This window comes from Leiobunum rupestre, chromosome 4, assembly GCF_980474605.1.
Source record: "Leiobunum rupestre chromosome 4, qqLeiRupe1.1.hap1, whole genome shotgun sequence".
NCBI classification, from domain to species: domain Eukaryota; kingdom Metazoa; phylum Arthropoda; class Arachnida; order Opiliones; family Sclerosomatidae; genus Leiobunum; species Leiobunum rupestre.
The window spans coordinates 14,722,054-14,794,142 of NC_143387.1; the positions used below are offsets into that span (position 1 = coordinate 14,722,054).

At 38.6% G+C, this 72,089-nt stretch overlaps 3 protein-coding genes across 3 annotated transcripts; all 3 read left to right on the plus strand.

The window, feature by feature from the left end:
* Nucleotides 1-4,867: 4,867 nt before the first annotated feature.
* On the plus strand, nucleotides 4,868-5,788 carry LOC149946447 (uncharacterized). The gene has a single exon (XM_090170763.1). The coding sequence runs from the start codon at nucleotides 4,868-4,870 to the stop codon at nucleotides 5,786-5,788; it is 921 nt and encodes a 306-aa protein (XP_090026889.1).
* Nucleotides 5,789-34,186: 28,398 nt separating this feature from the next.
* On the plus strand, nucleotides 34,187-35,124 carry LOC149946448 (uncharacterized). The gene is made up of 2 exons (XM_090173299.1): nucleotides 34,187-34,237; nucleotides 34,300-35,124. Exons 1-2 carry the CDS (start codon nucleotides 34,193-34,195, stop codon nucleotides 35,056-35,058), a joined length of 804 nt encoding a protein of 267 aa, XP_090029425.1. The 5' UTR covers nucleotides 34,187-34,192; the 3' UTR covers nucleotides 35,059-35,124.
* Nucleotides 35,125-53,453: 18,329 nt separating this feature from the next.
* Nucleotides 53,454-54,819, plus strand: LOC149946449 (G2/mitotic-specific cyclin-B2-like). Its single transcript, XM_090172895.1, has 2 exons — nucleotides 53,454-53,998; nucleotides 54,056-54,819. The coding sequence occupies exons 1-2, from the start codon at nucleotides 53,519-53,521 to the stop codon at nucleotides 54,680-54,682; spliced, it is 1,107 nt and encodes a 368-aa protein (XP_090029021.1). The 5' UTR covers nucleotides 53,454-53,518; the 3' UTR covers nucleotides 54,683-54,819.
* The last annotated feature ends 17,270 nt before the right edge of the window (nucleotides 54,820-72,089 follow it).

Consider the following 72,089-nt stretch of genomic DNA (forward strand, 5'->3'; position numbering starts at 1 on the left):
ACGACATGAATATTTCAAGGAAAATTTCAATTATATTGAACCAGTACCTGTGTTTCTTGGTTTCCACAATCTAAAAAAACAATTTCTACATTACGTTCCGATTAAAGAATCTTTGAAAGCTTTACTTTCTAACGTTGATATTGCTAAGATCTTAACATTCCCCAAACCTTCGTTCATATTCGGAGAGGATCAAACTCTTTGTGACATTTCCGATGGAAAAATATTTTGCCAAAACTTTCTTACTAGTGAAAATAAATCTATACAACTATTAATTTTTCAAGACGCTTTCGAAATTGTTAATACTCTTGGATCTGCCAAATCCATACATAAAATATTAGGAATGTACTACACCCTTGTAAATATACCCCCTGAATATAGATCTACCATTAATCATATACAACTTATATCATTATGTAAAAATAAATACATTAAAAATCATGGACTTGCCAACTGCTTGAAAATGCTCGTTAATGAGCTGAAGCACCTTGAAAATAATGTAATATATTTAAATGATAGTACAAATTTGAAGGTACATTTAATAAGCCTTATTGGGGATAATCTTGGTCAACACGAAATTGGATATTTCCAGTGTAATTTCTCTAAAGGCTACATTTGTAGATTTTGTTTGGGAAGAGCGGAAGAACTTAATAACACAGATATTTTCGAACGTAGAACTATAGAAAACTACAATCAGGCAATTTCAAAACTAACAGACGAACCAAATTTGAAAACCTTTAACGGAGTGAAAGGCAATTCTCCTTTAAATGAGCTTGCATACTTTCATGTTAGCTCTCCGGCCCTAGCACCATATCTAGCTCATGATTTATTCGAGGGAGTTGTTGCATATGATATATTTCAATTTCTATCATATTTTATCGAAGAAAAAAATGGTTTTCTTGGGTAAACTACAACTGGCGTGTATCGGAGTTCCCATTCCAAGGCACTGATACTGGAAACAAGCCTTGCCCGATTAGTAAAAGTAATAATAAGGTAACAGGGGATGCGTCGCAAATCTGGTGTCTACTTCGGTTCTTTTCACTTATTGTTGTAGACAAAATCTAATATGTTTGCGATCCAGTGTGGGAAGCGTATTTATTGTTGAAATCTATAGTCGAAATAATTACGTCTCCAAAGATTTCCAAAAATGGAGTAGCTGCATTATTATTTATGCTACCTGACTATAAAAAGCGCCTTCTTAAAGCTTTTCCTGACTTCAAGCTTAAAGCGAAACATCATTATCTAATCAACCACTATCCAGAGTTAATTTTGCATTTTGGGCCTCTAATAAGATTATGGACTTTGCGTTTCGAAAGCAAACACACCGTTTACAAAAAAAATTCCAACAGTACAAAAAATTTCTTAAATATCACTAAGACACTATCAGAAAAACATCAATATAAACAAGCTTACTTTGGAGGGGGTCACTTTTTCCCCCCGCGAATACAATATACAAATTCAACGCAGTATCATTCGGAAAATTTTTCAGAAAATGTGATAATAGATGCTCGTGACCGTGATTTTAATTCGAACAACACATTATGTACTGCAAAGTTAAAATTCAAAGGCACAGCATATGAGAAAGGAAAATTTTTAGTGTGCGAGGTACACGACTTTGTAAGAAATCACAATGACGTGTGTCATTTGATGGCTATGTATAAAACTAAATATTTAGCTAATTTACATGCATATGAGCTTATAGAATTATATCAAACGAAATTAGTACCCAACACAGAACTAGCGGATTACTATCCACTGTCGAGTTATCATATTTTGGGGAAAAGTATAATCACTTTAAAACATGACGTTTACCACCGTTAGCTATTATATTTCATGTATAGAAAGTCTTTTCTAATACTGTGGGTATTTAAATATATTTATCTAATTGTCAAATTAAATTTAAATGATCTGGTTTTAATTTCAATTTGTCTCGAAATATTTATATGGTTTTTGGAATCTCAATAACTGTTTCAACTTTAAAAACTATTTTTGGTATATTCTTTTCATATTACAATTAAATTACGAATAAAATATTCCCTCATTCAAGTCTGTGCTTTCTTTAATATCAATATTTTCCATCATTAATCCGACTTTTATTATTTAGATAAATGAAAATCTTGCTTTTGCAAATTTGGTTACTACACACGTGTCTGTAAACGCCACAGATGATTTAAAAAAGTGTGTTTCTGGTCTTTGTACTTCCTTCTCTGTAGAAGAAATCTCGCAAATAGTGTCACAATTTAGAGATTTAGGTATAGACAACGTAAAGGATATGGAGTTTTTGACTGAAGATGATTTAAAGTCTATAACAAATTTAAGACCAATTCAAATTAGAAAAAATTTTCAATTCGGACATTCCCAAAAACACGGTAAGAAAAATAATCATTTTTAGTATAAAAAAAGGGACAAAATCCGACTTATTGAAAATTAATGGTAAATAGCTACAAGAGAAATTATGGATGACTAAAATAAACCTGGCAGTAGTAGCACCAAGACAAAAATCAAGCAATGGTTGCAGCGGTAATCTTATTAATAATGGATCATTTCAAAGAAGACTATAAAACAATATTTCCAGTTTTTGAGGTAATTTCCTAAATATAGTGTTTTTCAAAATTATATATCCGAGTTCTATATGGTTCCCTAAACTTATGAAAAGTTTTAATCATTTTATCAAATTAGTAATAACTTCAGACGGTTTTTTTTTCCATTAAATTTAGGCTAGAACGCATTTACGTGATATAGAAAAACGAATTCCTTCATATCCATGTCTAATTATTATAGGTATTAATAAAATATTTAAACCAATAGTATTTAAAAATTCCAAAAATTACATTTTATCCATGTACAGGTGAAACATTGGGCAAGGCTAGCCAATATCTTGTGTCAGTTGACCGAAAAATTGTTAATGATCACATTGATCCATCTAATTTGATCACTGGACTTTTCATGTTCTTTGCCCTGTATTACATTCTGAATATAGAATACCCAAAAAAAGCACTAATTACTATGGAGTTTATACAAAGGTATAAAATTTCATCAAAATTCATTGTTTCAAAGACATTCTGAAAATTGGAGCATATAAATATTTTGAAAACGTTATTTTACAGATGTATTGCAAAAATTTCTCCCGAAAATCCAAAAGAAGAAATTAACGTAAAAGTATTGTTTTTAACGAACAAAAATTTTCAGTTTGAATGGTTGTAATGGTTGTAATAAGAAAATAAACAAAACTTGAACATTTGATTTAATTTCCTATTTAAAATGTACGAAATACATAGAATTGCCATTATGTTTTGAAAAATGTATCGATATTTCTGTTAAAACTACAGACTATGAACACGGGGGAGAACAGTTAAATGTACCGATATTTCTGTTAAAACTACCGACTATGAACACGGGGGATAACAGTCAAATGTACCGATATTTCTGTTAAAACTACCGACTATGAACACGGGGGAGAACAGTCAAATGTACCGATATTTCTGTAAAAACTACCGACTATGTACACGGGGGAGAACAGTCAAATGTACCGATATTTCTGTTAAAACTACCGACTATGAACACGGGGGAGAACAGTCAAATGTACCGATATTTCTGTTAAAACTACCGACTATGAACACGGGGGAGAACAGTCAAATGTACCGATATTTTTGTTAAAACTACCGACTATGAACACGGGGGAGAACAGTCAAATCTATCGATATTTAAGTTAGATATACAGAACACAAACACAGTAACGAGCGGGAAAAATTACCGATTGTTCTGTAACATGTACTGATTTACAATACAGACGTACCCTGTGGATATTACATGAATATTTACTGTAATTTCGAAAAAGTGAATACCTGTTAAATTTGCAGAATGAAATTGATATAACCAGGTAGCAGACATAGCTGTAAAATTAACAGACTTTTTCTGGACCTTTGCGCTGCCAGAGGTTTTCTGTAACTTTTTAAGAATATTTTTCTCTCAGTGCATCCCCTATAACACCTCAAATTTATTGCACTGACTTCTGAAACACCCTGTATATAGGTATAGTCCTTAGGCTCCATGACTGGTACAATATACGATGCTTTGGCGCGCTTACTAAAGCATCTAGTATCTCTATGAACGTTCAACGACAGTATATAAAAATCACTTTTGTATTTAACAAAAGAAACATTACCTGAGAGTGCCATCGTTAGTTTTTGCTTGGGGCGATTCGCATGGTGGTTGTGATCGATGCACGCCAATTTTACGCGCATATCCAGGCTGTCGTAGCTAAATTAAACGCTTAATTCAATAACTGCAATGCTAAATGTAGGCGAAAAAATATCGATTATATCGTACCTGAAAGCATATCTTTTCAAAGCATGCATTAGGATTAAACTGTGGTAAGATTTAAGAAATCCTGTATGCCTAAAGTTAACGTGATATCCTAAATTGTTAACAATATATGGGCGTTTAACAAAATTAGTGAGCGCTTCCAGGACAGCTGAATTTGGTGCAAGCCATTCATGCTCATCTAATTGCTCGGGAGTGAGCTCTTCTTGGGCGTGTTGAGTATAGATATAAATTTGGGTCCCATTGTTTTTTAATCTACAATATGCGAACGCGCCTTTTTTATCGCGCCGAATATTTGTATAAATATAACGGACGAACGACATTAGTTTTCAGTCAACGTTGCGGCCTAGCCACGATGTACATATGCACTCAATAAATATCTCACTATTTTAACTCTACGTGCGGCAGTTATTTAGTCTTACTAACGACCTTAACAAATGGCGACGGGAAATAAGGATCGAATTCCACTGACGGGGTCCATCATCAACACCGTTTCATATTAGCTAACGGGTCTCGTCTACATTATCGCACTACGAGGAAATCACCGATGGCCACATCAAGCATCGGACAATTTCCGGCCTTCGACCCTAGCTCAACCCAATGGACGATATACTCCGAAATACTAGACCTGTTCTTCATAGCCCATGGAATAAAGGCAAGCATTGGAGCCGACGCCTCCGCCACTCAAACCGTCGCGGATCAGAAGCGCGCTATCCTAATCACGGTATTGGGCGAATCCACATATACTCTACTGCGAACACTCATCGCTCCAGCCAAGCCTATCGAGAAAACGTACGAGGAACTCAAGGATGTCCTGACGAAACACTTCGAGCCACTACCGAGCGAAATTGTGGAACGATGTAAATTCTACAAACGCGACCGGAAGCTGGGAGAATCCGTATCTTCATACGTAGCCGCCCTGCGCAAAAAGGCCGAGTTCTGCAACTTTGGCTCAATACTCGACATCATGCTACGTGACAGGATAGTATGCGGTATCAACAACGACCACGTACAGAAACAGCTACTCGCCGTGAAAGACATAGACCTCCAGAAAGCAATCAGTACGGCACAAGCACTCGAGACAGCAGAGCACGATTCCAAGGCAATAAAAGGGCACGATCAAGGGGAGGACTCCACCGTAAACAAAATATCACACCACACGTATCAAAGACCGAACAAAACCAGCCGTGGGGTTGCACAACAAAGACCAAACCACAACCACATGAAAGACACGGCGCAAAAGCAATGTATCCGGTGCAACAACACGGACCATCCAGAATGGGAATGCCCGTATACCACTTATAGCTGTCGTGGATGCGGAACCCAAGGTCATTTAGCAAGAGCTTGCCGGAAGAAGGGGAACCGCCAACGTCTAAATCAAGGCCGACAACCGCAGAGTAGGGAGGAGAGTAAATCCTACACCAATTGCATTTCTAACCAGGGCAGAGACATCGATGAACCAAATTAAGCGGACTTCAACACGGAAGCATATGCTTCACCCGTATCTTCAGAGTACGATATTTTTTATGTGGAAGAACGTAACGAATCCACAAACGGCGATAACTCCATCAATGACGTAGTATCACGCAAGATAGCCAATACCTCAACAGTACGACGTAGAAAACCTCCGCCAGCGATCAGAGTCACGTGCCATATCAATAAAGTACCGGTATCATTTCAAGTAGACACTGGATGGCTCAGGATACACCATAATCTCAGAATCACAGTTTTCGTCGCTACACCACACGGGACCCATGGGAACTGGTCCCGAACACCTAATGGCTTACACCGGACATCGTCTCGACATCAAATGCGAAACTGAGGTGACTGTCGACTACAAAGACAAGACATTGAAGTTACCCCTAGTGGTGGTTCGCGGAGAAGCAAAAAACATCATGGGACGTGATTGGATTTTTTCCGATTTTGAAGTAATCCCACCTATTAACGAGCACATCATGAACGTAGAGTCATCGAACGCCGTCCTAGCCACAGCAATGAAGAAATACGATTCCCTGTTCTCTCCGGGAATCGGTTGTCTGAAAAATGTCAAAGTAAAACTACACATACGCAAGGACGAGCCAACACCGCGATTCCACAAAGAAAGATCAGTCCCGTACCACCTAAAGAAAAAAATTGACGACGAGATTATCCGACTCGAAAATATGGGTATTATAAGTCCCATACCATACGCAGAATTTGCCACACCGGTAGTACCCATAATGAAGGACGACGGCACGATACGCCTGTGTGGGGATTTTAAAATTACGACGAATAAAATACTAGACCGGGAAATCTATCCATTACCCAAGGTTTACGACATTTTCGCTCAATTAGCCGGATGCAAGATCTTCGCTCGCATCAACATGAGGAGTGCGTACAACCAATTGGAGCTGGACGAAGAATCACGGAACTACGTCATCATAAGTACGACAAAAGGACTTTATCGCTACAACCGACTTCCTTTTGGAATTTCATCGGCATCGGCAATCTTTCAACGTCAAATGGAAATACTGCTGCATGGTCATCCATGCAGCGTGCCATTCCAAGACGATATCCTCATCGGAGGGACATCGCCCAAAGACCTATTATCTAAATTGGAAAAATTATTTACGACGTTCACCAAGGCAGGGCTGAAGCTTAATCAGACAAAGTGCCAGTTTCTTAAAACATCCGTAGACTTCCTTGGATATCACCTGGATTCCGACGGTCTGCATCCACAACAACACAAATTGATTGCCATCAAAGAAGCACCGGCCCCGCGGAACATAGAGGAGCTCAGGTCTTTTCTTGGGGTCATCAATTACTATTCCCGCTTCATTCCCAATTCATCGACCTTGCTATCTCCACTTTATGAGCTTTTAAACAAATCAACGTCGTGGACGTGGTCTAAAAAACAGCAAAATACGTTCGAGGTCGCCAAAGACGCCATACAATCGTCAGACCTTTTGGTCCTTTTCGATCCGGGAAAAGAAGTTTTTCTCGCCTGTGACGCATCACCCGTGGGCCTCGGAGCAGTCATATCCCATATCGTCGACGGCACAGAAAGACCAATCGCATTTGCGTAACGGACACTGACAGCTGCCGAGAAAAACTACGCCCAAATCGAGAGAGAGGCTTTATCGATAATTTTTGGCGTCACGCGTTTTCGTGACTATCTGCTGGGAAAACAATTCACGCTAATAACGGACCATAAGCCTCTGATCTCCATCTTCTCAGAAGACAAACCAATACCACCGACAGCCGCAGCGAGATTACAGCGGTGGGCATTGATGCTTTCAGCCTACGATTACAAAATAAAATACAAAAAGGGAGCACTCCATAGCAACGCTGATGCGCTCAGTCGGTTACCTCTAAAAACTTCAGAGACCGAACCACCAATACCCACCGAAATGGTATTACTCGTTCGCGGGGGAATCAACGGACCAGTCAACGCCAAAGAAATGTCACAAGCCACTGAAAATGACCAAGCGCATTGAAGACATACCACAGACGAGCCACGGAAATATCAATAGTAGACGACATATTATGCATCGGAAATAAAGTAATAGTACCTGAGTATCTCCGCCCAAAGATAATGAACGAGCTGCACAGCACGCATCAGGGTCTTCGACCCATGAAAGAACTGGCAAGAGCGAAAGTGTGGTGGCCCGGTATAGATAAATACTTGCAAACGCTATCCGAGTCATGCGAGACATGCAGAATACACGCACCAATGCCAGCGCAAATATTTTCACCATGGCCACAAGAAACAGCACCATGGCGGAGAGTACACATCGATTTCGCCGGACCCATAGAGAATCATTACTTGCTAATCACAGTGGATTCCTTTTCAAAGTGGTTAGAAATCGATATCACAAAATCAACCACGTCCGCAACTGTGATCCGATGCCTTCGCCAACATATGGCACGTTTCGGTTTAATTCCTAGGCTTGTATCCGACAACGCCACATGCTTTGTCAGCGAAGAGTTCCAAGCATTCACTACGGCAAATGGTATTGAACACTTGACGTCAGCACCATACCACCTGGCTTCAAACGGCCAAGCGAAACGATCAGTGAGAACGGTCAAAAACACCCTCAAGAAAATCACAGGTGGCTCAACTCCCGAACTTGACATAATCAACACCGGACTGGACACTTACGAGGGCTCCTTGGATATTCGGATAGCCAGAATCCTCATGAACTACAGAAGCACTCCAGTAAAAGACGGACTTTCACCAGCGGAAAGAATGCTCAACCGAACAATTCTCACTAAAATTGACTTGTGCAACCCGAAGCAGTTGTCGTCCGCACCAAAGGCGACTACCAACAGGCGGGAGTTTTCCGGGCGAACAGTGTTTGCCAGGAATTTTGGGAGAGGGGAAAGATGGATACCTGGACGAATTACGACAAGCATAGGGAACACGATGTATGAAATTAACACCGACTCGGGACTCGTGATACGACGTCAAAAGAAACACGCGAAGTCGACTCCCCTGCCGAGCCACGAATCCACAAACTGGCAACGGATCCTCATCACTCGCAATCACCGTCACCGCCATTGATATGGATGAATTTGCAGCATGTGATAGCGCCGTGCACAAGCAACGACGTCTCACGACCTACAACCAGCCAAGTGACCATAGCCAGACAGCGAGTTCCACATGCCCACACCCTAACAGGAGTCAAACAATAAGCGACGGAAATCAATCTCCTCACGACGCAAGTCAATCCCGGTCGGACAACTCAGCAACGCAAGTGAGGAGGGGTACTCCGAACGATCCTCAAACCAAACCTTGCATTGAGCCACGAAGATCAACACGCTCCAAGAAACCTACACAATTTTTCGGATTGTGAAATTCGCGCCAACCATTACCTTTCTTTATTGTATAATGGTTTCATTAAGAGTATAGATATAAATTTGGGTCCCATTGTTTTTTAATCTACAATATGCGAACGCGCCCTTTTTTATCGCGCCGAATATTTATATAAATATAACGGACGATCGACATTAGTTTTCAGTCGACGTTGCGGCCTAGCCACGATGTACATATGCACTCAATAAATATCTCACTATTTTAACTCTACCTGCGGCAGTTATTTACTAACGACCTTAACAGGGCGCAAGCTAGCAGCCGATTAAAATACATTGGGTTCATCCACTCGTGTCGGTTACCCAAGTGATTTAGTGTTGTATACCAAATTACCTGCATGCAAGGGAAAATTATTGAAAACGGAAAAATATGCGAAATTTCTTGTATCCTTTCTCTATGGCCTTCGCATTGCCTAGCAGCATACCGAAAATGGTTGCGAATAAAAGGTGCCTAGTGAGCCAATGCTTCGAAGCCCTTCTTTTTAGAAAGCTAAATAAAACATTGTAAGGTTGATCAAAGTTTTCAATAAAAGACAAAAACAAAAACAAAACTCCATCAATTTCTTCAAAATATTCTTTGAAGCGTGGCAGATGTCTCACGAATGTTTAACACCCACATAAATGCCTTGTTTTGAAATGACTATAATTCGTAACTAGTACTTAAATATGTGAGTAAGTTATTCTGTTGGATTTAAAATTATCTTACTCAGTAAGGCAGTGACCTGAACATGCGCAACGGTGATTTTACACCTGAATTGTTCCGAAAGTTTGTGCGCTTCGGCAAATGCTAGCTCAAAGGCTAGCACTTCCATATTTGTGCTCTTGCCTTTGGCATGCCTAACGTCTGTGGACCTCTTAGCCTCAATCATATTCGATTTCGTATCCACCAAAGTGTAATTACAATCCTTGGCAGAGTGTCCAGGTGAGTCATTTCTGGCATCATCAGTGACTGATAAACTCTGGCCTCTGAGTTCTTCAAAAGTTATTATTTGAGTTTTCTCCCAAAAATCCTTAACCGCCGGCGCAATGAAGTGGTATTGATAGCTTTAAAAAGTAAACAAATGTTATTGATAATCGACAAGGTGAACATATGACAGCACTGAACAGTGATGGCAATACTCAAATCGTCTAAGACAAGTAAGGGGCAACGTTAAAGAAACAAAGTATTGCGAAATTCACCGGAGGAGCGAGAACAATGTTCAGGAAGTTGCAAGTGTCAGACTAAAGACTGGTATGCAAGTCGGTCATAACGCACTAAGCATGTTACCAGAGCAGAGGAAAATCAAGTGCATGTGCATTGCATACTATTTTAAAATTAATAATATAAAACAAAAATAAAATATATCATAAGTAACGTAATAACAATAAGTATGACATTTACTATTCATCCAATGCAAATATTTTAATGATAGCCTGTTTCGCCAATGACAACGTCAATCGTTATGTAACAATGCCTTGGACTGACAATTATCCGCGAATCAGTCCTAGTTTTTGGACGATACTCGGGAAATTGTCCCCCGACAGTCTTTTCAACGACCAGCCAAGGCCTGATAAATATTGAAAAGCTTACAAAAGTGCAAATAATGCTTACTTAAGTTTCCGGAAATCTTTTGAAATTTGTTTTTTCTGTAAGGGTCTCGCGAAGTCTTAAGAATAACGACGAAGTAAAGTCACTTGAAATCCAAAATCTGGTGCCCAAAACGATCCTACGTGACTGGTAGCAAATAGCGATCGTAATATAGACTCTTAAGCCGGGATCTAGGTTTGCCAAATTCCAAGTGCGGATTATCGTACCGAGTTTCGATTTGGATCGTACTAGATTAAGAAGGATCGTACGGGCGAAAACAAGTCACTGGAAAAGATATATGAAGATTAAAAAAACAGTTTGTTAAACCTATTATTACGTATAATTCCCGCTCACTTTTATGTACGAAAAAACACGTTAGAAAATATTTTGTGAATATTTCCGATTCGTGGTCACAATTATCACGCCCCCAACAAACATCAAGAGCGTGTTTGGAATTTAGAATCTGGGAGATAACCTTTGCTAAAGATGCAATATTTAAAGATATATAAAGGTTTCCGCTCTAAAGAAAACAGTTTATTACACGGAACGTACTTCGGATCGTATTTTCTCGTAAGATTGTATTTTTGCGGTACGATCCAGCCTTCGGATCGTATATCGTAAAGCGGGTTCAATTATCGTACAAATACGATCCGGATCGTACATCTGGCAACTCAGCTGGGGCCACATTTACACCACGAAATCGCTTCAAAGCGCTTTGTTACTGGTTTTTAAAGCGTTCACACTTGCTAGAAATCGCTTAAAAGTGTTTCGAAGCGGTTTGGAAGTGTATTTGACCGAGACTTTATTCACGCTAATTCAATCGGCTATCAGAGCTGTTAGACGTATGGGGTAAGGGCTGGTGGCTGGTATCATGGTGAGATGCCCTTTTTAGGGGTGTTTTTTTGCGTTGAAATTTATTTTCCTTCCCCCCTCCCGCCAGTCGCTTTCTAGGGTCCATGCGTTTCTCTCCCTATGCTACACTAGATATATAATAGACAGTTTTAGCACCTAGACTATGTGTACAAGCGGGAATTTTGTTATGGGACACTTTGGGTTCATTTCAATAAAAGCTTCATTATCTGAAAATTATAATGCTCCCTATACGGATTAAACTCTACCTATTATATAGTATCAGACAAGAACGCGATGTAAGAGCAAAATAAGACACCCTTTATATAAAAGACAATCCAAAAATTGTAACCTTAGGGCAGCGGTTCCCAATTTTATTTTGCTATGGAACCCTAAATTATCCACCTAATTCTGGCGGAACCCCAACTAATTTTTTTTACTCATTTTAAACTCTTGACACAAACAAAGATGGCCGCGCTGCGAATTCTCGGAACCCCTGTGACCCTTTTACGGAACCCCAGGGTTCCGCGGAACACCTTTTGGGAACCGCTGCCTTTGGGGGTTCAAAGAGCGAGGAAGGCCGTAGTACCGAATTTCGAAAATAATTTATCTTTTTAGTCTAGTTCAAGTTTCGGACACGCTTTGTCAGTTTATTTTATATAGAGCTAGACTATGAAAAAAAATCGGTCACGCGTAAATTACAAAATGCAAGAATCCCTAACAAATCCATGGGAAGGGTCCTGCAATTGCAGACTCGGTTATAATAAAATTACAGGGAGAGATTCTGGCTTTTGCAAAAAAAAAAATGGGAAGCTATGCAGTGATAAATGCACGTGCTATGAAATTGGCACTAAGAAACTCCCATGCAAGAACGGCAAATAAATGAATTTTAACGGTTCAAAAGTTTATCAATAAACGTCAAACCAACGCCAACACATCAATACAACTATATCTAAGTCGATGAGAAAACCCGTAAATAAATTACAAAAAACTAACTAAGTGGACCAACCCCGGGTCTACCCTTTAACCATCTTATCTCTGCTAACTGCGCTAAAATAAGATTTGACCTTTAAATTTTCATACGTAAAACAATTTTGACTTTAAAAACTATTAATATAATCTTCCGCTTAAGCTTAGTTTATAATTTTCCATGAGCCGTTACATGTATCGGTGGTTCTATGGTAGAACGTCTGCCTGTTACGCAGGAGGACTCGGGTTCGAATCTCACTCGATGCAATCGCAATTTGATATTAATATGAATACCGTGAACAATTGGTGGAAACCCTGCCATTTGGATGTTGAGACGTTTACGTAACCCTCAGCACTCGGGCCGTCCCAAAAGTCATTATGAAGAATTGGAGAGAAAATATCCATCTATACAAAACGCGCACACAACAAACTCATCACCCACAACCGCCATAACACAAACTCAACATTTACATACATAAAAATTACAATAATAAAATTTCCAATAAAACTAGTTCCCCTCGGAGAGGTAAAAAGTTCTTTGGTCTTACGCGCTTAGCGGCGAAATATTCGCCGACCTCTAAACCCTAAGACAACCGATGTTTTCGAATGGCGGCGCGCTAATAAAGAACGTTTCCCAATTCTTGCCAGCCTTGCTAGAATAAATCTATCGGCACCTGCATATAGTGTTGATGGTGAAAGGCTGTTTGGTACAACCGGAAAGCTACTTACAAAATTAAGAAATAGACTGAAGCCAAGCCTCGTTGAAGAACTTCCTTTTTTAAAGGGAAATGTCAGGTTGTGGCCATATAATATTATCATAAGGTAGTTAATCGAGTATTTTATTATTTTTAAATGTTTATCCTACAAATGTTTTTCGAATACTTATATATCTGTGCATCCCTAGTTTTCCATCCCTATGCGAAGGCCCTCATTACATCATCCCCCCCCCCCAAAATGGAAAACCAGCGGAGGTAAAGAGGCATCCGGGACGTCCTCCAGCTGCATCTCAGAATCGTGGGACTCAGAAGAAAGATACAACAGAAGCTGGTTAATTTGCCAAGTCCCAGCCAGCTCCCCAGTAACCATATCCATCAACATGTATGAAACCGGAGTTAGGCGTTCTACGATAGGGAACGGACCCAGCCACCTAGGGAGAAACTTCTTGGTCAGGCGCTTGGCCGCCCTGGTAATGCGATGAATAACGCGTCATACCATCATACCCACTTCTAGGGTCCACTCCCAGTAATTCTCATCATAATACAACTTCTGGCAATCCAAGGACAGCTGAAGGTCCAGCAAAGGTCCCCGCTTGTATTCGACCACATCGGCTTCTAAAAAGGTAGAAACTGCAGGAGTACTACCACTATCCCAAGGAACTACGGGCTCATACATATGGTGGAGGTCAAACGGTGAAAACCAGGTGGACTGGTGAATTGCACTATTGATGGCTAATTGATTCAAAGGTAAATCCCCATCCCACGCTATATGACAATTCCCCAGATACATATTAATCATTTCCCTCAGGACCCTGTTACCCGCTCTGTGAAATAAGACTGAGTCGTAAACTTAGGCTGAATATGCAAAAGGCGACACACATTAACCTACAACCCAGAAATAAATTGCGGACAATTGTCGGATAATAGCGCCCGCATGATACCATGGCGCGAGACATATTGGACCAGGACCTTACGGACTGTGATAGACGTGATATTGCGGACAGGAAAAACCTCCACATATTTCATGAAGTAACCTCTAATTACCATCATGAAACAGTTTTGATTCTTCGTCCCCGTCATATCGATCCCCACCAGATTCCCAGGATACAGCTTAGTGAAAGACAGCATTAGGCCCGTCCTCTTGGTATTCAAAGGCTTATAGCGTTGTCAGACCCCACAGGCTTCTGATGTGATCTCGAACCACACTATAGAGCCGAGGATGATAAAAGCGAGCCGAAGCACGGGCGTATGTCGCCGTCTGACCCCTATGCCCAGACAAAGGATGATCGTGAAGAGCACGTAGAACCAGTCCATGTAAAGCCTTCTGGAGAACCACCTTGGCTGACTTGCCATCTATAGCCTTGCGGAACAGCCCCTCCAGACTAGTGCCTGGCTTCACGCGCTGCCTAACCGTCACCAATAAAGGATCCACCCCTTGAGCCTTCACTATTTTATGCAGAGAAACCACCTCCGCGGGAACCACTATTCCACCCCTTATACAGACCAAAGAATGCACCCCGCCCAGAATATTGTGAACAGGACCATCAGGCACCTCGGGAACGCCATGATCCACGATGTTAACGTCAGCACAGGAATCAACCGGACAGCGGGATAGGGCATCAGCAACCAGATTCTCCATCCCAGCCCAATGAAAGACTTCGAAGGGCAAAAACTTCTGCAACCGGAGCGCCCATCGCATCAGCCGACACTTCTTGCTTCGTAATTTAAGCAACCAGCACAGGCCTTGATGATCTCAAACAACCCCGAATTCCCAGAAACCGAGACCTGCCGCTAAGTATAACTATATTGATAAAATAACCATTATACACAATCATTTTTGTTCCTCGTATCACCGAAATGTAATTCGATGTATTTTGACGTATAATTTACCCCAGTGGTTGAAGAGTTCTGCCTCGTACAGCTTTGAGGGCTACGTGCCAGTTAATAATAATACACGCAAATCCTGCTAAATATCTGTTCTCCAAAGAAAAAATACATTGTTTTGAAATTTGAGGTGGTAATTGTTAGTAAAGTAATGTTTTTTCCGATCACCGTTTCACCCTTCGAAGAAATATGGACCTTTATAGGAGTATTAGTGCCAAGATTTTGGAGCTTTATTATTATTCTGGCTATTTTAATTCCTTTTTAATTCGTTTTTGATTTGAAGAAGAATTTCTCGAAGACCTATTGTTACAAGTAATTTGTAAAATTTTTAATTTATTTTAATTTGTTTAGGGTTTAGCTTTTTAGCACCCTTTTCACTGTGGATTTTTCTACCTTTTCGCGTGTTTAAGTCGGTTTTGCTTAACAGTCCAATGGTAGTTCTTATGAACATGAAATGTAGGGACCGTCTTGAACATCAAATTAGTCGAAACTATTTTAAAATAGCAATATTTTTCAATAAATGGAGATTTATTTAGAATCCACCAAATCCATAAAGCTTAGAAGCTTACATATAGACCATGATTGTGTAGCCTACGATAGTTGTAACAATAAAGGTTTATTTCTGACAAAGCACGCGGCCCTTTTTTCACGGAGGAGCCAACAGTGGCATCTAGTTCCTTCTTCAGCCCAGCGTTAGAAATGGACAGCAGTCAAATAGCAAAAGAGTCGTGTCCGGCAAATCCGATCGGCACAACTTGTTACATAAATATTCGGGACAATTTCTACGTGATCACTGGGAATGGACAGTACCGATTGACGTCCACGGACGATCCGAACGAAAGGGAATTAGGGATACGAAGTTGAAGCTCTTCCCAACTGCAAACGTAAGTGTTCATTTTCGTTAAACGTTTCACTTCTAATATGCGTTCTAGTGATAGTATGGCTAACGATCAACGCCTCCGCGAGTGGCCGAATCAGCGGCAACTGCGTCAACGCGTCAAACGACCATCATTGCTCCTCAATGTGCACCGGCAGCGTCGTCCCTTGTGTCATGACCACGAATTCAAACGTTGGACAATGGTTCACTAGTTTGGCCGTTTGTCAAAGTAAGTCATGGACCCGTCGTGTTAAAACAATCTTTACTCAAAAATCCAGACTAGTTCAAGTGTTCCCATTAATGCCTTTTGCTTGCGTTCTGCCCGAAAATAGATCAATATAAACAGTTTTATGGTTTCTGGTAATTTTGGTTAAGTTCAATATATATGCCAATAAAAGTAATAATCAGCTAGGATAATACCCAAGGCACCACCTTCGGCCCAAATCATCTAGAGACTTAGAATGCCTTAAACAGGTGGCCGGCTTACAATACGTAGGAGGGTGGTGGAATGCTCTTCATGCCACGCGAGCCAGCAGCTCCCTACACAAAATATTACCGTTAACCTCAACAAGTTTTTATGGAAAGAGGAAACCGAAGAATTCGTGGGAAAATCCCTTAAACCAGCGGGGAGTGAACTGGCCAGCTCCCAGTGCCACAAGCTGGAATCGAACCAGTCTCCTCTTTCTATTCAGAGTTGTAAAGAAAAAGAAACGTGTATCCAAAGAAATATCAATGATTCACATATAAAAATATAAAAAGTGTTAATTTGTGGCTTAGTTAGCGATGTCGTCACCACCGAGTTATTATTTCAATATATCACTTGGCAATTATACTAGTCGAGTATTTTGTGTATACATAGTTTGCATTCCTTCGGCATCAATAAAGCAGTTCCAAGTATAGATGTATGCACCAAGAATAAATATGTAATATTTGTAATTTGAGCAAGAATGAACTGTACAATAACGCCATTTTGCTGGTGTAGATTTCTTACTTATACGCGAGGGTTAACAGTTTCAATCGTTTGTTTGCGGATTTTAATTATTTGAAAATGATTAAGAATTTAGTTTCACGTTAAAAATGGTTACCTGCCTTGTTAAAAATGGTTCGATTAGTTCGATTAGAAAGAGAGACCGAATATTGTCATTTTATTCGATACCGAAGGTAATTGTGAAAGGGATCACCACAAAGCCCTAATTTCATTAACCTTTCCAACCTCTTTTCTTAGATATTCTTGTCGTCATTTCTTATTTATTTAAATAACCTGGGTTTAAAATCTTATCTGATTTTGCTTAAGGCCCATAAAGATATTATTTTCAAACCTTTTAAGCATATAAATCTAATTTTCGTCAGTTTTGTCGCTTGTATGAGATTGTAATGAACTCTCGTCTACGAATCGAGTATTACAATAAATTACTTAGATTTTTAATATAAGAGACGCCTGAGTTTATTTAAACAACATAAATTATATTTTATTAGGACTCACTAGTTCACTGAACGATCTTTTCTTACGCCTGTCTACCCCGCCGCTGGTCTCACACCTTCCCTTCTCTAGTCTCGTCTTCATCTCCCTTCTCTTTCTCCTTCACTGCTAGTTTTAACCACTAGGAGTGCTGGAGTTTACCCCCCCCCCCTTGGGGCGCCCTCTACGGCGGTCCTTACACATCCCCCCGCTTATTTAAGAAAGGATCTTACGTGATTCCAAAATTAGTGATTAGACATATAAACAATTTAGTACTTGAAATTATACAAAATAATGGAAAGTTCAATTAATTTGGCTTTGGTTTTCATTTTATCGTTGTAAATGTTTTATTTCTTGATACGGTCGTGGCATCTCCCTTTCAGTAAAGTATGGTAACTGGTGGCTGTGGCATTGTTGTTGTGATCTTGGTACTCGCCTCTCAGCTCGACAGTTCCTTACGAGATGGTTGTGACCACACCTATAGCATTGGACCACTGGGTGTCTTCTTCTGGTAGGTGGTCGGCTAGGTACTCTCAATGGGACTTCACGTCGTGGGGCTGGTCGGTTTACGTATTAGCGTTTCGACTGTTGATCAGCTTGCTTCTTTACGTGGCTGATATGACGGTTATAGCCCGCGGGCATAATGTCAAAATTTCCATTAAAACGTACCATTGGTTCGTTGGATACGGTACAAGCTGTTTTCAGATTTGTAGACTCGCTATTAGAGGAATATTCTGCTGGCTCCACCTGGTCAATTAAGATAACATTGTTCCTTAGGACCGTTGAAATTCCCATCTTCTTAAATAACTTATGTTCTTCATACCGGACCGCTGCTCTAGTGGTGGCGATTACTCCGGTTACCCCATATTGCTTTTGGAATCGTTCCTCATCTACTTCTTCTTCAACCCGAGGACTCCTTTTCATCAAATGGTAGGTTTCTTTTGAAATAATGGGAAACGGCAGATCTTTTCGGTATTCACCGACCACAGTACATTCCTCTTCTTCTATGAAGAAGGTAGGGGAGTCCATCTGAAATATTTTGACTATGAATAATTAGCGGGCACTTCTCAACCATTCCTGATCAGGTGTTGCTCCAGGAACTGGTTCGGGACTGAAATTGAACATCCATATTTTCAAACCTGGGATTGACCCTAAATCTACCAGGGGGTCCCACATTCTCTCCAATTCTTTGCTGGATCTTATTTGCTTTTTGAACGAGACAGGTGAATAGTAGTAAACGTCCCCTATTCGGCCTTTCTTACCGCCTTGTGGTTGCTTCTTCCGAATCACTATTTCTCTTATCCAGCCTTGGTTTAGAGGTTCTAAATATGGTGACAGTTGCTCGACCTCCTCTATCGATGGCTCGGTTTCTGTAGGTTTATCTATGATATTCGGTGATTCTTCCGAGTTGATCAACTCTGCGTTACATATGATTATGTTACTGGGACTAGTACTGTCTTCTCCGTCTGGCTCTGGGTCTATCAAGCTAGTCTCAGCCTCGGGTTCTTCTACCTGCTCACTACTAGTATTAGGTGTTGATATGACAGTCCCAGTGGGCGGAGCGTAGACTTCAGATACTTCATTGATATCAGCATTTTGAACTTCATCAAACTGACTTCCATCATCCTGTTCCATATAAAATTTTAATTGGTTAATATGCCATTTCCCAGCTAGTTTACCAGTATTGAGGTCCTTGAGCTCATAAGTTACGGGACTGATCTTTTGTACAACCTGCAACGGTCCTTCCCATTTTGGCATCAGTTTGGCCATAATACCCTTGGCTGCGTTGGACAACTTATGGTTCCTCTTCCATAGTAGCTGTCCCTCTTCTAACTCAGCTGCACTGTACCGTTGGTCGTAATAGTACTTCTGTTTTTCCTGTGCAATACGGGAGTACCCGTGCGCTTGTTCTAGGGCGTTCTGTAGCTCTGTGAGTGGTCGTTTCTCATAGTCTTGTAAGACAGAAAGGTCAACTTCGTCAGCTACTTCTCGGTTATCTTCTACGTCCCAAGGTAGACGTACTTCTCGACCATAAATGAGGAAAAACGGAGAATTATTAGTTGTTGCATGGTGGACTGAATTGATATCTAGCTGATGAAATTCTAAACCAAGGTCCCATTTATTGTTGGCGTTGCCAACATAAATACTTAATTGCTCTCCCAACACTCGGTTTACTCGTTCGCTGAGGTTGGTCTGTGGATGGTACGGAGTAGTAAAGGTGGGGTTGATTTTCATCATACGGCACATTTCTTTCCAAACTGCAGAGGTAAACTGCGTGACATTGTCTGAAATTACAATACTTGAAGTAGTCAACAATTACGACTATGTATCTGTTCTGGCGTTGAGTTGGTAGTAATGGTCCCATCATGTCTATTCAGACCAATTGACCAGGTCCATCTGTAGAGGTGTAAGTAATCATTTTACCGATAGCCTTAGTATTACTTGCCTTGTACTGATGACATATAATGCAATTCTTGAGGTGTTGATATATTACCTTCCGAAAACCAGGATAGACATATTTCTTAGTGATTTTTGAATCCGTAACCCTTCTTCCTCGATGTCCAGAGGTGGGATGACTATGGTACATATATATGAGACGTTGATGGACAGCTTTCGGTGCCAAAACTCGAGCGGGTCTGAAAGTAGTAGCCTTCCTGAAGATTATACCATTTCGCAACTCGTATAGATCATGCTCTGTGCCCTTCAACAGAAGGTCCAGAATTCCGGTCCACTCATTGTCAGCTTCTTGTGTCTGTTTGACATCTTGAAGTGTTACAGGATCAAGCATTTGACTTCCAGCAGCTAGATAAATTGTCATTAGACTTTTCAACGGAATGGCTTTGTCTACCCCTAGGTCTTCAACAGAGCGAGATAGCGCGTCCGCTACTCTGTTACTTTTACCCGGTTTGTAAATGACATTAAAGCTATATTCTTATAGTTGAATAGCCCATCGGACCAACTTACTTTTAGGCTTTTTCTGGTTAAACAGCCATGTTAAGGCTTGGTGGTTTGTGACCACAGTGAAATGTTGACCATGCAGATGATAGCGGAACATTTCTATGGCGTATACGATTGCTAGGCACTCTTTCTCTGGGATTGCGTTTGTTCCTCTCAGCTCCTCTAAAGGCTCGACTAGTATAGGCTAGTGGCACCTCGACCCCATCTTGAATCTGTGAGAGCATAGCGCCGATGGCGTGGTCGCTTGCATCTGTAGTGACGATGAACGGGTATTCTGGGTTAGGTATAGTTAAGATAACCACTTTTGCAATGAGCTCTTTGATCCTTTCGAATGCCGTATATTCTATCTCAGTCCACCTCCACTTTGCCCCTTTCTTCTTTAGTCGCTGCAGTGGTGCTACAACTTCTGCAAAATCTGGTATGAAACGTATATGGTAAGTTACCATACCCAGGAATGTAGCTAGTTCCACTTGAGTCTTAGGGATTTTGTACTCCCGAATGGCTTGAACTTTAGCGTGATCAATGCTGAGTCCTTCGGTGTTGACAACATGGCCCAAGACCTTGAATTCTGAGCAGGCAAAGGTGCACTTTGATATTTTCAAAGTTAAGCCGGCTTTCTGCAGCTGTGATAGTACGTATCAAAGAGCTTTTATGTGATCGGCCAAAGTGTGGTTGGCGATTATGATGTCATCTAAATACCAGGCCACCCCCAGATACTTGCCACCTTTAAGTACTCGGTCCATCAACCGTTGGAAGGTTGACGGGCTTGTTTTTAAACCAAATGGCATATACTTAAAATGATACTTGCCACTTTCTACTATAAATCCGTTATATTTTTCGCTGTCCGGGTCCATGGCGACCTCCCAGAATCCAGCTCTTAAGTCCAGCTTAGTGATGTATTTTGGCTGTTGGATAGAATCTAGTATATCATTAATTCGAGGATAGGGGTAAGGATCGTCTTCGATTTCATCGTTAAGTCGTCTATAATCAACAATAAACCTTCTTCCTCCATCCTTCTTCCCAATAACCCTAACGGAACAGGTATATGGAGTATCAGATGGTACTATGACTCCATCCCTTAACATAGACTGGACCTCCTCCTCTACAACAGCGTTTTCTTGTCGTGTAAAACGTCGTGGCTTACTCTGGACCACCTTGGCTACAGGTTTGAGTTTAATTTTATGGTACACCCAATCCGTTTGCCCAATACGGTCTGTTACCACTGTTGGAAATTCTTTGATTAAAATCAACCAATTCACCTTGTGGTTTTTTATTGGTGTTTTCTCCACTTATGGCTTTATCCACTTCGGCCATAACATGGTCTGGAATAACCTCCTCTTTAGCCTTTTGTTCACTGTCCGTGCGATGTAACTGTGTTGAACAATTGCCCCAAGTATGCTTGTACTGGTTGAAACTGATAACTACTCCTATACGAGTCAGATAGTCTGTTCCCAAGACTACGGGACAAGGCAACAACCATACAACATTAAAGTGTAAACAACCTGTAAAGTGACCATTAATAGCTGTCTGTAGTGGAACTGTTCCAAATATTAGTATAGTTTCGCCACTTGCTTGAAAATAGATCTGTTTAGATTTTTTTAATGATTTGATTAGTCCTAGAGATATTAAAAATGAATTAGTTAAAAAGCTTGCTTCGGCACCCGTATCCACACATGCCAGTTGGGTAGTGTTATTCATAGTAAAATAGATGCCGTAGGCTTGACGTAAATTAATATTTAAAACTGCAGGTTTAGTTACATTCAGACACTGAGTCCCTGCCTTGTTCAGTCTCGACTTTCGTTTTCCTTCTTTGGGGTAACTTCATGGGTAATATTGTCATAGCGAGGCTGGCCCCGACGATGTCCTCCTCGAAATCTTCCATAGTTCGAACTGGTTAGCTGCGCTGGACTATGACTTAATCGAGGTTGATTAAGTTGAATCACTGGGGTTTGGTTAGCTTTCGGTCCGAACATCTGTTCCATCTCTGTAACCTTCACTCGAATACTTTCAAGATCGTGGCAGTTATATCTACTTAAGTGTGGGGTGTAAATTGGCAGAACATTCTTAATCATATACTTCACCAGTTTTTCCTTCGTCAACGGCTGCAGCAATAACAGGTTCTGTCGTTGTATCCGAGTTATGTAAGCTCCCACAGACTCCTGGTCTCCTTGTTTAGACAACTCAATCTCAGCCTTGATCCGATGTTCTCGTTCTGCGGTCAGATAGTGTCGTTCAAACGCCTGCACGAAACCTGACCAGCTCCACCCCAGTGGTTCTGTCTCCGGTTCATAGCCTTCATACCAGACTCGGGCTTCACCTCTGAAAACACTACGGGATATAGCAGCAATGCCTTGCATATTTAGTTGGTTACCCTCAACATATAGTTTTAATTCTCGTAAGAAGCTACGCGGGTTTTCCTTACCACCAGAAAACATAGGAATGTTTAGTTTTACTTTACCCAAATTAGGAAAATGCACGCTGTTGTTATTACCCGGGTCAGGTCCCATACTCGACCCAAAGGATAAACGGTGCGGATCTTCAATACTACCCATATCCGGAAAATGTACTGTCCGTCGTGGCGTTGGAAGTTCAGTTGAGTGCAACCCATTAATTGATCTCGTCCCATTGTTAGGTGGGAGTTCAGCTCCAGAAGTAACATGGATAAGTAACTCTGCCATGCTTGTTTGTAATTCAACCATCTGTTGTCATAGCTGTGATAGTTCTGTGCTTTCCGGAGATCTATTTGCTTCGTCCACAGTAGTAGTTGTTGTCTCTGTAGAGCACTGGTCTTGTGTGCTAGCGGTCGGCGTTGGTGGTGGTGTTTGATCAGGCTCAGTATCGCCCCAATTTAGGAGATTTCGTCCCAACTTATATCCAAAGTCTTCCGCTTGTTGGCCATACTTTAGACCTTTTCTACTCAAATAAGTTCATATTCTCCATACTCCTATTAACACACAGGAGATAAAATTGGTATTAACATCCACAGAGGTTTTGCCCCTCTAATTATAAAAGAAATGGGCCACTTCCACAGCCATAAGAATGCGTCGATTAATCCCCAGCAGATCAAAAGGTAAAGGCCAAGGGCCAAATAAAGTCCCCATGCTACACTTCGGTACAGCCAGCAAATCAATAACCAGCTATCAGTAACATAGTCCTTTAGTTGAACAAACACGATGTATATAATATTATCTAACTGCTCAACAGATTCCATAACGTCCCAGATATATTTTTATATCAGAATTATTATTGATATAAACAATCGTTAAATTATTAAAAGTTATTAGGATTAATTTATTTAGTTCAAAATAAATGCAAAACGAGCTTACGATGTGGTTAACCGTTCTTCAAAAGGGAGGGAAAGTCGTAACGTGATAAACGGGACTGACTGCCTCGACAAAATGGCGACGCGGCTGTTGTTTTGTACCAAGGAGCTTCTTCCCCAACTGGATTGGCGCAGGAAAGTCACGTGCTCATATTTTGGCGTGAAACACGGCAGCGTAGAAACAATCGAAGGAATTCTGCAGACTTTCCTAGGAAAGTTGTGACACGCCTTCTTTCTTTCAACTTTCTTCTTCAGCCGGATTCTGCTGGTCCCCGGTTAACCACGGTTAAGCTTAACCGGCGGTTAAGAGTTCTCATAGGCTGAAGTGGCCGTGACGTATGCCTATTGTAATTGGCTCCAGAAAATGAAAGGGGGAAAGGTTTCCCCCGGGAATTTGGCGTTATCTCTGATGTAATTCCGGGGGAAAGAACTTTTAGTTTAGAGGCACCTTCTGTTTTTGAGCGCGAAAACCAACATCATGGAAATTCGAACGGAAGTGAGCTTGTCAAAAGGTAACGTCCAACCGGAGAAAGTTCTAAAGGTCACTTTAAATTTAAAAATGGCGTGTGAAGCTGTGGAAAAGGTCCCCCGAACGTGTGTGCTAGTGTCGTGTATAATTTGTAAAAATGTCGATAAAAATTATATGTAAACCGTAATTTACACGATCTGGACGTTGAAAAATTAGGTATGGAGTGCAAATTTTTACGAATAAGGTATATTTGAAGGTTTCAGGTTACTGTAAGTCGTGCATTGGTGTAGGCCTGTAACCCTTGCCTTATTTTAAACAAATTAAGATCCTTTTTTGCAAGCCGAAGAGGTTTCATCTGCAAAATTAAGAGAAGTACACTTGTTATAACGTTTATAACGATTTCAACCAATTTGGGTAAAAAAATTGTAATATTTCCGTAATTTTTGGTTTAAATATGCACGACAGACAAAAGTCACCCTAATTCTAGTTGAAAACCCCGGGCTTGAACTATAGACCGCAAACCTGGCGCCATCTATAGTTCAAGCCGGGTGTTCTATTCAAGGTCAGGAAAGACCACCTTTGTTTATCAACCGCTCCCCCCCCCCCCCCTTATTCTCTTTAAATTATATTTTTTAAGTCAACACGGGGGCAGTATATAAAGCCGTCCCGGTCATATTAAATTTAGAGAATCAAGTATTGGAGACGACTCGAGAGGCTGTCGGACTGCCCAGAGGGACCGCTGAAAAGAGAGCCCGAGGCCAAAGTTCAGTTGAGAGTCCATGTGTTTGTTCGATTCAAAGTGAATTATTAACGTTATTGTGTTTGAACCATATTGTGCTAAGTGTGTGGTCAAGACCGAAGGCAAAAGACCGGAAGAACAACGTAAGACTATTTTTTTCATTTAAATTGTGATACTTGAAAAGTGTGATACTGAAAAGTGTATGTTAATGGTTAAATAATTATTCAGTGGCTACAATAAGATAATTGTAGAAAAGTACTTAAACTGATACTAGGTTGGAATTGTAGTTAAGGTCTAAAGACAAGAATAAAATCAATATTTCATTGAACCTTGAACTGTATTGTTTTCACTCAACTCCTCAATTTATTAGCACGGTTATCCCGAATAATATAAATTTCAATGTAACGGCGGACGAGTGATTCTCGTTTAATTTATTTGCGCGGGAGTGGCGAATTTTAAAGAACTGTAGATCCCTCCTACTAAAATCGGCACCATTTCCTAAAATTTTCGCCCAAATCGAAAGCAGTCGTTATACGTTTAATTCTTAGACTAATTAAGTACTTTTAGATATCGTTCGTGACAAGATACTGCGATATGGATAAGAATGGAATTTACTCAATACACGAAGAGCTGGTACGAACATTTTCATGTTGAGAATAATTTTTATTTTAACTTTTGTAATAATGGTCCCAAAATTTAGAAGGTGGCTTGATGGTATGATGTCCATCTTTTTCGTAACTCTATGTGAAAAAGTAACCAATTTTCTTCTTACAGTCCCTGTTGGTCTCACCATTTTCAAAGAGTGACCACTTCTCATTCTCCTTTGAAGATGGACAACCTTGTTAAGAGCTGCTCTTCAAAAATAGTTTTTCTTTTTTACAGCAATAAAGCAAGTAAAGGTGCAAACTTGCCAGTTCAGAGCTCTAAAAGTATCTACGATTCGTTCAACTGTTGCAACCATGTCAAGGTTATTGGAATGGAATTCCTTGGGGCTACAATTGATATAAATGTTTCAATCTCCATTGACACTACAATTTAATTAACCGAAAGGCTCTTTACAGTAAGGAGTGTCAATAGCTCCCAGTCATATTTTATGGATGGTGAGGCTCAATTAACTGGAGATTCTTATGGCTTGTTCAATTGGTAAAATAGTATTAACTATTGTTTGAATTTTCGCAATTCGTCCAGAATGTGATTATAAAGCATTAAGATAAAAGAAATGACCAGCTGAACTCTGTTTATTTACATAATCATTATTTGGAATTATTTTTATTAGAATGTCCTTTAAAAATAATATATATTGCTATTAATCAACGAAAATCTAAAATGTCAATTAGTATTTTAAAAATATATGAAGTGTATTTTTTTACTCTTAACTGATAAGATTTTGCTTAGTTTTATTTTATTTTTTCAAATACGGGGTTTGTATGAACCAAGAGTTACGTTTTTTTCAAGCAATGTTCAGCTTCTAGTTTCTTAACGTTATTCATCGTAAAATATCAGTAAAAAACTGAAAAACTTTAATGCTACCGAAAGTATGACACTACCTATTCATATGCGAACGTTTTACAAGAGATACACTACACCGGGCTACGTTACCAAAATACATACTTATGCAATATTGTGAATTTTTTAAGCCTAATTGCCAAAACATTGGTTTTTGAAAAAATTTGCAGAATTAAGAATTTTCTACCAACAGAATCAAATGCAACCAACATTTATGAAAATTAGCATTATAACCAATATTTAAGTGATTTTTTCCGATATCAAGTTAAGTGGCGCCATCTGCCTTGTTTTTGGATAAAATAAGTTTAAAAATATCCGTATCGAAGACTTGAACCAATTCTCGACCAAAATCACGATATCAGTAGCTTATCAACTCCTAACATAAAAAATTGGTTATTTTCTAAAACACCAAAGAAAATGCTGAATAAGTCGCCTCTCTTATACATATTTGTTAATATTTACTGCGGAGGATTTGATATTGACACGCAAAAAGTCCATTTTTGTCTGGCAGTTTGTAGCCCAAACCTTCAAGCTACCTTCTACATTTTAGTACCATTATTACAAATGTTAAAATAAAAATACTTTTCAACATGAAAATGTTCATACATATTTTTGGAATCGAATCGCTGTACATTGTCACGAATTATATCTAAAAGTACTTAATTAGTCTAAGAATTATACGTTATAACAAGTTACTTACTTTTGCAGATGAAACCTCTTCGGCTTGCAAAAAAGGATCTTAATTTGTTTAAAAAAAGGCAAGGGTTACAGGCCTACACCAATGCACGACTTCCAGTAACCTGAAACCTTCAAATATACCTTCTTCGTAAAAATTTGCACTCCATACCTAATTTCTCAACGTCCAGATCGTGTAAATTACGGCTGACATATAATTTTTATCGACATTTTTACAAATTATACACGACACTAGCACACACGTTCGGGGGACCTTTTCCACAGCTTCACACGCCATTTTTAAATTTAAAGTGACCTTCAGCACTCTTTCCGGTTGACCGTGACCTTTTGATAAACTCACTTCCGTTCGAAATTTCATGATGTTAGTTTTCGCGCTTAAAGACAGAAGGCGCCTCCAAGCTAAAAGTTATTTTCCCCGGAATTGCGTCAGAGATAACGGCAAATTCCCGGGGAAATCTTTCACCCTTCAATTTTCTCTAGCCAATTACAATAGGCATACGTCCCGACCAGTTCAGCCTATGAGAACTCTTAACCACGGTCCCGCTGAATCTGGCTGCGGAACTGAACTAAACTTGGTCCTTGGGAGTCGAATAGATGGCGATTATTGCCTCACAATCACGTGGTGTCATTCTATGACGTAACGACAACCAATCGGAGCGAAGGGGTCGAATTTGTACGGTCCCTGGGGACGTAATGCGACATGTGATTTCGCGCCCAATGAAATCTCAAGACGAAAGTTGAAAGAAAGAAGGCGTGTCACAACTTTCCTAGGAAAGTCTGCAGAATTCCCCCGAATATGGCGCTTATGGGTACGGACCGTGTTTAACGTTGTTTATTCTTGTTCGAAACTTGTTTTCTACTCCGCAAAATAATACTAATATTTTTACAAAGGCATCCCCCCATGGGCCACCATTATGTAATGAACTTTCGTCTACGAATCAAGTATTACAATAAATTAATCAGATTTTTAATATAAGAGACGCCTGAGTTTATTTAAACAACATAAATTATATTTTATTAGGACTCACTAGTTCACTGAACGATCCTTTCTTACGCCTGTCTACCCCGCCGCTGGTCTCACACCTTCCCTTCTCTAGTCTCGTCTTCATCTCCCTTCTCTTTCTCCTTCACTGCTAGTTTTAACCACTAGGGGTGCTGGAGTTTACCCCCCCCCCTGGGGTGCCCTCTACGGCGGTCCTTACTAGATAACCAACAAAATGGATACCTATTTAGTAGCTATCGGCGAAATGTTTTGAGTTTTTGACCCCCCTCCCGGTTTCCATGGAGATCATAGGCCCCTCCCTTCGGTGCAAACTATGTATATAATTTGTTTTAATTTAAAATAAACTTATTAATTTAAAAAATGAAGGTTTTTTAATTTAAGTTTATAATCATAAGAATGAAGCAACACACGATTTGGATTTTTACTAAGTATTTATAGGTTTAAATATAATTTTACGCGGTACATGTTAATTTCATTTCATTTGAAATCAATGATGGGAATGGTTTATTTTTGATATAATTTTAGGTTGGAATATTCTTTCGAAGAACTAAAAATAGCAAAAACTTAATTCCAAAATCAAGTTAATTTAATATCGATGAGATGGCTTGGTTATATGAATGATTGTATACAAATCGATCAAATAGTGGTGTAAAACTCATCATTCTGAACTACAACGCTATTGATTTTTTTGAAATAGCTTTGATTAATAGTTTTCTCGTAATTCATATTTTAACATGCAGAAAACCAAGCAGCAGGGACTTTAATTACTGTTTAAATTACCTTTTAACGCTGGTTACCTCAATTTGTTTACCAAGTCCTTTTTACCTATCACACGAACCCAAACCTTAATGTTCGCATTTCCCTGCTGCTTGGTTTTGTGCTTGTTGCAGTCTAATTCCAGGGGCTAGTAGACCACACTTTGAAGCTCTCTCGCGCTCTTTAGACTCATCGTAGGAAAATGAAAAAAAAAAACAGGCATACTTCTTAACTCACCCCTACAACTCCTTAAAATTCTCGCATAACACATTGAAACAGCCTGTATACATTCAGCAACATAATACAATATTTTCAATGGAAGCTAATTTTGATATGTGGGTATGTGCTAACCACTCTCCCTCACACTGACATGTAACGATCGACAATGAACGTCTATGAATAAAGATCCTTTTAATATCAGTACTGTTATGTTTTATTAATTAACACTCAACCTAACCTTATCTTAGCGCCATACTACATTTGTAGTAACAACGCTCTTAGTGTCGCCGACTTAGGGCCCGTTCCAGAGACGAAAGACTCGTAAATTTACAAGAAAAGGGGCGTTTCTCATGAAAATCCGATACATTTTCAAAAGAGCGTTCCAGAGACATTTTAACGAGACCAAAAGTCTAGTATTTTTCTTCGAGCTAAAGTTATAAGTCAATGCGTAAGCAATATCGAAGCAGGAGTCCCGCTGAAAATTATGCCTCGTGAGTGACTCAATTCTATGAATTGATTAAAAAAAAATTTGGCTCTACCAATATAACATTTGTACCCAAAACCGCGTTAATTGAGCTATGAATGGGAATGGCCAAGGTCAGAATTATCCCTTTTTTCCGCACTTTATTCATGGCGGGTTAAAATGTATCTCTGCCTAAATCTGTGTGTTTTAGCTTTTGAAGATTTTGCATTAGCAAAGAATTTGGAAACCTACGATGCTAAAGTTCAATGTGCCCTTCTTCGTTCTGCTTTGGGTGAAGATTGTCGAAGAGTGCTCCACTATTTTACAGAACCAGTGCTAGCTGCACAAATTGATGAAATGGTAGAACCAATAGACATAGGAACTATACTTATACCTAGACAAACTGCTGGATCTACGAGATTGAGGCTGGTTTTGAGCTCCGGTGCTTCGTTATGCGTGATATGGACGTCTACTTTAAAAAAAAAGTAGAAATAGCTGTCAGAGTGCAATAACTGGTGGTTTTACCGGAGAGTCGGGGTCCGGCTCTTGTATCAAATGGTACTAATATCCACCACTGACTTCGGTCAAGTATGGGCTGGAAACTGAGCTTCGGCTCAGGCTAGCAGAGAGGTCCAGGCAAACTGGCTGCCTCGGAGGATTGGGTAGCCTGCTGTGGGGCGGAGGGTCTCCGTATTTGGCTCAGTGGCCCTGTTTCCCGGCCTTTTTGGCCAACACCGGGTGTTCGGTGCCAGCTGTACCGGGTTACTTGGGCCGCTGTGTGCCCGTCGTTCCCCTTTAGGAGCACTTTCTGATTCTTTACCTACGTAGGTAGGGTGTCGCCTGGAGTTGCTATAGCATCCGCTCTTATTCCCACTGCTGTGAGCGAAGTGAGGGGTTGGTCATCCCATTGTTGCACCTTCTGCTGGGTTGAGCAGTCGAAGGTGAGACCGTCAGCGGTAGGGTTCTCTTGCTGCCTTGGCTGTTCTGTCACCTGTCCGGGCTGTGGACGTTGGCGTAGGGCATTATGATGAGGGCCTCCTGGGGTGTGCACTCTGTTTGCGGTACACCGGGCTACAAATCTGATACACGTCAACTGTCAGATGTAAACAAAGGAAGCATGGAGGAATGTACCAATAAGTTTCCAAATTATGTAATGAAATGTAAATAAATATTAATGATATTTATCTGTTACTTATGAATATATTAGTTTCTAAATTAATATTAATAAATAAAATAAACTAAATAAATAAGAGGAATATAAATAAACATTACCTGAGTATTTGGCCATTGACATTGCAATCAAAGGATGTAAAAGGGAGATATAAGTGAGGAAGGGTTTCTACACACATTGATAAAGGATTAAATAACTCTTATTGCCCTTGAAAAAGTATTAGCTTGGTGAGCCTTTTTCGAATAGCTTCTTTCTTCATTTGATCGTTTATATCTCTCTTATATTTCGTTATGTAGACGTATAATTTGATAATGTTTTTCATCAAAACATTAACGTTGTGTTGCTATCAAAGTTCGTCATCAAGCATTTTATTTTTAAGTCCATGTTTTTAGCCATGGTTTTAATTGATCCGAAGAATATCACTGCCTTCTCGGTCAAGCCTTTGTATAAAAAAGATCTTGCAGTAGAGTTAAGGCAATACTTTAAAGACCGACATTTGTTTGTTGCAGAAAATGAGTTGATTTAAAGATGGCACCGTCTATTGATACCTCATAATTTTAAACATGAAATGCTTAAAAGACTTCAATATTGTCATCTGGCCCCGATTCTACTATTCGTAAAGCGCGATATACAATTATTGGCCAAGTATAGAGGGGGGCATCAAGGAATATATATCGAAATGTGGAGCTTGCAATACATTCCTGACAAGATATCGAAAATATACCATATTGTTGTTTGAAATTCCAGTACGACCATGTCAGATGTTATTCAGGATGTCTTTACGTTGAATAAAGATAATTATATGGCTACTGTGGACTATTATAGCAATTATTATTATTAAGTGGAGAAGCTACCTAACCACACTTCAAGAACTCTCATTAAAAGCTCCAAGGCTCATTTTGCTAGACATGGAGCTCCTCAGATATTAAAGACAGCTAATGCACCAAATTTGGTAAGTGAGGAATTTCAGCAATTTGCATAATTCTGGGGTTTTTTCCACATAACCAGATTATCGTTTTATAGTAAAGCTAACGGTGAATCGGAGTCAGCAGTAAAAATGGTAAAAAAAACTACTTAATAAAGCTTGTTACTCTAAACAAAATATACAGCTCGCTATTGGATTGGAGAAATACTCCTCAAAATGACGGCCAAGTCCGGCTCAGAGATTAATACTACTATCGCTAGCTCAGCTCCAACCTCGGGTTATTCGAAATTTCCCAAGTATAGCCGCTCGTCAAGAAAAGATGCGAAAATATTAAAACAGAGGCGCTCATAATCTGAACGAGCTGCTACAAAGTCAAGCCATGAAGACCTTTTTAAGTCTCATACCCCATGGATTCCTGGTACAGTTGTAAGGAAGGTGGGGATACGATCATACCATAACAGGACAATTGTATAGAAGAAATCGGCGTCATTTAAATTTTTTGGCTGACACGTCGAATATTTCTGCCTTGTCCAGCAGAAACGTATCTATGGAGCGATGGCATTGCCCAGATATCTCTAAAGAGACTAGTCCAGCTATATCTGAAGAGACCAACAATATTAGAGTTCCAATACCCTATCGCAGATCTTGTCAAATGCCGGTCCAACTTTGTAACAATGCGGCTGAATCAGAAGTGTCGAGAGCATCAGCACATGAGTACAGGGATGCAGTGAGAGATCAATGCCAAAAAGCATCGTAAGACTTCATCAGGGTTCGCATTCAAAAACCTGCGGTCCATCCAATACAGTAACACTCACCTTCATTAATATCAGGCTCAAAACCTGTTGTTCTGAAAGTAATGACATCTAAGAACGCACATCAAGATACCTCACTGTGGCCAAAATAGTTTCATTGTTTTGGGAAGTTTTACATCTGAAAGCTTGAGAAATGATAATTAGTAAATAGTAGGGATGCAACGGTTCCACTTTTTTGGACTATCTCGGTTCCGGATCCGGTTCCCGATCCTAAATTTTTGCTTTATCGGTTCCGGATACGGTTCCGGTTCTCAAAATTTAGAACCAATCGGTTCCGGTTCCTAAACGGTTCCTATACGGTTCCAGTGTGTTTAGTATTAATTAAAGTTAAATACACAAGCAATTCAAATGAAGTTAAAGAGAAATAAAATCCACCAAATTTATTAATTTTTAATATAAAATTTGTTTTTGATAAATTATATTTTAAAAATAGTGGCTTTCTTAGTGACGTAGCTATGGGTTCTGGGTCCTCCCGCGAAACTGTTTTTGGGGGACCTTATAATCATTAAGGCCGAGTCGCGATTATCGCCATCTAGAGTTAGGGCTCACATGTATCGCCTTCTACAATTAGATTCAACACGTACTTGCATGTTAAATATATGAAACGCTAAAAAATGGCTTTAAGCCCTAAGTGAAACGATTAAGATAAATCACGGCAATCAGCGTCTGGAGCATTAAAAACCAAAGTTCTGGACTCTGGTAGAACTTGTAAGTCTGGAGCCATGGACTGTATTATAGCTAAAGGGACGGGTTATCCAGCTAAAAAATCGGCGGGAGGAGAGTCCGTTTGCGGCCAACTTGGTGAGGTTAAAAATAGTTGGCAGTCTCCTAAATCAAGGGTTTTCAAGGTTATTGTGAAAATTTCATCAAAAGTTCAAAACGAGGTCAGTTTTAATGGCTCGTGTATATAAGATAGATAATAATTATAATTCTGATGTGAAAAGAAAAAAGAAAGACCGTCATTCGGACCATTTCTATTCAATAAGGTAAATATTTGTTTATTTAACTAGCATTTTATTACTAAAAATTAACTCATCGTGTTTTTTTGTACCTTTTTGTCGGATTACGCCATAAGCCTTGGTTTAATCTGTATTGTTTTTTAGGATACAACTGCCAGACTACAGCACCAATAATACCAAAGAAGAAAATTTTCATGGTGTAACAGAATATTCAAAACTTGAAGATTTTAATTTGCTAGAGCAACAGTATATAGATTTAGATGTTTCTAGAAATTTTAATAGGAATAATAGTAGTAAACTGCAGGCTACTAGAGACAGTGATACCATAATTGCGGAAGTAATACATAGCGAGCCTAATAAAAAGAAAAGGATTCAACCAAAACCACCTGGAGCTCTTTTAAGTAGGTTGAAACAAGAAGTAAACTTATTTTCAGTATGTTATTCATTTATGCCTCTTTATCAGGTGTCACGGAAGATGAATTTCTTAAAACTATCAACGAATGCTTAACTAAATTTGGTGGTGTGTTGGGAACACCAAATGAATCATTAAATACAGTTTTTCTGGATTTAATTCAGACTGGGGAAAAAGGAGCAGCTCCATTTTGGGTCAGTGGATATCAAGCAATTTACAATGAATTTAGAAATCTTAAATCATCAAAAAAATTTTGGTCTCAAGCGCAGCAAGTACAATCTGATAAATACATGCTACATGAAGCTATGGATTATTTATCTTCAATAGCCCCACCAGTAAATATTTTCTTACATAATAGGGACATAATGGCAATTGTGTACCAATGGTTTTTTTATAGATATTTTCTTGCTTCTCACCATTTCAAAAGAGATCATGCGCTGCAGAATTTCTACGCTACCTACTAAATTTTGTACAAATTCATATTACCAAAAATGAAATGGACAAGGACAACTTGACTGAGAATATCATTGGAACTAGTCAACCAGTAAATCCTCATCCAGGTTTGGGAACCTTAGCAAAGGAGCCTGATTTAAAGGCCCAACAAATTTTGTACTATGTTGCTGGAGCAACTGTAAAATCAGTTTTTAATAATGTAAAGTATTATAAATATCGTGACAATCTCGCTGTAAAGGGATCGTATGATGATATCAAGAAGTATCTTGATATGGAGTTCTCAAATTTATCAATCACAGCATGGGTGACCCAAACTAACCGGGGTGGGTTATTATATGTAAAAAAAAATACATTTGAATTTTTCTTGTTGATGGATAAAATTGTTGATGATTATTACAATGCAAAACAGGGAATTAGTGTGATTGATCATAATTCAGAACGGAAAAATCGTGCTAGTGATTCCATCTACAGGAATCAAATTGTTAAAGAGAAATGGAATGATATATTTAATGAGGCAATAGTACCAAAAGCTGATATGATTGAAAAGTTATTAACTAAATTGGTTGAAAGTTTTCTTAAAGTAAGAGGCAAAGGCTTAATGCTGTATTTAAGAGCTAAGCACTTTTGCAAAGAAAAGAAAAGTCAAAAGGCAGAACCTGCATTACGAAAAGCTCTAAAAGAAAATGATAAGCGGGCAAGTTAGGGTTGGTTATTTAAATGACTTCTGGTAACTAGTACAAAATTATTTTTGTTGTGAATTTTAATGATGGAGCAGCTTCCTAAATTAGATTGTTTAATTACAATTGTGATAAAAGCACTTGAGATATTTTTAGATACCAAAGTATTGAATAAAAAATCATTTATGAAAAACAAATGTTTATTTAAAACCAATAAGATCTATACTTTTTCACGAAACTAAGGTGTTACCCTCTTTCGGAGCAACTATTTCCTCTTCAAGTTCCATGAATCTGTCCACATTTTGGCCGTAATGCATAATATCTGGGTTAGTATTACCACCACAAGCTCCTCTATGTTTCCCGAACTCTTGTTCTAATACATCCTGAGATAAATTATACGTCATTACAAACATTGCATCTTTCGCTACAAGGAAACGAACAACTTCTGGCACAGATTGGGCTGAAAATGTAAAAAAAATCAGTATTTTTTTTCAAAAATCATAGCTTAATAAGCCTTAATTCAATACCTGTCATAACTAAACCTTCAATTGTCTCTCGACTTATGATCATCTTCTTTCGCTCTTGTGCAGTAAACTCGCCTGGCCTAGTTAAAACCTCCTTTTCCCAATCCTTGAAGTACTGTATGAAGTCTTTCTCTAACCACTGTAATAGGAACAGGTATAAAAGGATATTAGCCATAGTTTTTTTTAAATTGAAAGTTAGACAACTTACTTCTAGTCTAGGATCAGTCGGATCTGAATACGGGTCCAAATCGTGGTTTCTTTTCAACAAACCAGTTTTCAGGTTTTTGGTGTTCATTAAGTCGAAGAACCGGTTCATTAGTCTTATATAGTTCACAGTTTCCGAATACTTTGAACCATATTCATGCTCAATGGCATCAGCGCACGTTTTTGAGAGTACTTGCGATGCCAGCCGTACCCGCATTTTGGCATAACTATTTAAAAAGACGTGGTCCTTAGATAACTTTGGAAGGAGCTTGAAATTCGTCCTTGCACAATCTTCTTCAAAAAGCGTGACAATTGTAGTCCATAATATATTTTGTCCATTGCGGTACAAATATTTGGTTTTGTTATGAAAGTTGCTGTTAGCAAAAGAATTTCTGGCAGTTTTTAGTAGGTGGGGGGGATCACAAACAAAATACACATATCTCTTCTCATCGGAGGCGTAGATATTTTCCCATTTATATCCATCTCCTACAAAATTTTTGAATACTTTTCTGTTCGTACTCGCACCATCAGCAATAGTAGCTATAACTTTGATGCCATTGAATTCCAATTTGCTAATAGCCTCTGAGATTATTGTGTGCAAACTGTCACTATCAATATTTTTGCAGGGAAAATATGCTATGGGGAATTTGAACTTTCCAGTTATAGAACGAATCATTAATTGAAGAACATGGGTGGCAACTTCAGGAATTTCTGCATTACTTGTCTCAAATTTCAATTTTAACAACTGGTTGCCAACCTCATCAAGGTTGCTGAATCCAATTAATTCACCAGTATGAGCTTTGTATAAAATGTCTTCTTTTATACTCATTTCATCTAAAATCAAACTCACATAACGTTGATGCTCTTCGGGGCATGCATTGTCGAGCATTCGTTTTGCCTTCTGAAATGATTCCACATTGAAGCCAGCTTTCAGTCCTATATGAGACGAATGATTATACATAGTCTTCTTAGAAGGAAGTTCGATTAATCCAGATGACACAATTGAGCGATAAGCTGCAGGTGATTTTCTATACAAGTAAATGCACCACTGCAATATTTTGGGATGCCATCTCCTAAGGCGCTTATTTTTAGCTTGTAGGGCTGATATTTGCTGTTCTACAAATAACCTTTTAAAAGTGTTTTTCGGAAGTTGATGTTTATGTTTTTCTAACAAATTCCAAAAATTTTTTTATCTTAATCGGATAATATCTGTCCTTGTTTCTTCAATTGCAAACGCAATCTGGTTTTGACAACTTTAATTTTTCTCTTCAATTTTAAATTGGTTTGATTTTGCTTTTTTAATTTTTTTTCAAGCTGACCTCTTGACATATAGCTATTCCTGGTTTCAAGGCTGGTTTGTTTACTTCGAATCTTTCCTTTTATCAATGATTGTCGATATCGAATACACTTTCCACATAATTTTTGAGTTGAAGGATTCTTTCCATTGAAAGATCTAACACTTTGAAGAACCCTTTCACAGTCATGAGCGTGTATGGCATTTGTAAATAAATTTTTTTCACCTTTCATTTTTATTTGGCAATCAAAGTGATCCACAAGCTGAGGTTCGTAAATGCCTGAACATAAATCTACAGAGTCTATTATTTCCAGCAAAAGAAACAGTGTGTCTATATGATGTACCTCTGGAAACAACTTCTTTATAAATACATTATCTTCCTGGCTTTTTCCATGCACCGTAAAGATTCCTTGTGAGGCTCCATTTTTAATTGTAAAGGATTTAATTACTAAGCCAATTTTCATATTAATTTTAAACAAAACCACACAATCATCATCGTGTGATATCATCCATCCACAAGGCAGAGGTTTACCCGCAAGAATTGTCTGAGTAACGCTTGCACTAAACGATAATACTGGATGAATTTTTGTTTCTGTCAATGAAACCACTGATTCGGGCAAAGATGATACATTTTTTCCACTGTCTACTTGTGAATTTTGTGCCACATCATATTCATGAGTGGGTTCAAATTCACCAAAAATTACAGTTTCTTCATTCACTTCACTGTCTTCTCTTATGGATGTAATTTTTCCAGAGAATAAAAAGTCAGGTTTCGGAAGTTCTTCCATTCTTTTTGCCGGTGTACTACATATTGGGTGAAAAATAATATTTGAAGACGTATTTGGAGGTGACAGTTTCACATTTTCCTTTCCTTTTGCTGGTGTATTACTTATTGTGAGAGAACTATCATTCGTAACATTTGAAAATGACGTAGGAGATGCCAGATCCACATTTTGATACTAAAGACAATAAGAAATATTATAAATTTTTTCAAAACTAATACAATACGTTTGATTATGAGTACTGACCATCAGCTGTAGAGTATCGCAGATTTCTTTAAAAGGAATTGGATCAGGGTTTTCTGATGTGGGACCAAGACCACCGACAAAATGTTCAGAGCAAATGTAAAGTGTAGATTTGTTGATATTTGATAATTCTAAGAGATTGTCAAATCTACCGCAAGCAGAAATCCATCTTTTACATTTTGCGATGTCTTTTTTAGGGCGAGGAAAAGGAAAATACCTAATTTGTCTACTAGAGGCAATAGAATTGTCCTTATTACCACACAAAGAATACGAACACTGCTTTTTAACCATATTTAAATTGTTAATAAACTTTAGCCTCTACAAAAAATGCTAAGTTTTCTCATTAATTTAAATATAAACTGAATAAAAAGGCAAAAATTACAAATATAATCAACGTTAAAAAAACTTCCGAGGAGCGCTAAAAACCGTTACTATTTCATTTAGAAAAAAGAAAATCGGCCCCTGAAAGCAAAAACTACGTAAATTTAACCTGTTTATACCTAGTTAAAGTTACTTGGTTTTTGCTTTCAGGCGACAAAATGGCCTTGAAGATCCTAAGAAAATCTCTCACTCTTCCCCCCCGCAACAAATCGTCGTCGAACTAGGTAAATAGTATTGTGGAAGCTACAAGATAACCCGTCCCTTTAGCTATAATACAGTCCATGCTGGAGCTCAGACTCCCAAGTCCGACCAGAATCACGATCTAGATGACTTAATGTAAAATAATTTAAAAAAATATTGTTACTATAATAAAGTAGGGTAAAAATGAAATTTTCTGTTTGAAAATTCCAACGGTTTCATCGTTTCAAGATGGAGAAGGGGGGGGGAGAATGATTTACTTTCAAGTTTTGGGGAGACATTGCCTTCGCTTCCGCTCCTCATTTCAGGGGCGTATGAACGTTTTAGAAGTTGGAGGGGGCAAAGAGAAACGAATCGGGGGTCTATGAGCTTAGCCCCGGATGAAGAGTGAATAATCGGTCGCGAATGTCATTAAGGCATTAAGAGTAACAACAGTCATCATACGAAGTGTATTTTAGTCTTTAGAGTCGTTTATGAATTTAAGATACACAAATCCACAATAATAAAATGAGAATGGTTTTGAATTTTTAAAGGAATGTAGCTTCACCGAATGCATGTGTTACTGTTTGACTTCTATGTAAATTGGCGGGAAAAGACACAGTTGAGCTTCTATAAGCTTTTAAATTGAGAATTTGAGCTTTTGAAGATTTCAACTGACCATAAAGTTGAAGGGGAAATAACATTAGTTGCCCCTCCCAGCAAAATTCTAGGGAGGGGCATTGCCTCCCTGGTTCCTACGCCCCGGCCTCGTTTCATTGAAAAATATAAAGACGGGATTTTTATGACTCGTTTTGATTTCAGTTGAGTATATCGTTCTAAAAGGAGTCCATATTATTTCGTTCAATAAGCATTGTCATAATTGTGAAATGTAAGCAAATGCATAAGTTGAAATTTTAGATTTTCTAGACAAAAACTACCCAGGCCAGCGATTATTTTATGCAAACGAATTAGCCTTACCTTAAAAACGTTAAATTCAGAAACACAACTGAATTATAAATATACAACGTTTAACGATCTGCTATAAAACACGTGTCTCGATACTTTTCAAACTTCAGTATGTTACTTTCATTATGTACGTTGTTTGGATATTTATGTGACGGTTATTGCGGTTGTATTTATAAAGTTTTGGGCGCGCCTGTTGAAACATAAAGAAATATTTGAAGCAAGTAAAACATTAACTTGAGCTGACAAGAGAAAAAACTAGACGATTCCTCGCGCGGTTGGACTGTACACAGTCCCATAGGCAATTTGGAGGCCCCTCGATGGAAGTCCCCCCTCTGCATTGCGGAGTCTGCCGGGGCGTTATTTACCCCACTGGTTTTTCCAGTCGGTTGCGAAGGGGATAAAAAAGTATGCTTGCCCATTGCCCCTTTAAATAATTGCTCGGAAGGCACACTAGTAGCAGTAGACGACAATTTTTTTTTGGCCTTTGCTACATTTGTGAAATTGTGTCGAGTTTTCCGACTGAAGAAACTAAAACTAAAACTATCGCGGATTTCCGGATGATGCCAGTTTTGAAAGCAAACATTTGGAGGACGAGCCCATTTTCAATTGAGAATACGTAGGGTGTGTCAGTTGACAGTTACGTAGAAACCCACATAGAGTTATCTGAGATATGATAAAGATGAGCTTATATGAAAAACTAATAGTAAATTAGGAAGTATAATTACTAAATTTCTATATGCGCTAAATGTTGGTAAATAAAGTTATAGAACCGTTTAAAAACCGTTTAAAACAATGAAAAACTCGGTTCCGGTTCCGGTTTCGTTTATCATTTTTTTACAAATTTCGGTTCTGGTTCCGGATACGGCTATCAAATTTTTATATTATCGGTTTCGGTTTCGGTAACTAGAATTTACTCGGTTCTTCTCGGTTCCCGTTATCCGTTGCATCCCTAGTAAATAGTAATATTCATTATTATTATTTAAATTATGTTTCAGGGTGTGACACTTTTTGAAATAAATGGGAAGTTAATATTAAATTGAAGTTACGATACGTTGTCTAGGGGAATTAATTAAAGGGCAACGCAAGTGACCATGCAGGGGGGTAAATTATCTTATAGATAAAAAGAACGAGTGCGCATGCGCTATCTGCCATAGCTTTTCCCTCTGTAAAAAAAGCAGAACCATATTTACGGAATTTATTTTGTATAAATGCGCCTCTCGCGGTTTTTACGCAAAATCCATGCATTCTTTAGTCGCGAAAATGGCCGAGGAAAGTGAAGTCTCCGTGCTTACCGACAAATTGAATCCTAAACTTCTACAAAATAAATGTTATAAAAAAAGATAAATATTCTGTCGGGGTATAATGATAGGCAGTGGCGTAGCTAAGACCCGCGAGGCCCCCCCCCCGCAAAACAATATTCGGAATTTTATCCGGTATCTAGTATATACTTTGATATGAAATTAGGGGGCCCCTAAAGCTCCGGGGCCCCCCCGCACTGCGGGGTCTGCGGGGGCCTTATCTACGCCACTGATGATAGGGAAATTGTTAAGGGAGACGGGATATAGGAGTGTGTGTGGTGTTGAATTTTCTTAAAGGGGCTCCAAAGTTCGGTGGTAAAATGGGTGTAAAGTCAGTAAAGTGCGAAATTTACGGTTAACTCTACCCGCCTCTGCCAAGACCGAGTGAGGGGTTGGGGGGAATGAAAAGCATGCTCAATTTTCTTCTTTTTTTTTCCACCGAACTTTGGAGCCCCTTTAATCCAATGTGAGGCTAACGGCAGAGATTTACTGCGTCCAAGGCCTAATGTTTCAACTTCCATTATTAAAAATATTCATTTCACAAATAATTTTATTCCAAAACATTGTTAAATCGAAAATATCAAAGTCCAGCTCTCGGAAACTAAGCCAGTTCTTTTCTCCATAATAAATAAATTAAGCTAGTCCTAAATTCCTGGGTTCGTTGATTGCGAGCTAACTCAGCGAAGAAAATCGAAAAATTCGCGAATGAGAGCGAAATTGCGCCACGTGGCTACACCAAGGAGAATAAGGCTTTCGCGCTGTATAAAATCATCCTAGGAAAACCAAGGACAGTAGATACAGGGACGAGAAAGCAGGAAAAAAAATTCCGATTTTAAACGTCTTCATATTCACGGGGAGTTAGATGTAAACAAACCGCGGCCATTGTTAAGACGTGGTTCACCATGGACAGTATTATTGTAATTAGTTTTTACAATTTGGATGTTAAATTAAAAATAAAACTACGAGCGTAAATAAAAAAATGTCCATTTGTTTTGAACACTTAAGCCTCGTCACGAACCGCTAAAATTAGGTGACCGACATTTTTTTTGTTTACAACTAACTCTCCTTGCGTTTAGGTCGTTTTAGGTGATATATTCCAACAGAGGCCGCCAATAGACTTTCTCGTCCCTGTATCTACTGTCCTTGGGAAATCCTACTTACGGCTTGTTGAAGAAAACTTAGTTCCCCCCCTGCATGACCACTTACGTTAAGTGTCAGCATTGGATAAATATAAATAATAATGAAATAGTGCGAGAGTTAAATTAAGTTACGATGTTATTTAATAAATGAGAACTAAGGTTTACTAAATATAAAACAAAACACATATGGCTGGTCAGGCCACAAACTACACATATTTATAAAACAATCCAAGATTGTCAACAAAAGTTCTAGTCAGATATAAATATAGTTGTTAAATAGTTTATACAACGGTTTCCATCTGGAAAAGCACTTGGTCCGATAGCGTCCGGCAACTAGACGAAGGGCATTTTGCCCATCCCAACAGGGCGCGCACAAATCACATCTTTTCGGTCTCACAGTGAACTCAATTCTCTCCAAAGTCTCACGCGCGAAAAGGTTTTAACCCTGTCGGGCACAATGGGTCACCACGTGACCATTAAGCGCGCGAAAGTGTCCGCTCTCTCACTTTCGATTGCACCATTGGTAGCAACTCGATGGAAAGTTTTAGGAGCGTCACTGGTAATACCCTATATATTGACCATTCTTAGAAGGAAACGAAGTATTTTTAAATATTGGGGAGTGAACATAAAGAATATTTACAAAATACGTTACAAGGGTTATTATTTATTCGTTTAGAAAGGCGAGATTACTGATATAAAAATTTCAATTTCCTTTCTAGCCCAAATTGGTATTGTCCAAATGTCTGGAAAGGCAAAAGCAAATTGAAATTGCGCATATTGGGCTGTACCATTACGTTTAGAATCATTATCTAAAGCCCATTCAATCATTCTTGATTATTTACTTCACTGCCCATTAGGTTAGGAGAACAAAGGTATTGTATGATGTATTTTAAAGCTTCTTTTATCACCTTTAATAGGTACACCAAATAACTACTTATATGTTAATATATGTCTATCTGTTTTTCTGGGAATGTAGGAAAAGAGTAACGGTAAAAATACATGTGCCACTCTTGCATTTTTCTTCTACCGCTGGCCTAGGTGAATCTGGAAGTAGGTTTTCAGCCCTTGCGTCTATTTAAAAATGTAACCGAGCTATATCTGCTAGTAAGTAATATACCTAAACTGAGTGTTTCTTAATATACCCATTTCATTGACAATATCTCGTATCGTCAATCTTGGTTTTTTGCCGTTGTGTAGTCATCAATACGGGTACCTTAATTAAATTTAAATTAAATAATAATAACCTCTACTTTCTAGTTATATTTTATCACATCTCTTTGAAGCCAAATTAAAGGGAGCACTACCACCCACGCTCGGTGTAGTACTCATAAGAGTAATGCGAAAACACCGCGCACTTGACATACCAATAAAAGCACCACTTGTTCTGGCTGCTGGTGTACCTTTTTCTATGCTTATGTAGTTCGACTATTTTGTCCTAATTTGTGGGCCAGTTCTTTTGGTCCCCATACCAACGGCTGACATTTCCTTTGCAATCTCCTTCCACTCATTTTCTACGTTTCACTATTCCCATAACTCGGTTGACCAAACCCATTCTAGCTTCAAGCCCAGCAGCCATTGCTTCTTTTTCCCTTTCGTTCAACCTAGAAAATGTCGCCCTTGGCACGTGCCTACTCTGCCTAATGGTTAATACGCCCCTGCGTAAGAATCATAAGTTAAATAATTAATAGATGGTTTAGTAAGCTGAGCCAACCGTTGCCTAAGGTTTTCACGTTCGCAGAATGCGGGATCTCGTATATTGCGGCATACCGTTCCCTAGCTTTAATGTTTTTTGCCTTACTGTCCATGTAACCTGAATTCATATCTCGAAATAAAATAAGTGAACCCAAAGAATAAACGACGGAATACAATATTAGCAGCTAACAAATATTGACAAGCCGAAAATGTACACAAACCGTGAAATGTAATGATATACCGAAACATGAAAATTAAATAAACAATGAAATAAAAAATTCAATTTATACCGAGACATGAAAATGAAATAAACAATGAAATAAAAAATGTTTATTTCATTTTCATGTCTCTGTGTAAATAGCAAAGTAATACACAAACCGAAAATGAAACAAGCAATGCAATCAAATATGTAACTATAAACAACGGAAAACAATATTAGCAGCTAACGAATAATAAACAAAACGCAAATGAAATTAAGAAATATGAAATTAAAAACCAAATAAAAAAAGAAATAAAGAATGTAATCAAATATGAAATTAGTAAACAAACCGATAATGCAAACAATGTAATCCTATACGCAATGTAAGTTGAAATGATCCAAAAGTTATATAATGCCGCCGCGCAATTTAAGTTGAAAAGATCCAAAAGTTATATAATGCCGACCGCCGCCCTCGCCATCTGGTGGTACCAGTTCTAACTTTATGTTAGTTTATGAACATTAAAAATAAACATTTAAAAATTATTACAAAGCCCTTTGAATCATCCGTTTAGTTAGCCGTTATTTTTAAAGATTCAAAAATATATTTAATTTGTCTAAAACATAGATGGCAGCAGAAATTTTTTCTCCTTCGCCACAGCGGCGGCGGCGGAGTCGTAACCTCTAATAAATTCATTTTTACACACCTACGAGCTAAACGAAATTAAAAAGGCCAAAAATAGGAAAAAGCGAATTTACGAATTTTTTACAAATTGTCTCTGGAACGCGTTTACAATACGAGATTTCCGGTCTCTTAGATTTGGTCTCGTAACTTTTGAACTTACGAGACTTTTAACAATGTCTCTGGAACGAGTACTTAGTTGAAACCAGAAAGGATGCTACCTTATTGGAGGAAAGACCCTAAAATTGGCCACGGGTGTTTGTAGCAGGTAAGGAATGTCTATGGTAATAACTCATCAGGTAAGCACGAGGGGTAAGACAGTCTCAGATAATCTGTACACCGAGTTCGTCAATTTAGCACTGTTAAAGGTACATATTTTCAAGAGTTCGCGAGTTCCATTTAGCACTGTCAAAGGTACGGCAGTGTACACTGAGTTCGCAGTGTCTTACCCCTCGGGTAAGCAGTATAGTATTCCTAAAACGTCATTCAATTGATTGCATCCAAGGGCGTATTTAAATGTGTCAGGGTAGGGGGTGTTGGATTTTTAATTTAAAAAAGGGGTGTGCGCAGTTAAAACCTAACCCGAAATAGAATCCTGGATACACCCTTGATTGGGAACCCACGCACGTCGATTTTTTTACAACAAAACTCTCACAATGTACATACTCAGGCACGTCCACATAGTAAAGCCACTGTATTTCATTTTAGTCTGTTCCATATTATTAATTAGAAACTGAATTGCAAAACTAAATTGCATTTAAAACTTAATTTTGTTTACGTAAAACAAAGATTTGTTCCCGGCGTACTTGAGTTAATAATCCATAAATTTTGAGGTAGTTGTTACGCAAATTATAAATTCTAGCCGAAACGAACGCAGAATTTAGTTCCAAATTTACTCCCCGTTTAAAATAATAAAATATTAAAAAAAAAATGAAAAAGTACATTATTTAAGGAGCTAACAAAAAGTTCACTTCGATTTAAATATTATTAATTTCAAACAAAATGGCGAAGAATAAGATAACACAATATTTGCAAAACAGAACAAAATAAAGCGATAAATTCAAATAGAAAATTAAAGTCTCACCAATTAATGACCAAGTACACTCGGTGAGCGCCGCAGTGTATTAAATCCTTGAGCAGTATTCCGAACCATCAGCACGGCACCACCACCAGGGAAATTAAACTCAACGATGATTTGTATTCATTTGTCGGGTCTCGCACCATCGTTGAGTGGTGGATTTCTAGTCGAGAACGAAACTACAATTGGCAGGTACTGCACAGAGGATAGTTGAGTCGTTGTTCAAAGCTAGGATCGTTTTTGAAAAGGAAGACGTTTCTCAAACAGGAGCCTGTAGAAATTGAAAAGTGGAAAAGTTTAGCCGAACAAAATCAGACAAAGTATTATTCGTAAAACTACGTCACGTAGAATTACGAAATATTTAAGGTTATTCGTATTCAAAAGAAAACTTTATTTGTAAAAAAATGATTTTTTTTTTGCCCCAACCATATTTATTTCACTGTTTACTCTACAACTTTCTCATTGGCACCCCCCGAAAAAAACTTTGTAAAGCCCTTGGAACTTTTTTTCTTCTTAAATAAACATTTCACAATTCTTGGTCTTACACCCTTTACATTTTCTAATTAATTAGTTTCGCTAAAAATCAAATTTACCTAAATTAAAATATATACAAGTACAAGGGCCAGGAAGCCTGTTGAGAATAGTAATGACGGCTTGTTTCTAACAGGGCCGGATTATCCAGTAGGCACAGTAGGCACCGTGCCTAGGGCTTACGAACAATTAAATTGATTTTTTTATTGAGTTATTAAAAAATAGAGAAATAAAGACAAAAAAGCTAAATTCAAAATTCGAAATCAATCACTTTTATAATTAGAAACTGTTTTCGGTAAGTTGTTACACAGTAGACTAAATTACAGAATAAATTATGTAAACTTTGCGGCTCTTTTCCTGAGCAAAATCACAAATAACATCTTCAAATGACATTTCCCGCATTAAATCGTTTAGAATTGAAAGAAGTGCAAGTGAACAGGGCCGAATTATCCAGTAGGCACAGTAGGCACCGTGCCTAGGGCCTACGAACAATTAGGGGCCTACGAAAAAAATTAAATTAATTTTTTATTGAGTTATTAAAAATAGAGAAATAAAGACAAAAAAGCAAAATTCAAAATTCGAAATCAATCACTTTTATAATTAGAAACTGTTTTAGGTAAATTGTTACACAGTAGACTAAATTACAGATTAAATTATGTAAACTTTGCGGCTCTTTGCCTGAGCAAAATCACAAATAACATCTTCAAATGACATTTCCCGCATTAAATCGTTTTCAATTGAAAGAAGTGCAAGTGAAGACAATCGTTCTTGTCCCATCGTTGACCGCAGATAATTTTTGATACGTTTCAGTTTGGAAAAAGATCGTTCACCTTCACAACTTGTTCCAAAAATTGAAAGATAAATTCGAAAAGCAATATTTACATTTGGAAAGCTTGTGACCAACTTGTTCTCTATTTGGGCCTTCATCATTTCAGCAACAGATTTTGTGTCGGCGAACATTCTGGAAAACAAAAGAAACTCATCCGCAAATGCCTCTTCTAGATCTGATGAATATATCTTAATTAATTATTTTGCTTTAGAAACTATTTCATCACTTGACAGAGATCTGTCAATAAGAAAACTGAACCTGTAATGTAATCCTGAATTAGCTGCTCGCCGTTTTTCCATCTCAATGATAAGTCTGTCTATGATCACATAGAAGGACTGTATACGGAAATTGTCACTAGCACTCAAATTTAAACTAGTATCAATATGATTCTTATCCATCACTTCGTCATGAAATCTTTTTCGCACATGTTTGCGCTTTGTACATTCTTTGTAATCAGATTGTTTAAGATCTTTTGCCATACTTTCAAACGCTTCGAATTTATTACGTGTTTCATGAAAGTGTTTTGTGAGACTGTCATACAATTTTATGACAGTGCACAACTCTATGCCAGGCTGCTGCAAAGCTTTATTGGCTATATCAATTTGTTGAAGTAAATCTTTCCAAATCACACACATTAGCGCAGTCTCATAATGGTCTAAATGTTTTATTAACGATCTTGCTTAATGGACAGCGGCTGGTGGTTGGCGTTCGCTTTTAACAATATCAAACAATGCTAGGCGAATCTCCGAATAGTTTGCATAAAAAGCTTTTGTAGCATCACTGCGTGCTGACCATCTTGTTTCTGACAAACTTTGTAGAACAGAAGCGTTTGCTTTATCCTTAATTCGCTCTTTAAATTTTGACCATCTCTGTGGTGAAGCCGAAAAGAAAGTATACACTGACTGAACAATACCAAAATAGTTAACTGCTGCTGAACAACACTCCACCGCAGATGAACCAACCAAATTTAAGCTGTGTGCTGAGCATGGTATCCATTCTGCTAAACTGTTGATCTCTCTAAATCTAGCTTGTACGCCAGAATAAATTCCACTCATGTTGCTGGCATTATCATATGATTGAGACCTGCAATTTGTAATAACAATACCATGAAGATTAAGAGTATTCACTACAAGATCAAACAAGAATTTTCCGTCGTGATGTTCAATTGGAATAAATTGAAGAAATCTTTCCACAACATCTCCATTTGAGATGACGTAACGAATAACCAGTGTAAGTTGATCAGTGTGACCAATATCAGGAGTTGAATCTATGCTAATTCCAAAATACTTTGCATTCTTTATTTCAGAAATTATCTGTGTCAATACTTTGGAGCCTAATATATCAATGAACTCTTCACATATAGTTGAAGACATATATGATACATTTCCCTTCCCCAGGTTTCCATATCTTAGAATGTGTTCCATTAGAAATGGATCAAATTGAGCTAAAAGGTCAATGCAGCCAAGATAGTTTTCATTGTTGTGACAGTCATGCAATTCAGTCTCACCACGGAAAGCTAATCCTCTTTCAGCAAGAAATTTTATAACTGCAATTATTCTGTTCAAAACTTCAGTCCAGTATTTAAACAATTTCTCTTTTTCTTTATGGAGCTCTGCATCAATCCTAGTGGACTTCTGACGTTGCAACATCATTGATAGAGCAGCAATATGGTCTTTAGATTTCTCATGGAAAGTTATCCTTGCAGTTGCATTTTTCCAATCATCAAATCCAGTTTGAAATTGATTACAAGATTCATCGACACTACCATATTTGCAACCAAATAGCTTGCACACATAGCAAAACACTTTCCCTGTTGACGGAGAATAAATAAGCCAATCTCTCTTGACAACTTCTCCATTTGTCAATTTTCTCAGAAAATATTCCTTACGTGCATATCTTGTCTTGTCTCCAAATTGTCTACCCATTGAAAGAAAATCACTTTCTAAATTCTGCGAAGGGATATTTTCTGCATAATAGCCTATAAGATCTGCTTTTATTTCCCATTCAGCTGGATCACTGACTCTGCATTCATTGCTTTGCCTCATTTTTACATCTTCGGTGCTTGCTAGTTCTGAATCTGGATCATCAAATTGAAGATGTTTATCTTTAAGCTGGTTGATCTGTTCTGGGTTTTCATAAATAACATCTGTTTCACTTTGTTTGGCAGTTTCGTTCGGCAATATTTCTAGTATTAAGACATTGACATTGGTCATGACAGTTGTGTCATTGTTGGGCTTTTCATAATTATTTATATATTTCAGTATAGAGCCCTTCATCTTTTTTAATGTTTCTTCTTTCTCTTCCCTTTTCTTTCGTTTTTCAGATCCAGACTCGTGTTTTCTCTGGTATCCATCAGACATGGCTTCAAAAATTACCAATACTAATTAAAAATTACTAATTGGTAAACATTAAGACAATTATAAAGTATTTTTATTTTAAGTTTTTAACTATACGAAATATTAGAAAACCGGAAAATAAATAGTCATGAAATCAGTTTCCAAAAAGTGAATTGAGATAAAAGTAAAATATACCTGGGTGCATTCATAAATATTATGGTTCAAAACAAAAATGGTACAAAACAATATCGTCAAAAAATGCTGTAAACGTGTTTACAACTTACATATTTTATTGTTTATTTAAATTATAATTGATTTGAGGCCTACTACAAATGCAGATATACAAAAGTGCCTAGCAGTGGCGTCGCCAGGGTTTTCATTTTGGGGGGGCCAATCTGGGCCAACTATTTCTAGTATAACTTAGATATAATGAAATGTCGAATATATAGTTTTCCATTCTGTTGCTTGGCTTTTAGATAGATAGATTTAAATAGATTCAGGTTTGCACTTTTATTTTTATTATTGTAAACAATATTTCGTACCTCTTCCTTAATCCAATAATATTGGAATGGTTAGACATCTTGTTACGTTTTAAACTAACCGGATATTTATTTCGATTTTTTTCCTTATCAATATAGCTTTACTCTCTACGAAGTGCAATTTAGATTCCTCGCGTACACTACTTCACTAAATACTCATAAAACTAACTAGAATCACAACTTAAGAATGGCGACGGACGGAATTTTCGGGCGCACAATTAGTCACGGGAAGATAGGAAAAGTCTAGCTCTTCGCAGTTAGTTTTCTTCCCATTCTATTTTTTCTAAATATGATGTTTTTTACGATTTATATATAAAAAACATTGAAGTAACGCTTTTTTTGGGTATTTTACGTTTCATAAAATACCCCAATAGTTTACCACTGAATAAAAATGTTCAATTATTTTCAATTTCAAATTGATTAACAGTAAAATAAATTAATGACAGATAATACAGAACTCATACACAAGAGTAGAAATCAGTAAGCTTTCGAATTGTAAAACGTATTTTAAGTCCTTGCAGTGGAAAGCAAATTTTTCCAACTTTGGAAAAGGTGAAAACGGGGCAAGCGCTATCGACTACGCGCGTCTGAGAGATAGGGCTGCCAAGTGCGGACCCCAAAAAGGGTCTGGCGACGCCACTGGTGCCTAGGGCCTACGACGACCTTAAAACGGCCCTGGTTTCTAACATATCATGTATAAATTTTGGTCCTGGGATGAGGTAGCCGCCTTTCTCATAGGCACTCCTCAAGCGGGGAAATGCTGCTTAAAACTTTGACGACTGGAAAAGTAACCACCCGTAAGCTCTAATACCTCAGCAGTGTAAAGGGCCGTTCACAAATAACGAAACGCAGAAAGGGGAGGAGGAGTGTAAGCGTTACTCAGTGAAAAGTACTCCACCCCCGATGAATTTCTTAAGGGGTAAACTGTATGCGTCTCCTATTCAGGTAATCTGAATTGTAGTATCGGTATCTTCGACTAACAGAGAATACCGCTGTAGACACTAAACTAAAGGAAGTGAATGATTCCTTCTCCTTGAAAGCAGTGCCGTATTTCCGCCTAGGCCAACCTAATTCGTGGCCTAGGGGCCCATCCTTGGAAGGGACCCTCCAGTGATCGTAATTACTGTATTCGAAGGCATAAATCTATAATATCAATCGTAATTTATATTGGAGAAATTCCTAGGTAGAAGATTTTGTTTTAAAATTACCAAAATTTCTACCTGGCAGTTTACGGACGCAGCCTTACATCGCAATGTTGCATAATTATCGCATATTTAGTGGACGATTGTTAAGAGCTTTTATTTAGTATTATAACCGTAGAGCTCAGACTTCTCAGCTGAATCAGGGAAATTCAGGCACAGCCTAGTTCCAGGGATAAGAGTAAATGCAGCGCGAGAAAAGGGGGCCCAGACTCCTTATCTGCCCAAGGGCCCAGGATCTCTAAGTCCGGCCCTGCTTGCAAGACTTTGGCGTAGGGAGCCTTTTTCACTTACGTGTCAGATTATTCGTTGCTTCACACTAACTAACGTAGCTATCTTTACAGCTAGAAAAATGCCGTTGTTTAAGGGCAATCTCGATATTCGGAAGAGAGAAACATTGAACTTAATTTCGAAAGTGGAATATTTAATTTTTTTCATGAAAACCAACCTATTTTAGTAAGCGTGCATCAAGTTTCTGTTCAAAAGATTGCGATTTTCAAGGTCAAAATCGCTATATTTCAAATATATATTTGTTAAAAGATTTTAGTTTATTTTCGATATTGCAAGTTTGAAGGTCGAAATCGCCATTAACTAAGGATTGCTCATTTGGTATAGGAGTCGCATCATTCATATTATTTATGTTATGAAATTCCATTGATTTATCACTTTGTTTGTACTTAAAGGTTGGCAAGTAAAGAAAACGCATGTATATAAACGGGATATTTTTATTAAAATAACTGAAAATTTTATCGAGATATTAGTAAGTAACCTTGAAGTGACCCTTTTTGAACCCTCATTCAAGTTTCTTGTAATTTGTTAACGCTCATATTGGATTTAGTTTTATCAACTGGTTTAAATAATACCGATATTAATTAAGTCTGTATTGGGATAAACTTAAAAAAGGGAGAGGATTTTTATAATAAAACCAATAAATGAAGTAAATTTTAGATGAAGTATCAGTGACAAAAATAAGAATTTTAAAACTTTGTTTCATTCTAACGAACGTTGTTTGGTCGTTTGTGTCTCGACTGAAAAAGAAGAAAACTTCAAACACAAGATATGAGTAAGTAGTACTTACAATTAACCGTATCAGCCATTTCGATGACGATTATAGTGTGTCAGACAGAAGCATGGGCACCAAATAGGCACGTAGGATTAAGGGGTGGCTTAAGGGGTTAACGTTCTTAAACTGTTGCGCAGCGACTAGGCCAAATGAAGTAAAACGTCACAGGACCTTTGATGATTCCCTACAAGAGAGATCATGAAATGATTTTCAGGTAACATTCAATTTGATACCAGTACCAGTACCAGTTACCAGCAGCTGTTTTATGTAAAAAAGAGTTTAATAAACTATTTTAAACTGGTCTCCGCACGGAAATACTTAAAATATAATATTAAGACTTATACAAATATAGGCAACTAATAATCGTTGTCCCGAAACTACCAACTTAAGCACTTAACAGAATGGAATCTCGAAGAAAACTGCAGGTAAACGTTCGAATCGCGTATTCGGTAGAATTCTATCGAATGACCGCGATCGATTAAATCTGAAAGCTAAGAAGAAATAAACTAAGGTAACGCATTCGCCGGGGGGGGGGGGGGATTTCAAGAGACTGGCTCGATTAGTTAATTTTTATACAAAATATCGTGCCTAGTAAAACTTAAAAAAATTATTAAATGGCTACAAATGCTGAAGATAAATAAACGTTATTGCATTAAGAATGAAATAATGTACGAAGACGAAATATTTCCGTTTAATGTTTCCTACCCACCCACGTTCTCTCATCGGAGGGTGGGTTTTCAGATTGAACTTTCCTTTCGCTTTCTAGATTGATCCTAAAATGAGATGTAGAAAACCAGAGGGCACTACAGTAACGTTCTACTTGGATAGAATGATAGTTTCCCCGTGATCTGACCACCAACCCAACGTAGTGTGAGATTAGTCTATAATATCCCGGAAACGGCACTAGAGGACCAGACGTAAGCTCAGCCATGAAGGCACTGGTGAAGGTGAAATATTTGTAACATTCTTAATATATGTCCTTTTTTCATTAGAAGAAACATAATCCTTTACTGTCAGAGTTTGTAGTGAGAAATGCATGTATAGTATAAAGGGTGTTTATATATGTAAATTGTTTCTTTTCTCCGTCTTTATTTTCACTGGCCAATGATGCCTTTTTAATCTGCTTTGATATGAAAGTAAAAAAATTCGTACTTTGTATTTGCATAACAAAAAAGTGCAATTTTATTTATCGATTCGATGCAAAACAATTTTTTTACAAAGATTCTCTTCGATATAAATTCTTACTCAGAAATTGATAGTTAAAGCACTGTTTCAACTTCGTTCCAATAGTAGAGTGACTGTTTCTAAGAATCACCATATTAATTTATTCGTCATGGCTAAAGTAGGACTAGTGAGCAGATTCGAAAAGGGCGAACACTTTGGTTCGTCCATTAGGTTAAATACGGTAACCGAACGACTAGCGCTGCTCAGATTAGACAATGTAGCGATCGTTCGCAACCCATCGACAGTGGCAGTCGGATTTAAAACACGCTGTCTGAACCCTATTAAAGAACACTATGTTACTAGAGTTGTGTCTTTTCAAGATGAAAGCATGCCACCCAATTCCGAAGTTTCTTCTCAATATCAGAGCGGAAACGGTTTTGAAGTAACTGACAAACATGTAAATGAAAAGGCGACGCATCCAACTACCGGAGAGAGAAAAACTGGACATCGTTCGACGGAGGACTACGAAGAAGACACCGAAGACTACTTGTACGAGTTGGAGATAAACTGCGTTCAAGGCGACATTCTAAGAAAGCAAAAAGAAGTGACGGAGTCCATGAGAATGGTGTTGATTAACTGGCTCATCAAGGTATTACATGGTTTTTTGACCTAATTATATTTATTACTTTTGATATTATAATTACAGGTTCATTCGGCCTTCAATTTTAATCCCGAAACTCTTTATTTAACGGTATTCATATTGGACAGTTACTTGCGACGTAAGTCCGTACCCCGTTTGCGCTTCCAACTGCTGGGTGTCACGTCTTTCTTTGTGGCTTCGAAGTATGAAGAAGGTTCTCCCGCCAACATCGACGACCTGGTTCATTTGACTGACAAAGCTTGCACCGCCAAAGACGTCTTGAAGATGGAACTGAAGGTCCTCAAGACACTGGACTTTGACCTTGGACGGTCTCTTCCTGTTCACTTCCTGAACAGATTCCTTCTTCGCCTATCCATCTCTGGCCACTCGCGGATGGAATCATCATCAAGATACATCCTGGAGTTGACGCTTTTGAATGTTTCCCTGTCCAGCTTGCCACCGTCTCGAGTTGCAGCGTCCGCCCTCGTCCTTGCAGACCAGATCTTGTCTGGTGGCGAAGAAGAGAGAACGTGCTTCTTGGACCAGGTCTGTGGCTCCACGCGCGTAAAAGTGGATGACATTAAATCGGCCATCCAAGAATTAAGTGCTTTGTTAAGTTCTTCGGCAGTTAACGAGTACTCGGCTATTAGCAAAAAATACAAGCGCCGTAGATCAAACGAAGCTAGTCTATAACCGTTCTTGTAATTACAAAAATTAATTTAAATTTATAATATAATATATCAATTGGCAATGTTTGTATATTTTTAAGGAAAACGATTTTTATTATTGACGTATGCTATAAGAGCGATAAAATAAATGTTAAAACCGTATTTATTTAGTGTTTCGTTAACCTATCATTATCTTACGTTGTAGGTTAAGTGCCTTCTCACTAGATCTCTAAAATAGTTGAATCCCAAACGAAATCCTCCGTAATGTCGAGTAATTATTGGGTTCAAAATATTTTAACGCTGTAATTAGTAATTCAAAATTTACACAGTGAAAGCTTCATGAAAGGGTTGGTTATTTTTTTCTTTAAAAACTACTAGCCAAATTGGAATTTCATTAGGAGCTGTCACGAAAATTTTTCCTTTACCATAATTTCACTAGCATACTTCTTTGTTTGTTTTTCGGATTTAATTACCTATATTTCTAGCCGTTTTTCTAAAACCAATATCTTAGATTTTCTAGTTACACCGTCATAAATAGACAATGTATTGAATTCTGAAGCGCGTCCCTCGTTGCCAGAGTTACATATCCAGAACTACGGTTAACATTGCTCACGCTGTAGAACAGCACTTTTCGGAGATATTATACGAGTAGATTACGGCACTGAATATTTTGGGCATCCGAAAAGCAAACGGTTCGTCCTATCAGATTGGAAGTTTTAACGGGACCACCTTTTGAAGTGTTAGCTTCGGTCTTAAAGTTATGACTTTGAAAGATAATGTTAAACATAGGTTTTAAAATAAAATCCACAATTGCACAGTTTGAAATATTTAATTTGCGCGCTACGCACGTTTCGACTCGATCGCCCGAGTCTTCGTCAGGCACTAAAAATAATAATATATTTTTCTTAGCAACAAACAATATCGATCATTCCTCGCGTCAACGGAACGAACAAATACCAATGACAATTATAAAGGAAAGCAATACAATAAATACGCATATGGCGAGGGAGAAGTTTATAAAAGTTACTTGTACGGGGCTATACGATGGTGTAGCGGACCATCTCACGGTTAATTTGTTTATTAGGTTTTTTTTTTCAATTTTATAATTTCAGTAGACTCACGCGTGTTTAGCATAAACCTGTTTTTTGCACTTTTGACGAGTGTGATATCCCTAGTGTTAAACGTATGACCTTGCTGGTTGGCATGGTCAGCTACCGCTGATTTCTCAAATCTATTCAGCCTAATATCGGCTTATTTATCAGTGTAAATAAAAATGAAGTGGTGAAATCCGCCCTAGCGGAACATGTGTTTGATAACCCGACTCACACTATTAACTGGGACGATACCAAATTATTAATTAAGTCTAAAAACCCTTTCTATTTTAATATTATGGAATCTTTTAACATTTATAAAAATAGGAAAAAACTAGTTAATAGAGATCTAGGACCGAGTGCGGATATTTTTAAGACTGTTGCGTTAAATCCCCCCCCCCCCCCTTGTGTTTTTTAGTTTTTTAAAATTTTTGTGTCATAGTAAAATGGTGTCGCGCACTTGGAATTTTCACTTATCAGACTTAAAGCGTTTGACAACTGCGGCGTATGCGCCATAAGCCGAAACATGTAACCTGGTTTTAAATTGTTTTTAATAAAAACCTCTATAGTGTACTGGTAATCGTTGAATTTTGTCAGTTTATTATTATTAATTACACTAGTTTTTGGAGTTCGTTATTCTATTAGCTTTAAGTGATGCGTGATTCATGCCTGGCGTCTCGATGGCGCCAGGCTTGACATAATTGCAAACCATGATTTATTTGGGACGCTACGGCTGACCCTTTGAGGTGTCCCGCTCGTTGGAACAGAAAAATTGATGACGGGAGAAGCGTTTGACTGGTTCTATACTGAAGGCCCATTTTATTCGTGGATAAGTTTTTCGAGCGCAGTTCGCGATGCCTTTGAAGGCAAGTTAAATGACGAGGCTGTTATGAGCAAAATTGTTCTGAATATACAAGTGGAAAACCAATCCGTAATCCACTACGCGTAATCGATGCAGGCCTTGTTTAGTCAGCTAAACGCGGGTCTCACTGGTCAGGAAAAAGTCCATTACGTATTAAGGAACATGAAAAGCCGCCGGAGAATCTGCCCCCGCAAACTATCGTCAATAAACGCTGTTTCGTCTACCCCTGGTCGAGATTTAGTAATTTTTGGGAAGCCGTGTTCCCGAGGGCTCGACTTTCTTGAGATTTATATAGGGAACACGCCAGTTACTGCATTAATCGATCCGGGGTCATCACATACTGTTGAAGAAAATTGGAAGCGATAAAGATATGCGATGTGTAAACAAAAAAAATCTTTTTATTGTGTAAATATATTTTTTAAAGCATATTCCATTTGTCGCACCGATAACGTTTTATTCTTCCATGTTTTTTAATGGTTACATTTTCAGTATAAAAACCGCCATTCAAAATGTAACCTTGCTTCAGTTCGTATTATGTTTCATCTCAAATAAACTTGATGTATCGTTTTAAAATGTTGACTCCGTCTTAATTCATTTTCATCTTGTGTGGAAGCTGCTATTATCATTGAAGCGTAAGAACTTCAATAGGTTATGGGCCCAGCACGCTCCCACTACGGTATTATCACAGGCGATTGGACAGAACCGATCAGAACCACGTCAACAGAAGAAACGTATGCGGCTGTTTTCAAGAAATATCAAGTAGCGGTCAGCATAAGCCGTACAGTTATTTGGTCAGCTTTATCCCGTAAAGTCCAGAACATGATTGCTGACTGCGAGACGCCCAAAGATATATGGGACAAGCTCCTCGAGATTTTCGAGCAGAAGTCATCGAACCGGCTCCGGAAGCTTCTAGCTAAAATAATGCGAGCCGCAAAGTCCTCTGAAGTTGATATGGCAACACACCTTGCTCAAATGCGTTCGTTGTGGGCTGACATCCTGACTACTGCTAAGAGAGAAGGATATCTCTTTTGATGACTGCATTCTGGTTGCTTGCATTTTCGAGTCCTTGCCGCATGATGAATACCGAGAGTTCAGCATGCTGTGGGATACACTGCCGGACGAAAAGCAGACTGTCGCTGAGCTTGAGCGCCTTCTAATTGGACGTGCAACACGAGATGACAACGCTTCAGCAGATTCATCCGGGCTAATAACTCGTCGAGAAGGCAACAGAAACTCCGGACAGGCAACGAACCGAAATCCTCGGAAGAAATTGCCAAGATGCTACAACTGTAATAAGCCAGGTCATTTTTCAAAAGATTGCAAGAAGCCCAGGAAACCTGTCAGAGGCAGCCGCAACACCTCAGAGGTCAATAGTAACGACGGTTACCTCGCAGCAAATGGCCTGATGGCTGGGTCATCCACCGAAAGCCACTGGTACTTTGACTCAGGAGCAACACAGCATGTTATGAATGATGCGACCAAGTATGTCAACTTCCGACCTTTCGATAGCCCAGCTACGCTGCAAGTTGGTAACAAGGCGCACATGACAGCAGATGGAGAAGGGGACATCCGAATACGTTACAAAGTCGGCAATACCGTTAATTGCGACGTTATCCATGACGTCTGGCATATTAGTGACTTTGCATGCAACGTCTTCTCACTCAAGGCTGCCATAAGACGTTATCCGAAGCTGGAGTTCCGAGCGTCATCAACTACCTGTGGACTATACGACGTGAAGAGAGGCAAGCGTCAACTATGTCTTCCTGGGAAAGTCGAATCTTTGTACCGCTTGGATATCACGGTAGACCAGCCGCAAACTCGGGTCTACCTTGCCGCAGATCCAAGGAACGACAAGAAAGCTGATCTCCAAGTTTGGCTTGAACGCTTGGGTCACCAAGACAAACGCCATGTTGCTGCTACGTTGAAAAAGCTTGGATATGAAGTCACTGATTCGAAAAAGGATACGCTATGCGAGAGCTGCGTCTATGGGAAGATGTCTCGTCAAAATTTCGGTACCCGTATTGACAAGGCCACGAAACCTGGAGAAAGAGTCCATTCAGATCTCTGGGGGCCATCACCGACGCCATCGCTGGGAGGAAAGCACTATTACCTCCTCTTCAAAGACGACGAGTTTTCCGGTTTACGAATGACATATTTCCTGTCGAAGAAATCTGAAGTGGTTGACTATCTCAAGGAGTTTCTCGCTGCCTGCAAGAATTACGAACATATTGTCCGCGAACTGATCACCGATAATGGGACTGAATATGTCAACGATGTATTCCGCCGTATGACTACTGAAGAGGTTGGCCTAACTCATCGAAGGTCAATGCCATACACTCCGGAGCAAAATGGCGTCGCTGAAAGAGAAAACCGGACGATCATGCAATCCGTAAGAGCCATGCTCCATTCCAGACCTGATCTGCCGCCGAATCTCTGGGCCGAGGCAGTTAACACGACGACTTACATTCTCAACCGATCAGCACCGACTCGCATAGCTGGGAAGACTCCGCTTGAATTATGGTCTGGGAAAACTACCCCGTCAATCAAGCATCTGAGAATTTTCGGAACCGACTGCTTTGTCCATATCCCGAAGGTGAATCGCAAGAAACATTCAAGAAGGCTTAAAGGATTTTCTGGTTGGATATGAAGGATATGCAGATGGATACCGGATCTACGTTCCAGAGCTAAGAAAGGTTATCAGGTCCCGAGACGTAAAATTCAACCCCGATTAATGTTCCATCGAAACTTTTATTCCTGCATGTGATGTTGCCACCAGACAGGGCGAGCACTTCTCCGAAGATTCGGATTGCGGATACGAGACCACCAGATCCGTTGATGCCCAAGAAGACGAGACTATGAGATCCGTTGATGCCCAAGAAGACGAGACTATGAGATCCGTTGATGTTCAAGAAGACGTGACATCCAAATCCGTCGAGGTATCCAAAGACGTGACATCCAAATCCGTCGAGGTATCCAAAGACGTGACATCCAAATCCGTCGAGGTATCCAAAGACGTGACATCCAAATCCGTCGAGGTATCCAAAGACGTGACATCCAAATCCGTCGAGGTATCCAAAGACGTGACATCCAAATCCGTCGAGGTATCCAAAGACGTGCCATCCAAAGCCGTTGGCAACCCGGAAGACGTGACATCCAAATCCGTCAAAGTATCACGAGACGTGGCCTCCACACCCGTCGGAACGCACACTGAAGTCACTGGTCCTGTCCTTCGAGATCGATCGACACTGAAGACAAGGAAAAATGTCTGCTGTACCTGTACACAAGTGGGTAAGGTCTTTCTTATCTGCGATGAACTTCCGAAGACTGCAGAAGAGGCACGTTCCAGTCACGACTCTGAAGAATGGAAGCAAGCTATGGATGAAGAGCTATCAGCCATGGCGGAGCACGAAGTCTACGATTTGGTTGATCCACCACTGAATAAAAGCATCATTGGGAATCGCTGGGTTTTCCGTACGATGAATGATGCAGATGTTACGGTCATCAGACACAAAGCTCGTCTTGTAGCAAAGGTTTATGTTCAGCGTGAAGGGATTGATTACGATGAAACTTTCGCGCCTGTTGCCCGCTATGAAATGATCCGTATCTTCTTGAATATAGTCGCTCAGAAGAATCTCAAGATAAATCAGTTTGACGTAAAGACTGCATTCCTATATGGAGACCTGACTGAAGAACTCTATTTGCGTCAACCAGAGGGTTTCGACGACGGTAGCGGAAAGGTCTGGAGACTTCGCAAGGGAATATATGGTTTAAAGCAATCACCACGTTGCTGGAATCAACGAATTGATCAAGTATTACGAGACTATGGTTTCAGTCAAGCAGACGGTGATCGTTGTCTATAAGTCCTATCGACTGGAGATACATACCTTATCCTGGTTCTCTATGTCGATGATGGTTTGATTGCTGGAGGGTCCGACGAAGGCATTGATGCTTTCCTGGAGTCTTTCAAAGACGAGATCACCACTGGCCCAGTCTCTACTTATATTGGTCTGAAAATCGATTGCACGTCCGATGGTTCCATTTTTGTCCACCAGAGTTCATATCTGGAAAAAGTACTCGAGAGGTTCAATATGGTCGATTGCAAGCCGATGAAAACTCCTGCTGTATCCGCAGACATGCAGGAAGAAAGCCAGAAAACGTTTGCGACGCCAAAGATCTACGCTTCAGCTATTGGAAGTCTCAGATATGCAGCTCTCGGCACCCGGCCTGATATCGAGTATGCAGTCAATCGTGCTTCAAGTCCAACAATAGCAGATTGGAATTCTGTAAAGAGAATCTTCCGTTACCTAAGAGGTACAACGAACCTGGGGCTGCTGTTTCCATCGAACAATACGATGACTACAATTCCATACCCTGATGCTGATTATGGAGGTTGTGAAAAACGAGATGCTCTACTTCGGGGATCATCTGCTTCATTGGAAGAACGCCTGTGAGTTGGGCTAGCAGAAAGCAAGTATCAGTCGCTCTTTCAACGACTGAGGCGGAGCTAGTAGCTGCCACAGAAGCCGCTAAAGATGTTGTCTGGATCAAGAATATCAAAGGAAGCCTTGGGTTATAACAATTCCACGAGGTTCCAGTTCTGCGGGTCGACAACGCCGGAGCAATTAAATTGATCAAGAATCCGGAGTTCCACCGTCGCACAAAACATATAAATATCAGGCAATTTTACTGTTGGGAGCTTGTTCAGAACGGTCAGATCGACGTAACGTACGTGTCTAGCGAGAATCAACTGGCAGACATCCTAACCAAGCCATTACCTGCCACAGTCTTCATACGCCTACGTCAGATGTTGAATCTTTTTGCGTACAACGATATCTTCATCGAGGGCGAGTGTTGAAGAAAATTGGAAGCGATAAAGATATGCGATGTGTAAACAAAAAAATATTTTATTGTGTAAATATATTTAGGTTAGAATCTCTTGTTTTTAGTTTCGGGGATGTTTTTTCTCGGACACCGGGTAGAACAAATTGTATAGAACATTACATAGATGTGGGGAATAGTATCCCGTCGTGTTCCCCACATCGTTATTCGCCAGCGAAACGCGCAGCCATGGATAAAATAATAAACGAAATGTTAGACTTAGATCTAATCGAACCTTGTTATAGCCCCTGGTCTTCTCCCGCAATTTTAGTCAAAAAGAGAGAGGGCTCCGTAGATTGTGCATCAATTATCAATAGTAACAAAAAGACGCGACAAGAAGACGCCCACCCTTTGGCCCGTAGTGATCAAGGTTTGTAAAAATGCTTGCCGCACTATCAGGTTGGCTCGCGCGGACCCCTACTCTCTGGGTTTTGGGGGAAAATATTTGGAGGGGGAGGAAGAATCGTGCTTCGGGAGATTGACATCACATGATGTCGGGAGGAAAAAAACAAGGTGTTGGGGATCCTGTAGCCGGGTCAGTGTCAACTCGTCGCTGGGCATGTGGTCGCTGGTCATTTGGTCGCCGGACTAACGGTCGTCTAGGATAAGTGGTCGCCGGACTACTGGTACCCTAAGAAAATTCGTAAGTCGGACTAGCCGTCGCGTATAATAAAATATTACTTTTTCACTCACTAAAAGACACACTGATATCAAAGTATAGCTTAAAATTAACAAAATTATTAAAAAAGACACTGTCTTATAAATGAAACTTAAATTCAACGCACTAATCTGCCATATTAACCAAATAAATTTTTAACTAATTAACATAAGATAAATAATTTATAGATTCTGGTCCTTTCGTACTAAGAAACTTTTCAAAAACTGTAGATAGAAACCAACCTGGCCTAAACCGGTTTGAACTAAAATCATGTAATTTTTTAATAGTCGAACAGACTAACTAATAAAGCTTCTTCACCTTACAATTTAATTAATTCAACATCGAGGTAACAAACATACTCTTCGATTAGAACTCCAAAAATATATTATACTGTTATCCATAAAGTAACTTAATCTTACTTCACTAAGAGTGGATCATCATTAATTTTAATTTAACTTAGTTTATTAGCTACCGCCCCAGTATAAATAATTTAGCCATAAAACTAGAAAACATTTTTAAAACCAAATAAATTAAGCTTTATAGGGTCTTATCGTCCCATAGACTCATTCTAGCATTTTTACTAAAAATTTAAATTCAAAATATTTAAAAAAGACAGACTTACCCTATTTATCCCTTCATACCAGATCTCAATTAAAAAACAAATGATTATGCTACCTTAGCACAGTCTTGCTACTGCGGCCATTTAGTTCAACCAGGGGGCAGAATTTACTTTAAATAACAGTTCTTAAAGAAATGTTTTTGATAAACAGTTAAGGTAAATAGTTGCCGAGTTCCTCTATTAAACTTAAATTAAAACTAATTCAACTAAAACTTAATCAAAAAATAACAAGCTCTTATATCTACTAATTAAATCATTATGAACAATTTTTTAAAATTTAAATCTTCTCTTTATAACCCTTCTAAGCGACGTTTTCTTATATGTATTTATCAATTTTTGCTAGCGACGACTTTTGAATGAAAAACTATTTATAAGCGACGACTTGTCCATCTTATGAACTTTCTTAGGGTACCAGATGTCCGGCGACCACTCAACCGGCGACCACTTTCCCAGCGACCTGTAGCCAGCCGTTTGCGAGAAACTCCAACCAAACCAAGGCCCGTAAAACGGAGCGAACGCCGCAGTCCGGCAGCCGCCGAACAGACGTGCTTTTACTCAACGAATAGAAATTATAAAAGGTATGTAAATTTTATTAAATTGACTATTTTTAAACAAATATCATTCAGGATTACATACTTAATAACCAAATACATTTAAAATAAAATATCGAGGCTATTTTTTTAAGTTGAGAAGTATTGTTATTTGTTAGTACAATGGCACTCAAATCAACGTACAAGGCTTAATAAGTTTTGAAATATTTTTTGCAGGGCCGTCTTGATAGAGGTTATTCTAATGTCTATGGGTGGCTGTCTATGATATTTAATATGCCTGGAATGAAGTGCTCAGTATTAGGTTGTGATAATGATTACAATACAACTAGAGACTGCGGTATCTCTTATCTCAGTTTTCCGAAAGAATTAAGTTTAAGAAATTAACCTGAAATATGCTCGTATTTGTTCCACCCACTTTAATGTTGATGACTTTGAAACTCACCTAAAAACCCAGGGCCGGCTCAAGACATTTTTCTCACCCGGGCAAGGGGGATATTTGGCGCCCCTCTTATTTTGAGACTAAATAAAACTACCCCCCCCCCCTTAAAAACATGTCCATGTTCTAAATTTCCCGTTTTCATAACAATAAATAATCCCTATAATCACTTTCTAAATACTCTGTGTAAACATATATAATACCTTCTTTCTGGTACATGGTCATTTTACATGGAGCTTGAAACACTAGGTAAGGTGGCAAGACTAGTTACTGGGTATACCTTAAGTTCATTAATAATAATGTCCATACTGAATAGTATCACGGTTAATATATGTGAAATAAAAGAATAAAGTTTACGAAGAACCCGTGAGTTAAAGATAAAAGTAATGGATATTTTTATTTTTAACTCACGGGTTGTTCTTAGTAAACGTAATTCTTTTATTCCTTACATTAATTGCTTTAACAACTTAATTAAAACACTTTTTGGGGGATTTTTTAAGGCCTACACCATATGTGACATAATAACTCATAAGTAGGCCATAAAAGCATTTTCGTTAATGAAACCTTGTTCACGGGATATGACGTTATTTACGTCACTTACAATTCCGTGACGAAATAAGCGTCATCAACTTTACTGATTGGAAACGGAAGTTAGTGAGAATCCCTCGCGCGTTTCTGGCTTTGCCCATGTCAAGTTTAGTTCGTGCCTCGCGATCACATGATTTCATTTCCATGGTAACCTTTTCAATAGCGCAAGGATTATAAGCATTTTTGCATTTTAGGGTTCGCTTTATGTTCCGCGTGAAACAAGGTCTCATTGAATTTTTTTCAATGGAAATTTTATACAGAGGCATACTTATGTTACATATCCCTACACTTATGAACATTTTTAAAGCTATCGCTCGCTTTTCTGCTTCAATGACTTCTCTTCATTTAGTTTTTTTTATAAAAAGAACCAGAATGCTTCTTTTTCTCGGACATCTTAATTCAATTCAACGTGACTCTAATTAATATCTATCTAACTAAAACTATTTAACTAAAACTAATAAATGGCTTTCTGCGCGTGCGCGTAAAATAGAAGAGACTAACTGTAACCACGGACACACGACAGATTAAATCGTACCGATAGACTGCTTTGGAACTAGCCATCGAAAACGATTTAAATGCATTTTAGAATATTAAATGCAGGTTCATAATAGCCTGAGAAACAAATAGAATTCTTGAAGATGGCTTGTTTATTTGTCATAAAGCTGGCTTTTTGGAGCACATCAGGATCTACGGTGCCAGCTGTGCCGGGCTATGTGGACCGCTGTGTTCCCATCGTTCCACTTTAGGAGCTCTCTCCAAAGGATATGACTCTTTACCTACGTAGGTAGGGTGTCGGCTGGAGTTGCTATAGCATCCACTCTTAATCCCACCGCTGTGTGCGAAGTGAGAATTGGTCCACCCGTTGCTGCACCTTTTGCTTAGTTGAGTGGTTTTCGTCAAAGGTGCGACCAACAGTAGTAGGGTACTACTACCCATGCTGGATTTGTCACCTGTCCGGGCTTGGGGACACTGGCGTAGGGCACTATGATGATAGGCCCCCGGTGGTATGGCCCCTGTTGCTAGGTACACCGGGCTAATAATTCTGGCTCACTTCTATTCTTGTAGTATAGCCCAACTACTTTTTCTTCTTAATATTATATACCCTGGTTTATAATGAAAATACCAGGATAATGCTTCATCCGTCAGAACTATATGCACCGAAATTTTATGGTTTATTTGATATTGTAAAATATATAGTCGTAAAAAAACGTTCATCGACGATGTTGGACATTTTGGTTGGGAAAACGATTTGTATTTCTAATTAGCTAAAGATTTTTCAAATTATGTTATGCTTTCATTAAAATTTTTATAAACAAATCCAATTCTTGGTAAACCAAAAAGGCACACAACTCAATTTCGGCGCCCCTCTCAAACCGGCGCCCTGGGCAGTTGCCCGGGTTTCCCGGCCCTTGAGCCGCCCCTGTAAAAACCAAATTCAACCTTTGCAACTCTAAGTCACGCAACATTTTAAAGAGAACTGCTATACCATCGCAAAATCTTAAAACTAATGCATCATTTTGCCACTTCAATGCAAGAACTAGACCATCTCGTTCTCGTGGAAAACTTGAAATTACAGCAAAGGAGGAGGAAATCAAGAATACAAATAATTCTACAGATAAGGCTAAGAGCAGCGAGTCAAGAAAGTTTCACGATGAATGTTCTTAAGCGTTGGATTGTACCAAGGGTACAAATTTATCTACAATTGAAAAACCCGTAAATAACAATGAGTCAATAATTTTAAACGAAAAAAAATTCCAAGCTTTGTATGTGACTGAAAATTGCGATAGCCTTTATAGTTCTCAAGAAAGCTGTGATATTTTGCCGGGCTCAGATAAATTTTCTGTATCACCCAATCATAGTCTGGACAAAACTTATTTGGTTCATCAATTTTTAAAAATGCCTGTGATATTTCTTCAGAATTTCAAGAAAATGCCTGTGATATTTATTCAGAATTTCAAGAAAATGCCTGTGAAATTTTTTCAGAATTTCAAGAAAATGCCTGTGATATTTCTTCAGAATTTCAAGAAAATACCTATGATATTCCTACAGAATTTCAAGAAAATGCTTGTGATATTCCTACAGAATTTCAAGAAAATGGCTGTGATATTTCTTCAGAATTTCAAGAAAATGCCTGTGATATTCGTACAGAAGTTCAAGAAAATACCTATGATATTCCTACAGAATTTCAAGAAAATGCTTGTGATATTCCTACAGAATTTCAAGAAAATGGCTGTGATATTTCTTCAGAATTTCAAGAAAATGCTTGTGATATTCCTACAGAATTTCAAGAAAATGCTTGTGATATTCCTACAGAATTTCAAGAAAATGCCTATGATATTCCTACAGAATTTCAAGAAAACGTCTGCGATATTCCTTCTGATTTTCAAAAAAATTATGGGACTATTTTATTTCAAAATGATAATAACGAATGTAATCTAAAAAATGTCCAAAAGGTAATCAGTCCTCTATAGTTAATTGTGGAAATAACAAAAGGAAATGCAAATGCGATAGGGCGGAGGCAATTGAAAAAAGTGCTAAGCTTAAATTAAAGATTATAAAGTCTGAGAATCGGGCTAGTAAAATTTATAAGAAGTTAATTATGTCTGATAAAGCTTCACGTATTTAAAAAATTAATATGAAAATGGCACAAATAGAAATTAAAACACTTAAGAAGCAAAATATTAAGTTAAAAAAAGAAAATGAAAAATTAGTTAAATTTAATGCTAAAAATGAAGCTCTTTTAAAAAAAGGGTTTTCTACTAGTCAATTGAAAAAATTAATGAAAAAAAAGACGGTTACTTGGGGTAAAGAAGATATAACAAATGCATTCGCTCTTAGATACTTTAGTAAACGCTCGTATTTGTACATAAAAACCAAATGAATATACCTCTAACGCACATTTCTACCCTCAAACGATATTCAGAAAAAATAGATTTCTCTGGGGGTATTCTACATGATATCATTAATCTGATAAAAGCCAGTGCCAAAAACATGCCATTAATTGAAAAAATAACAGTTTTGACTTATGATGAAGTGCATGTACGTTCAACCTATGAATACGACCCTAAGCGTGATAAAGTTATTGGAATGCATAGTCAAATGCAAGTGATAATGGCGAGAGGCCTTTTCTCAAGTTGGAAACAACCGATTTACTACGCTTTTGACAACAAAATGACAAAAGATATTTTATTTGCATGTATTCTTGAACTAGAAAAAGCCGGTTTTAAGGTTCACGCATGTACGAGTGACATTGGTGCAAGCAATATGGGGTTCTGGCGTTCCTTGGGGGTATCCGTACACAAAACACATTTCAATAATCCAGTCAGTCCTAATGAAGCTATATATTGTTTCGCAGACGTACCTCATCTCCTTAAACTGATAAGAAATTGGTTTTAAGACTACGGTTTTGTATATAATAATGTTAAAATTACCAAAGGGCCAGTGCAGTTGATTGTAAAAAATGATAATAAGGAGTTAAAAATATGCCACAAAATAACCAAATTACATTTAGAATGCGTGCAGACTGCGAGACAAAATGTTAGACTAGCCGCGGAACTTTTGTCACACACAGTTGCCACAGCTGTGACTAGGTTAAAACCAAATAGCAATAATAATTTGCTTTTTAATGTAGAGGAACAAAAGGCAACAGCCGAGTTTATAGAAAAAACCAATAAGTGGTTTGATGTAATGAATAGTTACACGAAATATGACAAAAACCCTAACAAAAGTGCATACGGTATTAATTTTGATGAACAAAATAAAATTTTAAATAATATGAGTACCTTTATGAGCAATATGAGGTGTATAAAAAAACTAAACCCTAATAGTAAAAAGAAACCAAAAAATTATAGTGAAATTCCCCAGCATGGTTGTTTGCAGACATTCCAAAAAGGTGTTTTAACATCAACGAAGTCCTTAATCAGTCTGTGGTATGAACTTAATAGGAAGTATGGAACAAAATACATACTTACGCATAGACTAAACCAAGACTGTTTAGAAAATCTTTTTTCGCAGTTAAGAACCCGGGGAGGTTTAAACGACCATCCCACCCCTTTAAACGCTATGTATCGTCTTAGAATGATAATTTTAGGGAAAAACCCAGGAATAGTGCAGAACAATGCAAATACAGTTGCACAAACTATAGACAAATACTTTGTAACTAGCATATTTAAAAAATCAGACATAACATATGAAGACCTAGACCTGGACTTTGTAGATGATGATATTTTTAGCATAGAAGAATCCTAACCTACTTTAAATGAAAAAGATATATTGATTTCTAAATATTGATTTCTAATAATAAAAACTGTTCAAATTCTACTATATCGTTAAATCCTAACATAATTGTGTGTAATGGCAGTCCCCGAAAACTGTTAAGTGACTCCCCTAAAAAATCAAACTTTGGGAAAGAAAATACCACCGTTTTAAGTAGGGAGGAAGAAGGGGGAATAGATTATTTGGCTGGCTGGGTAGCCAAGAAGTATTGTGAAAAATATCCAAACATTAATTTAAAATGTAGTACAACAATAGCAATGAGTCATATTAATGATATGCCTAGTTGGGTGACTCAATTAAAATATGGTGGAATGGTTGTCCCAGCCAGTACCCTTTTTGAATGATGTTAAAGAATTTGAAAATATTTTTATCAATTATCATAGCAAAGGAACTATTCTGAAAACTATTAGCGCGGAAGAAGGTATTGTTAAGAAAGTAACTGATATTATCTGTGAAAAGTTTTCAAACTATCCAAGAGAAATTATTTTTACCTATGTAAAAATGCGAACCTTAATTAGAATGAAAATTTTAATTGTTGTAAATAAAGAGGAATATGCTAAACGCAGAGCGGAAAACAAAATGAAAAAATTTAAAACTTAACAAGTTATGTAAAACTGATCTCATTTTAAATAAAATTGTATTTCGACTAAAACAGGCCACATTATTTTTCATATTAAAAAACATGAAATAAAATAAAATTTATTAAAATAACTTATATTGATTCTTATAGAACTGATTTAATTTGTATAAATGGGTTTATACAATAATGCATTATTATAATGAAAATTCATTAAAATGTTTTAATAAATATTTTAATTTGTAAAATATATTTATCATAAATTAATTTAAATTTAAACTCAGTTATTCCGATTTCTTAAAAGTTAAAGAATCTTAATTATTTAATTGTGAAAAAATATTACTCTTAAGACCTTAGGCGTAAGACTGACAGCCATCGACTTCACATAAGCTGGACAAAAATACTAGGTCTCTAGAAAACCCGACATCATGTGACGTCAAACACACCTGCAGAGTTCCCACTTTTTCATTTCTAGTCGAAATAAGTCAGGCGTTTGTCACGGATAGGCGCGTGAGCCCCCCTTGCGTATTGATGACATTCTTGACTCGCTCCATAGGCCAAAATATATAACAACTCTTGACATGCGATCCGGCTATTGGAAGGTACCCCTCCACGAGGGTTCTAGGGATGTCACGACGTTCGCTACGCATCGGGGTTTGTTTAGGCCCAAGGTGTTGATGTTCGGATTGACCAGCGCCCCAGCAACTTTCCAAAGGATGGTCAATTACTTACTAGGAGACCTGCAGGATGAGGGGGTGCGCGCGTATCTTGATGATATCATTGTGGCCTCAGCGGATTTTGATACTCACTTTAGAAAAGGTTTTCCGCAAACTACGTGAGTCTGGGCTGACTATCAAGGCCTCAAAGACTCAGTTCTGTAAGGCCTCGTCAAAGATTTTAGGACATATTGTTTCGGAGAACGGAGTAGAGGTGGACCCGTATAAGACCAGCGCGATGAGAGAATCTCTGATCCCACATAATGTAAGAAGCCTCCGTAGATTTTTAGGTACCGCGAGTTATTACAGACGATTTGTCCCAAATTTCGCCAAAATAGCTACCCCATTAACCTCTCTTCTTCATAACGATACCCCATTTCATTGGTCAGCTATTCATACCGAAGCGTTTATTTCTCTTAAAGAAAAATTATGTTTAACCCCCATTTTAGCTACCCCCCACTATAATTACCCCTTTCTTTTATTTACCTACGCTAGTAGGATGTGTTTTACAACAGCATATTGAGGGAAAGAAATTTGTAATACAGTACGCGAGTAGAGCCTTAAGTAGAGCGGAGCGAAATTATACCACCACCGAAAAAGAGTGCTTAGCAGTGGTGTGGGCGTGTGAGAAATTCCGTCCCTATATTGAGGGGTCTGAGGTTCATATCTACACGGATCATAGCGCACTCTTGTGGCTGCGCCGTGCCCTTGACCCCACTGGAAAGTTCGCGAGATGGAACGCTAAGTTACAAATATTCAACCCAATTTTCCATCATCTTCCGGGAAAGAAGAATGTCGTGGCGGATGCTCTCTCACGGTCTCCCACCCTCAACAACGCTGTCGAAGAGGGCCACTTCAATGCCCTTTCCCACTTAGCACTGTCCCCCGCCGAATCCGTTAGTATGCCTTTTGCACCCGATGGTCTGCCGGAGATAGACATTGCCGAGATCAGAGACGCCCAGTCGCGGGATGTTAATACAGGCAGATTAACTAGCCACCTGGTGGACAGTGTACATTTGGATGCAATGAATAAGGTGGATCAATGGGTGGAGATAAACTAAATGTGCTATTCGGGATGGGGTGGTTCATCGCGATATTGGTGGGTCCCCATTAAAAATCCTAGTGCTCCCTCTTTAACAACAAAAGTCATTGGGATGAATCGCGATGTTCGTTATATGGGACACTTCGGACATAAAAAGACCCTAGTCCGTGTGCGTAAGAACTATACATGGGAGGGGATAACGTTAGACGTCTTAAAGTATTGTCGTTCTTGCGAAATCTGTCAAAAGTACAAAATTTCGAACCAGGCTCCCGGTGGGTTAATGAAAAGCGCTTCAATATGTGGCCCCTGGGAAGTTTTGGGGATGGATTTGAAAGGTCCTTACCCACGCATCAAAAAGAGTTTTACGTACGTCCTAGCGGTTACTGATTACCTAACCAAGTGGGTCGAATTGCTTCCCCTACGAAGAGCGACCGCAAAAACTATTTCGGAGAAATTAGTAGACGAAGTATTCTCCCGTTTTGGTCCCCCCTCTTGTATTGTTAGTGACAATGGCAAGAAATTCGCGTCGAACGTTATGCGTGAAGTTTTTAAGGTGTTAGGCGTCAAACAGCGTTTCACTTCTGTGTATTCCCCGCGGGGCAACATCACAGTACGAACGTTTGATAGCTTCGTATGTAGGCGACAATCATAATACTTGGGACGGGCGCCTGTCACAATACGCGATTTCCATGATAACCCAACTGCAAGATTCAACCGGGTACAGTCCCGTGTATCTAATGTTCGGCAGATAAATTAGAACTGTGGCTGACATTAGAGAATTAGTTGAGTATGACCACTTAGACGAGATTTTGTGTAAGAAAGCCCAAGATATACAATCACTCACGGTAGTGAAGAATACGGCCGAGGCAATCAAGCGAGCTCAAGAGAGCATAAATTGCAGCCAAGCCAAGCAGAAACTAGCTTACGATAAACACCGTCGAGACGTTAAATATAAAAAGGGTGATTTAATTTTATCCAAATCTCATTTCCAGTCGTCCGCTCCGGTCGCGTTTGCCGCGAAGTTGGCACCAAAGTATAGTGGCCCTTTTAGGATAAGGGAATCGTTGTCTGACCACACGTACGTTTGGAAACGTTGGAGGGAAAACCACTTGATGGTACCCACCGCGTGGAGAAATTAA

Coding starts and splice junctions, on each gene's coding strand:
- LOC149946449 (XM_090172895.1), top strand. CDS start 53,519: ATGGCTAAAGTAGGACTAGTGAGCAGATTCGAAAAGGGCGAACACTTT. Junction 53,999..54,055: donor TGATTAACTGGCTCATCAAG/GTATTACATGGT, acceptor TTATAATTACAG/GTTCATTCGGCCTTCAATTT.
- LOC149946448 (XM_090173299.1), top strand. CDS start 34,193: ATGCTACATGAAGCTATGGATTATTTATCTTCAATAGCCCCACCA. Junction 34,238..34,299: donor TATCTTCAATAGCCCCACCA/GTAAATATTTTC, acceptor GTTTTTTTATAG/ATATTTTCTTGCTTCTCACC.
- LOC149946447 (XM_090170763.1), top strand. CDS start 4,868: ATGGCCACATCAAGCATCGGACAATTTCCGGCCTTCGACCCTAGCTCA.